The sequence below is a fragment of the Sciurus carolinensis genome, chromosome X, assembly GCF_902686445.1.
Source record: "Sciurus carolinensis chromosome X, mSciCar1.2, whole genome shotgun sequence".
Lineage (NCBI taxonomy): Eukaryota > Metazoa > Chordata > Mammalia > Rodentia > Sciuridae > Sciurus > Sciurus carolinensis.
The window spans coordinates 40664379-40736467 of NC_062232.1; the positions used below are offsets into that span (position 1 = coordinate 40664379).

The 72089-nt window shown below is 39.0% G+C and overlaps 1 protein-coding gene, 1 non-coding gene and 1 pseudogene across 2 annotated transcripts; all 3 read right to left on the reverse strand.

Annotated features, from left to right (window-relative positions):
• Nucleotides 1-10124: 10124 nt before the first annotated feature.
• On the reverse strand, nt 10125-10199 carry Trnai-uau (transfer RNA isoleucine (anticodon UAU)). Its single transcript has one exon. It is a non-coding gene; the product is annotated as a tRNA-Ile (tRNA).
• Nucleotides 10200-10446: 247 nt separating this feature from the next.
• On the reverse strand, nt 10447-12913 carry LOC124971447 (KATNB1-like protein 1; annotated as a pseudogene).
• Nucleotides 12914-16053: 3140 nt separating this feature from the next.
• On the reverse strand, nt 16054-17228 carry LOC124971999 (mortality factor 4-like protein 1). The gene has a single exon (XM_047536068.1). The coding sequence runs from the start codon at nt 17200-17202 to the stop codon at nt 16231-16233; it is 972 nt and encodes a 323-aa protein (XP_047392024.1). The 5' UTR covers nt 17203-17228; the 3' UTR covers nt 16054-16230.
• Between the last annotated feature and the right edge of the window lie 54861 nt (nt 17229-72089).

Consider the following 72089-nt stretch of genomic DNA (forward strand, 5'->3'; position numbering starts at 1 on the left):
TACAAAACAGGGCTGGGGGTGTGGCTCAGTGGTTACATGCCCCTGGATTCACTCCCCAGTACCAAAACCAAAAACAAAACAAAACAAAAAAAACCCAAAAACCCCTGGTATGGGGGGGACAAGGCCTAGCTGTATGACCTTGGGTAAGTCACTTGTCCTCTCTGAGCCCCAGTTCCACTTCATAAAAGAGCAGGGTAATTGTGGGCTTTGAGGAAAAAATATATAATGTTACTTCACCCAGGCCCATGTTCAATTGGTCTGGTTGTCAACATAATGTAGCATGGTGGACAAGAACAGAGGCTGGAGCAAAACAGTCCAGGACTGATTTGTCCCTGTGTCATTATTTAGGCTCAAGTTATTTAGGCTCTCTGTGTCTCCCTTGGCTCATCTGTCCTCTGGGTAGTAACCTTCCCTCCTCATGGGGTTATGTGAAGGTGAAATGAGATGGCCTGTCAGTCACTGAGAGCAGCACCTGGCACAGAGCTAAACAGTGCAGGCCTACTGTTGTCACCCCTCACCAGAACCTGTTCCCCATGATACCTGCCCCTCTTGCCAGTGTGTAGACTATGGTGTGCGATGTGTACAGTGGGGCCTACCCATGCTCCAGGTGCCTTCCTGGCCTGCCCTCTCATGAAGCCCTGGGTCCTTGCACCCTTGCCAGGGGACATGCGCCCCGCTGAGTTTCACCCGTCACTGAGGTTGATAAGGAATCAGGGCCACTAACTCACCATCCCAGAAACAAGCAGCTGCAGGGCTGGGTGTTTCTGACAGAAATGCCCTGGGAGGGAGGGAGGGAGGAAGGGAAGGAGGGAGGGAAGGATGAGTGGATGTATATTCCCACCTGAATTAGTTTCCAGTTGCTGATGGGACAAATTCAAAACAAACTTAGTGGCTCAAATCAACATGAATATATATAATTGGAAGTCTTACAGGTCAGCATGCTATGTTCCTTCAGGAGGCTCTAGGGGGAGAATTTGTCCCCTTTCCCTTTCTGCTTCTAAAGTTTGCTCATGGAATCCCTTTTGCTGGTGTCCCTTCCCTCCATCTTCAGAGTCAGCAATGGCCAGTTGAGCCGGGTGCCCATCCTGTGGAGGACAACACCATGTTATGTCAATTGACATAGAATGATTCTAGTAATAATAATAAAAAATATGTCAGCGTTTACCTCAGTCAGTCTGTATATCAGACACTGGTTGACCCCTTTCCATGAATTCTGCTTTCCTCACAGAAACCCACGAATGTAAATTCTACTTGTATCACCAGTTTACAGATGAGGAATTTGAGACCCTGGGGTTTCCTGTGTTCTTATCATTCCTGAGCACAGTCCTTTGCAGGGGCCTTCCTGATCATCCTCACTCTCCTCCTCCTTGTTACTGGGCTCAGAGTCTGAATCTCCCAGTGGCCCCTGCTCTCTCTGTCCTTAGCCTCTGCCATCTGTCACCTGCCCACATCCCAAAACCCCTCCACTACCCATTCTTGGTGTCTCTGGCCCATGGTAAGGTCAGGTTCCCACCTGAACATCCAGCTAAATCGAAGTTAATTTTCCCTTCATTCAGGGAGACCTAAAGGTAACCTGTGATCCCATGGTAGTTGTGATCCCATGGTGAAGTCTTGGCATCACTAGGCACAGCTCAGCCACAAACTGTCCCACATAATAGTGATACCCACCTTTGCCAGCAGGGGGCACCTCATCACCTAGTCAAAGAAGGCCTCACAGAAGACTGAAGAGGGACGGTCTTTCTTGATTTCACCTGCCCACAGTACTGGAGATTAAAGGTACTTCACCACTGAGTTACATTCCCAGCCCCTTTTAAAAAATAAATTTTACTTTGAGACAGGGTCTCGTTAAGTTGCCCAGGCTGACTTTGAACTTGCAATCCTCCTGCCTCAGCCTCCTTAGTAGCTGGGATTACAGGCATGTAGCACTGTGCCTGGCAGGATTTACTGGGCACGAGAGTCAGTCTTAAGCATTCACTCCTAGTGGGGTCACAGGCCTCTGAGAATGCATGAGCCCCAGGACAGCATGTCCCTTGTAGGCTCCCTTTGCATGTGGAAAGATGGGGGCAGCCAAGGGTAGGTAGGCTGTGCTCCTTCCTCCTGGAAGGCCTGGGTTTTAGTGGGTACTCTTTGGGGTCTTCTACCGATGGCCTTCCTCCTCCTCTTGTTCTTCCTACCAGTGGATCATTTCTATGGATAAAGGAGATTGTCATATTTTCAATCTTCTTATTCTCATTTAGAACTTGTATTATAGGATTTTTTTCCCCATAAGATGCACTGATTCTGTGACCTGGACCATAATCAGGTCAGACTACAGTGTGACCAGTCCTGAGGGGACAAGCGTGGATCAGGAAGACACTTGGGACAATCTGAACAGCGTCTGGGTTTAGGAAAAGACCACAAGCCTCCAACCACATCCTGGGCAGCTGCCAGATCTGCCTCCACCCAGTTCCTTCCAGGGCCTGAATGCTGGGTTTACAAGTGAAGGAGATGACCCAGAAAGTCCCCTCAGGGGAGAAAGCAGAAAATCTCCACATGACTTGAGGGGATATACAACTGTGGGTTAAGGGATTGCCACCCACCGCCTACCCACTGACCTGCCATGCAGCTGCAGACCCCATTCCTGCCCTCCATGGCCTCAGTCTCCTTACCTGCTCAATGGGCATAATTATACTTTCAGCATACAGGGGATGCTCATGAGTGGAGGAGAGGTGAAGCCATAATAAAGCAGATTTGGCCCAAGAGGAAGAGGGTCAAAGTTGGTGGGGAAAGACTGACTTTAGCCAATTCAGGCATCACCCTGGGCTGCCTCCTTGGAAGTGCTCTGGGAAGTCTGGCAGGGTAAAGCTCCAAAGCATGATGGGAACCATGGGTCAAAGAACAGTTGAGGTTCACTCTGTAGGGCTCTGGGTTGACCAGCTGCTGATGTCACTGGCTCCTTCCTGTTTGTTCTCATATGTGGCCACTTGGATCCTGAGATGACTCAGAGAGCTCACTGCCCCATTGGTTACCCAATGGTCCACATACCATTGTTAGAGCTGTGAGCCATCATCACAATGGCCATCAGGGGAATACTTGTGTAATTTACCCAGCAGTGACTCACATATTCTGAGATGATTCTGATGATATGATATTGTCTATTATCATCATTGTTTGTTCAATCATTCTATTGGATATATAGGTAGTGCTCAATTTACTTTTTTACCATTTTAAAACAAGTGATATGTGCATTCTTGCCCATACACGTAAACCTGGTAAAAATATAGCAATATTCACGTAACTTAAACTATTTGTAACAGCAAAGAATGGGAAACTACCGAATTGTACAGAAACAACCTAATTATATATCACCCATTGAAGAGCATTTTGGTTGTTTCCAGATTGGGGCAGTTATTAACAGCTGCCAAAAACATCTGTGTATGTATTTTTGTGTGAAAATGAGTTTTCATTTCTTTAGAAGAAATACCCTACATGTCCAATTGTTCTGACACTATTTGTTGTAAAGACTTTCCTTTCTCCATTGAGAAAGTATATTTTGCTGTAGTAACACTGTAGAATACTACACAGGTACAAGAATGAACATACAGAAGTTGTGTTAAGTGAAAGAAGCCAAATGGAAAAGAGGTCATGCTGTATGTAGGATTCCCTTTACAAATGACTCAAAAGCAAAGAAAACTAGTGTTCAGGTATACATACACCTGTGTCAAAAAATTTTTACAGAAAATGAGGATTCTCACATGCTTGACTGGCAACATTTAAAAAATGTATTTAAAATTACAATACTGTAGAATTGTATTTGAGGAATTATATGAAGTTTAACACATGCAAATATTCAAGTACCCACCATCATAAACAGGATACAGACATCTTCCATCACCCTAAAAATCTCCATCACGCTGCCCTTTCATAATAACACCTTCTCTTCACCCCAAAGTTTTGTAAAACTTCATCACTATAATTTTGTTTTTTTCATGAATGTCATATAAGTGGGATAATATGGCCTGTTATCTTTTTTATTTATTCTTTTTAGATACACATGACAGTAGAGTGTATTTTGACATATATATACATGGAGTATAACTTCCCATTCTTGTGGTTGTTCATGATGTGGAGTTTCACTGGTAGTGTATTCATATATGAACACAGGAAAGTGATGTCCCATTCATTCTACTGTCTTTCCTATTCCTATCTCCCCTCCTTTCCCTTCATTCCCCTTTGTCTAATCTAATGGGCTTCTATTTTTCCCTTCCCCACCCTTATTTTGTGTTAGTATCCTCCTATTAGAGAGAGCATTTGGCCTTTGGTTTTTTGGGATTGGCTTATTTTACTTAGCATGATGGACTCCTATTCCTTCCATTTACTGGAAAATTCCATAATTTCATTTTTTATGGCTGAAAAATATTCCATCACGTATATATACACATTTTCTTTATCCATGCATCTGTTGATGGGCATCTAGGTTGGTTCCATATCTTAGCTATTGTGAATTGAGCTGCTATAGACATTGATGTGGCCACTGTAGTATGCTGATTTTAAGTTCTTTGGTCATATGCTGAAGAATGGGATAAGTGGGTCAAATGGTGGTTCCATTCCAAGTTTTCTGAGGAAACTCAATACTGCTTTCCAGAGTGGTTGCACCACCAATTTGAAGTCTCATCAGCAATGTGTGAGTGTAACTTTCCCCCCACATCCTCACCAATATTTATTGTTACTTGTATAAGCCTGTTATCTTTTTTGGGGGGACAGTTACCAGGGATTGAACCCAGGGGCACTCGACCACTGAGCCACATCCCCATCCCTATTTTGTATTTTACTGAGACGGGGTCTCACTGAGTTGCTTAGGGTCTTGCTAAGTTGCTAAGGCTGGCTTTGAACTCGTGCTCTTCTTGCCTCAGCCTCCTAAGCCTCTGGGATTACAGGCGTGTACCACTGCCCCTGGTCCAGCATGTTATCTTTTGATGCTGACTTTTTTTCACTCAGCATAATTACATTAAGTTTCATCTACACTGTTGAGTGTATCAGTAGTTCATTCTTTTTATTTCATTGCTTGCATGTAACACAGTTTGTTTATCCAATCACCTACTGAAGAACAATCAGGTTGTTTCCAGTTTTTGGCAAGCATTAACAGCTTCCTTAAACATTTGTATATGCATTTTTGTGTGAATATATATTTTCATTTCTTTATCTGAAGTACCCTACATATCAAATTGTTCTAAAACTATTCATTGTGAAGATTTTCCTTTCTCCATTGAACTGCCCACACAAATATGGCCAGTTGATTTTTCATAAAGGTATGTCTCTACCACATTGTTAATACCACACTGTCTTAATTATTGTGTGTCATGGTTTGGATCTTAAATGTCCCCTCATAGCTCATGTGTTGAAGGCTCAGTTCCCAGATGATGGTGCTACTGGGAGGTGGTAGAAACTTTGGGGAGTGGGGCCCAGTGGGAGGAAGTTAGGTCACTGGGGAAGTTTCCTTGAAGAAGTATGGGAACCCCAGGCCCCCTGCATCTACTTCCCAGATGCCATGAGGTGAGTAACTTTACTCCACCACACTCTCCCTACCAAGATGTTCTGCCTCACCACAGGCCCAAAGTGGGAAAACCAGTTGATGTTAGATGGAAACCTCTGGAATCATGAGCCAAAATAAAACTTTTTTCCATTTAAGTTGATTTTCTCAGGTATTTTGTTCCAGGAAAGAAAATCTAACTAACACAATGTAGGTTCAGAGTAATTCCTTTCTTTTTATTTTTTGTGTTACTGAGGATTGAACCCTGGTGTTCACCTATGCTAGGCAAGTGCCCTGACACTGAAGTATATGCCCAGTCTTCTTAAAATTTTATTTTGAGATGAGGTCTCACTAAGTTGCCCAGGCAGGCCTCAACATTTGATTATCCTGCCTCTGCCTTCCTAGTAGCTAGGATTATACATGCAGATTGGAGTAATTTTTTTGTAGCGGTGATTGAACCCAGGGGCACACAAACATTGAGCTGCATCCCCATCCTCTTTAATTTTTTAATTTTTATTTTGAGGCAGGGTCTTGCTGGCCTTGAAATTGTGATCCCCCTGCCTCAGCCTCCTGAGTTACTGGGGTTACAGGCATGGGCCACTGTACCTGGCTTGGAGGAATTCCTAAAATGTGTGTTATTCCTTTGGTTTGTTCATCCTTTCCAAAATTATTTGGACTAGTCTAGTTTCTTTGTCTTTCCATATATATTTTAAATTAGTTGTATATACAAAAAATCCTGGAATTGCATTAAATCTATAGATCCACTTGTGGACTGTTGATATCTTAACTATATTAAGTTTATAAATTCATGAAAATACTGTATACTTTATTTGGGTTCTTTTCTTAAATTTTTTTTTTTTTTAGTTTTTGGTGGACCTTTATTTTATTTATTTATATGCAGTGCTGAGGATTGAACCCAGTGCCTCACACATGCTAGTCAAGCACTCTACCACTGAGCAACAACCCCAGCCCTCCTTTTTATTTCTTTCATCAGCTTTTTATAGTTCTCAGCATACAGATCCTGCACATGATTTGTTAGATTTTTTAAGGAACAATGCAAATAGTATTATATGTGTATTTTAATTTTTTCTAATTGCTCACTGATAGTATATAGAAATATGCTTGATTTTTTGTATGTGTTGAATTTGTAGCCTGCAGAAGTGCTAAACTCACTTGTTAGTTCTAGGAATATTTTTATAGATTCCATGGAATTTTCTATATTCAAAAATATGCCATCTACAAATTGGGGCTCTTTTATTTCTTCCTTCCTAATCCATAAGCCCTTTCTTTCTTTCTTTCTTTTCTTTCTTTCTTTCTTTCTTTCTTTCTTTCTTTCTCTCTCTCTCTCTCTCTCTCTCTCTCTCTCTCTCTCTCTCTCTCTCTCTCTTTCTCTCTCTCTCTCTTTCTTTCTTTGCTTTGTTAAACTGGCTAGAACTTCCAATAAAATATTGAACGACAGGGGTGAGAGTGGACATTCATGTTTCATTCCCGATATCAGGGCAAAAGCATTTAATTTTTCTCTACTAATCATCTTCTAAGGTGTGGGGATTTCTTTGTAGATGCTGTATAACAGGCTATGAGAGTTATTTTTCCCTGGCTTGTTGAGTGTATTTTTAAAATCACGAATTGGTGTTGAAATTTTTCAGATAATTTTTGCATTACTGGATATTATCATGTGGTTAAATTACTTTAGTATGTCAATATGATGCATTGGATTGATTTTTTTTTTTAAATATTGAGTCAATTTTGCACTCCTAGGATGAATTTCACTTGGTCATAGTGTATTATTCTTTATGTGTATTATTGGATTCAATTTGCTAATATTTTAGTGAGGATTTTTTTTTACCTCTACATTACTGAGGGAAATTGGGCCATAGTTTTCTTTTTCCATACTGTCCTTTTTCTAGTTGTGGTATCAGGGTAATGCTGATCTCATACAATGATTTGAGAAGTGTCCTCTTCTTAAAGGTTTGGCACAAAGTTCCAGTGAAATCTTCTAGGCCTGGAAATTTCTTTTTAAAGAAATTAAAATCAGTTTTAGGTTTACAGCTAAATTGAGCAGGAAGTGCAGAGAATTCCTGTTTATCCCTTTCCTCTTACATGCTGAGCTTTCCTCACAACATCCTTCACCAGAGCAGTACATTCGTTTCCATTGATGAACATACACCAACACATCTTTATCACCCTTAGTTTACATTGGGTTTCACTTTTGGTTTTATACATTCTTTGGGTTGGGACAAATGGATAATGACAGGTATCCACCATTATAATATCATACGAATGGTTTTACTTCCATACAAATTCTCTGTGCTCTACCTACTCATCCTTCCCTCCCCTCTAACCCCTGGCAATCACTGAACTTTAATTGTCTTCACAGTTTTGCCTTTTCCAGAATGTTCTATGTATAGTTGGAATCCTACAGTATGTTGTCTTTTTAGACTGGCTTCTTTCACTTAGTAATATGCATTTGAGTATCTTCCATGTTTTTTCATGGCTTGATAGCTCATTTCTCTTTAAATGCTGAATAATATCCCATTATTTGAATGTACCACAGTTTATACAATCACCTGCTAAAATGTATCATGTTTGTTTCCAAATTTTGATAATTGTGTATAAAATGGCTATGAACGTCTGTGTGCAGGTTTTTGGGTGGTCATGAGTTTTCACATCTTTTGGATAGATACAAGGAATACAATTGCTGAATGGTATGGTAAGAGTATGTTTAATTTGATAAGTATGTGCCAAACTCTTCCAAAGTGATTGTACCATTTTGCATTTCCAACAACAATGAATGGGTGTTCCTGTTGCTCCACATCCTCATCAGCATTTGCTGTTGTCACTGTTCTGGATTTTGGCCTTTCTGCTAGGTGTGTAATGGTAGCTCATTCTTATCGCAACTTCTTATTTTTGTTTGTTGATTTTAAAGGGAGTATTTAGTGAACTTACTCAAATGAAATATTTAGTGAATTTACTAAAATGAAGGTAGCTTAATGATATAGGATTGCAAAATATTAGAAATTATACACAACAAAATAAAATGAATATATATTAGTCAACTCCATGGAAATTTCCAGGTAAACATTCATACAAATATATATTCACAATTTTCTTTATATAGAGATAACATATACATATATGACACGAAGATTCTGAAGAAAATTATCAGAAACAATACATGAGGACTGAGGTTGTGGTTCAGTGGTAGAGCACTTGCCTAGCATGTATGGGGCACTGTGTTCAATCCTCAGCACCGCATATAAATATGTAAAAAATAAAGGCATTGTGTCCATCTACAACTAAAATAAATATTTTTAAAAAGAGAAAAAGAAATAATATATGTTAATAGAAGGGAGGAAAGTGGATTAGAGGAAGGGGAATAAGGGAGAAGGGAAGAGGGATAGGAAAGGGAGGAACAACAGAAGGAAATTAACCAAACTATGCCCTATGTATGTATGAACATATCACAATGAATTCCACCTTTGTGTATAACTAATTCATCAAATAAAAAGTAAACCAATAAAAAAAGAAAAAAGATTGCTAAAACTAGAAAAATAAAAAATAAAAAGTCAGAGATATTAAAAATATTTTCAAGGTGTAAAAAGTGTGGAGTATGTTTCAACAACAACATTCTACATGAGCATAAAATCCTGATGTAATTCCATGATTTTATCATGCCCAAAGTATGGTTTTATTTATTTATTTATTTTGAAGTGCTGGGGATCAAAGCCAAGGCTTCGTACATGTTATGGTATGTTTTAATTTTCAAAACAAGTATTGGTATCATAAACATTGGCATATTAATAATTAAGGTGGGCTGGAGTTGTAGCTCAGTGGTAGAGCACTTGCCTAGCATGGGCACTGGATTCGATCCTCAGCACCACATAAAAATAAATGAATAAAATAAAGGTATTGTGCCCACCTACAACTAAAAATTATTAAAATAAAAAAATTAAGGCATTTTGCACATACAATCTCTCACTATGGACAATTTTGTTAAAATATTGATCATTTGCTATGATGTTTTAAACTTACATTCTTTTCAATGTCAGAAAATAGAGGTACATATTTAAGTACTTCTTTTTTTCTTTTGGTACTGGGGTTGAACTCAGGGCTTCTTCACCACTGAGCTATGTCCCCAGATCTTTGCATTTTTTATTTTTGAGACAGGATCTCATTAAGCTGCAGAGGCTGATCTTGAACTTGTGCTCTTCCTGCCTCAGCCTCCTGAGTAGCAGTGATTACAGGTGTGTTCTACCATGCCTGGCTAAGTGTTTTTTTTTTTTAATAAAACATAGTCTTTGAAGAATTAATGATGAGGGGTAAGATATAACTCAGTGGTGGAGCACTTACTTAGTGCGTGTGAGGCCCTGGGTTCCATTCCCAGCACTGCCAAAAATAAAAAAATGAAAGAAAGAAAGCAAGAAAGAAAGAAAGAGAAAGATGATTGGTTTTGTGGTTCCTAGTAATAAGTTATGTCTTATTCTTTTGCATGTCATATATTATATTCTTATGAAGGATGGTATTTAAGACCCAGATGTTCTTACATGGTATTATTAAATGGCCATATAAATCCCAAATGCAGCAAAGATGAACAGTCTTTTTTTTTTTTTTTTTTTGGCTGCTGGGGATTGAACCCAGGGCCTTGTGCTTATAAGGCAAGCACTCTACCAACTGAGCTATCTCCCCAGCCCCAATGAACAGTCTTTAGAGGGCACTTTTACCTCATTGAAATTGAAGTTGCTACTTTTGAATATTTTTCCACTTCAATGTGAAGCCAATCGTTAGATTTTATAGTGGTTTCATCATGTGACTTTTTAAAAGAAAAAAATGGTTTTGACGTCTTCTACATTTCACACTTCTCAAAGAGATCTACTTTTGGAAATCATATAATCCAGGGATAGTTTGAACAACTAAATGCTCTTTAATAGGCAACTCTGTCAATACAATAGATAAGCATCAATAGTCTAAGCTACATGATTAGTATATCCCAGAAACAAAGTAGGATGAGTTTTTTGTTCCCACTACACACTGCATTATTGTTTTAAAATCTGAATATTTCCATAATATATAATTTCTGTTTTCGATGATAGTTCTGACCACTGCATTTTAATTGCTGCTTGAAACCAGTTTAAACCAACTATTATGTATTTTTCAAGTTTGCTTTTAAGTAATGACTTTAGAAGAAGCAACAATTCTACTTAGTAGCCAAGTGAGATATGTTGTTTCTCTTCCTGTGAATTATTGTTAAGCACAACTGCAATATCTTCTAGTTCCACCAAATAAGCTACAACTTCATTTATACTTCTCTTTCTCCAGAAATTTAAAGCTGCAATCTCAAAAATTCTTGATGAATTTAACTTGTGCCATTGTTTCATGGTTCTGAGTAGTTGTGGGGGGAAAACACTCTATTTTGATGATGGGTCTGTGAAGAATCAGTCATTGGACTTAACCAAATATTTTCAATTATGGTGTAATTTTCCAGGAGGTGGCCTGCACAAACTGGTTTATTGTCTTTTTGTGTTTGTTTCTTTTTTGGGGGTACTAGGGATTGAACCCAGTGGTACTAAATACAGAGGCACACCCCCAACCCTTTTAAAAATATTTTATTTAGAGACAGGGTCTCACCAAGTTACAGAGGCTGCCTTTGAACTTGAGATCCTTCTGTCTCAGCCTCATAAGGAGCCAGTGTTACTGAGTGCACAAGAATTACAAACCACCATGCATATTGAGCCAAATTGACAGGGAAAATAAAGGTCCTTTAATGAGCATGACAGGCAATTGGCTGAGAGCAGGCTTAAGCCTCAAAGAACTCCCAGCACCTGAATTTTGGAAGCAGAGAGTTTATAAAGTCAAAAAAACAAAAAACAAAAACCACAAGAAAAACTGAGGCACGTGTAGGTCAGAAAGACCCTATTGAGACAGATATTTTGATTACTTGAGAGAATTGTTTTGAGTATACATTTCAGAGTCATTTTGTTATACATCAGGGTCATAGTCAGGAATGTAAGAAGGTCCTACTGTACTGTCAACATAGATATAGCTGTTTTCTGAAAAGAAAACATTTTAAGTAAGCATAACATGGAGTCAGGTCAGAACCAAATGTCGTTACTTTGTTTCTTTTCCATTTCACTGGGATTACAGGCATGCATTACCACACCCAGATCCCTCTCTCCCACTTTTTTTTTAACTCCCCCGCTTTTTTTTTAATATTTGAGACCAGGTCTCAATAAGTTTACAGTCTTGCTAATTAAATGAGACTGGTCTCAAACTCACAATCCTCCTGCTTCAGCCTCTTGAGCTGCTGGGATTACAGGTGTGAGCCACTGCACCCATTTTATTGTCTATATTTTCCATGTCACATCCCCCACTTTTGGGGCACTTACCCTCAACCCTAACAAGGATTTGGGGATGATGAACTTGCTTTTAGTGATGGATCACCTTATATGGATTTTGTTTGTTTGTTTTTTACTGTACTGGGGATTGAACCCAGGATCTTGTGCATACCAGGTAAGTGCTCTACCACTGAGCCACATCCACAGCCTTTTCCTTATGTAGTTTATCTGGGCTCTTCCCAGCTAGTCCAAATGTTCTATGTACATTCACATCCAACTGTTTTGGAGGTGTTTTAAAATTTCCTTCAGGCTGGGCACAGTGGTGCACACCTGTAATCCCAGTGGTTTGAGGAGGCTCATGAGTTCAAAGCCAGCCTCAGGAAATGTGAGGTGCTAAGCAACTCAGTGAGACCCTGTCTCTAAATAAAATACAAAATAGAACTGGGGCTGTGAATCAGTGGTCGAGTGCCCCTGAGTTCAATCCCTGGTACCTTTCCCCCAAATTTCCTTCATGTTCCTTTTAGTGAAATTAGGGATTCTTTTTCTAAGAAGATCAATGGAGAAGAGATGTTTCTAGAGAAGGATCCGAGTTCCCAGAGGGGAGGGGGAATTTAACTCAGGACTACCAGAGTTCTTGGCATAAGTTACCAAAAAGAATTTCAGCATGAGCAGGACAAAGGCATAGACAGAGGTTTATTTAGGAAGGTAGAGCCACATTCAAGGGAGAATTCAGGTTCTCTCAAGAGTGAGAAGCACCCCCCCCTTGGGTTGGGGGTCCAGTATTTATAGAAGGGCTGTATCAGGGACCAGACTGGAGGTGGAGCCACCTTGGAGCTGCGCAATTTCAAGTTAATTTTCCCTATGCTTGCGTATTTCCCTTATTTTATGAGGGCATGGGCCAAGGGCCTGTTGCTCAAGATTTACAACTGTGCTTTCTGCATCTCAATGACTCATGGATATTTCCTTTAAGACTCAATGTTTCTCTCTTTATCCTAAATCCCTATTTCAGAATGATCCTCAATATTGCAAAAGTTCTGTTTTTTCAGATGCCATAATCTCTTAAATACCTCATGGTATTATGACACTTTAGCCCAGCCATATCACTGATGAATTGCACCCAGCAGCCTAGAGTGTCCCTTGGGTCCCAGGCTGGGCTCCACTCAGAGCCATTCAAATGCAGCCCCACTCTGCAACTTGTTATTTTGAAAGATTTTCCAGTATGAATTCATTTTTTGTGTGTGTGTTGTAGGACCTCATGCATGCTAGGCAAGTGCTCTGTGACTGAGTCACATTCCCTGCCCATATTAATCCTTTTTTCTGTTTTTAATTCTCATTGATTTCTGCTCCAATATTTATTGTTTCTTCCTGTCTGCTTGCTTTGGTTTTATATCGCTATTTATTTATTTAGGTTCTGAAGGTGGAAGCTTTCTTTATTGATTTTTTTCACAGTGCTGGGAACCTTATGCAAAGTAGGCAAACACTCTACCACTGAGCTACACTTTATTCTTGTCTAATGCAAACATTTGATGCTATAAACTTCCCTCTTGATTTAACAGCAGCCTGAAAAATTTGGTATGTTGTTATTTTAATTTTTATTCTATTCAAAGTATTTTGTGGTGCTGTGGGTGGAACCCAGGACCTTACACATGCTCTACCACTGAGCTACACCCCCAAATATATTTATTTTATTTTGAGGCAGGGTCTTGCTAAATTGCCCAGGTTCATCTCAAACTTGCAATCCTCCTGCCTTAGCCTTCTGAGTAGCTGGGATTTCAGAGATGTGCCACCACGTACACCTCTTCAGAATATGTTGTAATCATCCCTGAGATTATCTCTTTGACCTATGGATTACTTAGAAGTTTATTATTTAGCTGGCTGCAGTGATGCATGTCTGTAATCCCAGTGACTTGGGAGGTAGAGGTAGGAGAATCTCAAGTTCAAAACCAGCTTCAACAACTTAGTGAGGCCCTGTCTCAAAATAAAAAGGGCTGGGGATATGGTTCAGTGGTAAAGCACCCCTGGGTTCAATCCCTTATACTCCCCCCCAAAAAAAATCCCCAAAGTGTATTTTTTTTTTGTGGTGCTGGGGATCGAACCCAGGGCCTTAATGCTTGCAAGGCAAGCACTCTACTGACTGAGCTATCTCCCCAGCCCACCCAAAAGTGTGTTTTTTAATCACCAAGTGTTTGAGATTTTTCTGTTAATGTTCTCTTATTGATTTCTAGTTTACTTCTATCATGTTCAAAAAGCATTGTCTGTATGATTTCAATTATTTTACATTTGTTAAGATTTGTTTTACATCCCAGAATATGGCCTATCTTGGTAAAATGTCAATATGCAATTGAAATGAATATTTATTTTGCTCTCGTTTTGTTGAAGATTCTTTACAAGTTAATGAAACCCTGTTGGTAGATGCTGTTGTTCAGTACTTCTCAATTTTATTGATTTTCCCCCCACTAGTTTTACATATTTCTGTTTTTGAAATTTATTTTTTGATACTGGGGACTGAACCTAGGTTCTTAGCGCATGCTAGGCAAGCGCTTTACCACTGAGCTCCACCCCCAGCCCTAGTCTCCAACTACAATTGTAGACCTACAATTGTACAATCTATAATCGTAGATTCATTTCTTTATTTTTTCAGTTTTGTCTGCTTTTATGTATTTGGAAGCTCTGTTGTTTAGTGCTCTATTTAAAAGAGTTATAATAGCAGGCCTGAGATGGCCATCCTTAGAAAGGCTTGCAAGTTTAGTCTTTGTCTGGAGTCAGTGAACTTGAATGTCAAAAAGGTTCCTATCAATTCCTACCTGATATGGGTAGCTTATTCTGCCTAAACTGCTTGTACATTCAAGTGTATGTTTTGTACTGAACACTTACTTTCCTTCTATGAATCTGGAACCTTGATATGTAGTAGGCTGAGATTGATTTTGTATTTGTATTAAAATCTTTGGCACTGAGACTTTAATAAGCTGTCCTGGTAGGACAGCACTTCACACAGGTCACGATTCATTGCTGGAGGAATGAATTGTATGTCTCCACTGGGAAAGGAGGACTCTTAGAAGTTTGCACTGATTTCCTCTGGACTTCACCCATGCACTTTTTCCCTTTGATAATTCTACTTAGTAACCTTAAACTGTAATAAATCCCAGGCATCAGTTCAACTGTATGTTGAGTTCTGTGAATATGTGAATATAGTTCAACTTTATGTGAGTTCAGTGCATAATTGAAGCTGGCTGAGTTGGTCATGGGGAATTCCAGCACAAGTGCGCACATATTATAATATATATAATTATATATTCCTGGTGAAGTTTTAATTTTTTATCAGTGTGTAATGTTTGACTTCATCCCTGCTAATTTTTCGTTCTGTAATCTAATATTTCAGATATTAATAGTTTGAAATTATCTTATTAATGTTTACCTGTTATATCATTTCCCTCTTTGTATTTTAACATAACTTTATCATTATATTTGGAATTTCTTTTTTGTTTTTATTGTTCTTTTTTTTAATTACACATGACATTGGGATTAATTTTGACAAAATTATAAAGGCATGGAATATTATTTGCTCTAATTCAAACATATAGCATATATTGAATTTTTTCCTTCTTTAAAAAATGATTCTTATAATCTTTGATTTTTAATTGGTATCTTTAAACTATTTGCATTTAAGATTTGGATTTTTATGTACTATTTTATTATTTATTTTGTTTTTCTCTTTTTTTTTAAATTTAAAGAAAAAATTTATTGAAGATTTGAAAAACAATTCCTAAAAGATTGACTTTTCCAGAAAACTGTAGCTACACAATGCATTGCGTCTATCATGTTAAAACGTGCATAAGACACAAATACAAAAACCATGAAACAAGCCACCATTCTTCAATAATTTGAGCAAAGATATAATGTCTAAGGAACAACATGGATGACTTGTGAAGGATGGCCTCTTTACTTTAAGCACCGTTAAAAAAAAAAAAAAGGAGCACAAATGGATGAATGTGTTCAGTTATATACACTGAATTGAACCTTTGGCACTAGGAATCAGAGCATTTTGTCATATAGCATTAACACATATTATAAAAGTGCGTAGTGTCAAAGGAATAGAACCACCAGCATTCAAAAGCAGCTTTGTCAACTAGACAAACACTCTACAGCATGTCTTTCTGTTATCCATCATTGAATACACTGGTAGCAACTTTGAAATGAAATATTAAAAGAAAGGAAAGGAAAAGGGAGCAGTGACCCCTTTTATTTTCTCTGTTTAAATTCAAACAGAAAACAAACATCAATTCTGTTATACACTAACATCTTCAAAGTACATCATTTGTACAAGAGAAGGACTAAGAACAAAAATGTGTTTACAGAGATCCAAACACAAGTGAGCAAACAGTGCCCTCCTCACACTGCTTTCCGATGGTATTCAGGAGGGGCCACTTCATAATCGCTGGCACTAAACAAAGTTGCAGAGTTCTTTGCCAGGTATTTGAGGAAATCGTGAAGATAATTCAGTAATAAAGCAAGGCTCTTCTCATCCAGAGGAGTATAGGCCAACATTGCTCCAATTCGCACAAATAATCTCAGTAGATGTGGTGCTCCATACACCTGGGACATGGGTGCATCAGGATGATCTGCAAGGATTTCAGCATACTGTGGTCTCTCAAATTTGTAGAGCAGTTGAGTACCCAACATTACGTTGAAGTATTCTTTTATTCCTGCCACAACTTCATTAACGGCATACTCCTTATTATCTGTGTTTCCTCGAGATTTCTTGTAATTTGCATAATCCTCTAGAATAGAATCCACATTCTTCTTGGCAGGAAGATAAAACAGCTGTTTTTGTCTGGTAATTAAGTCCCAGTCATCAACAAGCCATGGTTTTAGTTCTTCAGGAATCTTTACTTTAACTTCAACTCTGTTCATAAATGTTTCTTCATTTTCAACAGTAGGATCTACCCGGGCCCTTTTCTTCCGGGGAGGCTGAGGTGTCTCACTGGTACTGCCACCATCTCCATTTCCAGGTGTTTTCTGTTTGTTCTTTTTTGTTTTCACTTCAACATTTTTCTGTTGCAGACCAGATGTCTTCTTTCCTGGAGCAGCCCCTCTCATCTTCCCCTCTGCATACTGCTCCTGATTGGCTTTTTGGAGTTCTCGCTGTTTCTGCAGATTGGTGTCCACGTACTTGAGTACTCTGCTCTCTGGAACCCATTCATCCCAATTTTTATTCCAACCACTGTAATGTATAAAGTATTTCACTTGTTTGTCCTTTATGGCAACTTTAACACACTTTGCTTCATAAAGGAGAGGCCCATGAAAGCACAGTACTCGCTCACCCTCCTGGAATCTCGGCTTCGGGTCCTGCTTGGGCGCCATTTATAAGTGATTCGCCGCCTCCTCCTTCTCCCACCACCCCGACTACCGCCCCCTACTCTCTACCCCACCCAACTTCGCGTCAGACGCGCCGTCAGGCACTTTTTCTCTGTTTTTTAAAAATTTTTTCTCTGCTATTTTGCTTTTCTTTGGGGATTTGAACATTTTTGGTATTCCTTTAAAATTTATCTATTGTGTTTCAACTGTATTTTTGTCTATTTTAATATGATTCTTTAGGAATTAGAATACATAATTAATTCTTCATAGTCTATTTAGAATCAATATTTCACTATTTTATTTATTTAAAAAATAGTTGTAGATGGATACAATACCTTTATTTTATTTATTCATTTTCATTGTGGTGCTGAGATTTGAACCCAGTAACTCACACATGCTAGGCAAGTGCTCTACCACTGAGCCATGTCCCCCACCCCATTTTACCTTTTTTATTTTTTGCCGAGCCGGGGATTAGAACCCAGGGCCTTGTGCTTGTGAGGCAAGCACTCTACCAACTGAGCTATCTCCCCAGCCTCCCCACCATTTTACCATTGTAGAGTTTTTTTTTTCCTCCCCTCTGAGGGGCCAGGATTCGAACTGGCCCTTGCGCTTGCTAGGGAGCAGTCTCCAAAAACGAGCTGTTTCTTCAGCTCCCATTTTATCATTTTAAATGGAATGTAGAAATCTTATCACCACATAGTTCCCTTTAGTATACACGCTTTATATTATAGTTATTGTATATGTCTCAATACATTGAAACTCCATCAGACAATGTTTAAAGTTTTGTTTTCAATCCTCAGATATGTTTTAATTAATTAAAAAGAACAATAGTCTATTCTATTTGGCTAAATATCTATTATTTATATTTCTCTTCCTTAATTCCTGCTTTTACAAATTTCCTCCTTGTATTTTCCTTTTGTCTGAAGAATTTCCATTGTAATCCTTTTGGGTTCATTTCTGACACATTCTCTTTGTTTTTCTTCATCTATGAATATCTTATTGATACCTTCATTCCTGAAGTATATTTTGATTTAGAATTCTGGATTGAAAGTTTTTTTTTCTTTCAGCACTTTGAAAATATTGAGACATTTCTTACCAGCCTCAGTGGTTTCTGATGGGAATTCTGCAGCCATTTGATCCTTTTTCTCTACATGCTTTCAAGGTATTTATTTACTTTTTAAAGATGTTGATGGTCCTTTATTTTATTCATTTATTTATATGTGGTGCTGAAAATTGAACCCAGCACCTCACACATGCTAGGCAAGTGCTCTACCACTGAGCCACAACCCCAACTCCAGGATATTTATTTTTAATCTCTAGTTTTCAGCAGTTTGATTACAGCATGCCTAGGCATGAATTTCTTGGGTTCTGTCCCGTTTGGAGTTTGTTGAGCTTCTTAAATATATGTTTACATCTTTTACCCATTTTGTGAAGTTTTTAGCAATTATCACTTCAAATATGTCTGTGTGTGTGTGTGTGTGTGTGTGTGTGTAAATTTCAATCACCATACTTCCACTTCCACTTCTTCTTAAAGGATTCTGATGATACAAGTGACCGATGTTTTAGTATTTTCTCACAGACTGTTGAAGTTCTATTCACTTTCTTTTCAATATCTTTCTCTAAGTTGTTTGGACTGAATAATTTCTATTGATCTGTCTTTAAAGTTCATGAACTATTTTCTCATTTCCATTCTATTATTGAACCTATCCAGTGAAAATTTTATTTGGTTATTTTACTTTTCACTTCTAAAGTTTCCATTTTTTCTTTTTAAATGATTATTCTCTTTTTCATGATAATATTTTCTGCTTTTACATTTGTTTCTAAAGTCTTCCCCTGTGTGGTTGTGCTGGGAAGGCTGATGCAGGAGGATCACAGGTTTGAAGCCAGCCTCAGCAACTTAGCTAGGCACTAAACCACTTAGTGAGACTCTGTCTGAAAATTAAAAAATAATAATAATAAAGTTTGGGGATATGGCTCAGTGATTAACCATTTGGTTCAATCACTAGTACCAAAACAAAAACAAAAACAAAAACACATTTTAAAAATAGCACCTTTAAAGAGTTTGTCAGATAAACTCAACATTTTGGACTTCTTTACATTGATGTCTGTGCATTATTTTTTCCCATTTGATTTGTACCATTTTAGTGGTACTTTGTATTGTGAGTAATTTTAAATTATAGGATAGACATTTTGAATATTTGGTAATGAGACTCTTGATACAGTGTAAATCCTTTGGAATATGTTGCAATTTCTGTTTTGGCAGGCAGTTTACTTCTCATGACAGGTAGCTACCATGGCCCATGTCCTTGTGGTGAAACTGGGGTGAAGGAGAAAATTGAACCTTGTAGTTCAGGGGATCATTGGAAGACAAGGTGCATTATGAGTGGGGACACTATTTGAAACATTTGAGTCCAAGAATCATATGGAACCACAAACAGGGGAGAGATTCTGGGGTACTCAGTGGATACTTGGGTGTAGAGGTGTAGGAGGAGCCTCAGTCAGCCAGGAAGGGGCAGGCTGACAGCAAGCCTTCCCTTGGCCAATGCACACCATGTGGTGAGTGCAGAGCTGTGAGTTGGGTTCCTACTGCCTTAACCATTTCACCGGACAGAACTTGGTAGGTCCACAGATCAGTCCTCCCACCGGTTTAAGTGTGAGTGTGAGGAGGAGCCAGCAGGCTTCTGTGAGTTCACAGTATGTTCTGTGTTCTGGAAGTTGGAAGAATCTCGAGGTCGTCACCCTTTTACTTGCAGGTGGTACAGTTGCCTTGTGCCTTGTTGTGGTGGCAGGGAGAGGAAAAGGGAGGAAGGTGGGCAAAGGAGGGGAGGGTGTCAGATGGAAACTGGGCAAGTGTTGGGGGTGTGTTTGGAAATATTTGATTCTTGGGGGGCTCCTGGAACAGCCCACAGAGGGCAGATTACTGACTCCTCAGTGGGGACCTGGACAGGGAGCATCGAGGAAATGGCCTGGAAATTGGGGACACTATGAGGTTGTGACCACATTGCCATCCCCAAGATTTGTAGAGTACCTAGTGAGGGGCATGCCCATTGCTCCATATTGCTACATTTTACCTCTCCTGTGGATGGTACTAGTCAATTTAGAGGGTATGGGAAGGAATGAGGGAGGGTATACATTCCAGCAAAACTTTATTTTAGGGGACAAATACGCCTAGTTAGTGGGAGTGTGACAAAAGCAGAAGTCACTTGAGTTTTAATTCTCCAGTGGTATTTTCGAAGTGCCTTGATGATGGGGAATCTGACTGTGCAACTAGTCCTCATCTTTTATCTTTTGCCCTGTAAGATGATTTCTTTTGTCAGCTTGGCTATGACATGAGGAGTTGTCTTTTTAAGCTGCCAGATATGCTATAATTGGAAAGCATGTGTACTTAAAATTACCCTGAGAATTATTTGAAAATATTTTCACTATTGAAAACAATTATATGTCACTATTTGTTGGTGGAAGTGGTCAAAGCTATAGTTATCCTCTTAGATGTGTTTTTCAAATCACATTATTCTGCTTTCAGTGTGAAAGATGAACAAGCAAGTAAGATCCACATCTAAATCTAGAGGATGAAGTGATGAACAAGAATCTTCTCAGCCTGTTGAGTTTGTGGTTGTGAGTGCTTTAATGTTTGATGTTTTCTATCAGCAGAAATATATTTGTGTGATAAAGTTTTTGAACTAGTAGTATAGATACAACAGAGGTCTTCCATGATGATAAAAATGATAGTGGAATCTTATGATAGAAACATTGATGCAGGAGAATTATATTCTGGTTTTGCCTGGATTGATGGTCTTATGGCTCCCTGATTTTGCCTATGACTTTCTTCTTGTGTTTGTTGATAACAGATTGCAAAAGTACATCTCAGCATAAATCAAAATAGCTTTCAAAGTCCTTGTAGGTAATATTTGTTAGGTTAACCTGACTGTAGGAAGAGTAACTTTATTAAGAAATATATAGAATAATGTGGTGGAAATGTCTTTCAACTCACTTGTAATCAGAAATATCTATGTATTCTGTATATTTATATTATTGACATGTATTAATAACTAAACTTTTTAAACACACAGCCCTAGGCCCAGCAGCCCAGTGATGAACAACTTCAACAAAAGGAAACACCAAAGGAAAGTTAGAATGACATACCTGGTCAGGAGAGAGAAGATGAAGGAGAACCTGTGGTAGAAGGTGAAGGCAAGGGAAAGGATGCTTATTGGGGGTGTTTGCGTGTCTATACGTGTATGTGCCTCATGCACATACCAGAAGTGGAGGGAAAGAAAACAGTAGAAACAATGCCTCAAATTGACTGCAACAGTATATAGGATATAGGATATTGTTTGCAGCTTAGTTTAGGGAAATCCCTCACTGTGATAAAAATTTTTCCGTTTTATAAATGAGAGAACTGAAGCCCAGGGATTGTGTTTTATCAAATAACACTTGACTTGTGAATACTAAATATGTTTTTGTTCCAAAGCTTGTATTTTCCTATCATCCATGTTATAAAAAATAAAGGTTAATGGGCCAAGTGTAGTGGTGAATGCCTGTAATCCCTGCTACTGGGTGGTTGAGGCAGGAGGATCACAGGTTTGATGCCAGTCTGGGCAATTTAGTGAGATCCTGTTCTGTTGTTTTTTGTAAGGTGAATAGTTTGAAGTGCTCTAAGCTCAAATGTTGGTACCGTAAAGTACCTCAGTACTAGCCCAACTGTAGACCTTCAATGGAGGAGGAGCAATTCCAGAAATGAGTCAATGGATGATGACCACCATTTCTTTTGATTGATATTTTTATATGATAAGTTTGATAAAGGCTGGGTAATTTTACATACTGAAGTAGCAGTATCAGGCATACAGGTATATGATTTAGTATGTTTTGTAAAAATTTTTTAGTTGTGGATGGACACAGTACCTTTATTTTATGTATTTATGTGGTGCTGAGGATCGAACCCAGTGCCTCACACATGCTAGGCAAGTGCTCTACCACTGAGCTACACCCCCAGTGCTAGTATGGTTTTTTAAGTGGCTTTTAAGATGTTTCTTTTGATTGATATTTTTATACATTAAGTTTGATAAAGCCTTAGTAATTTAACATACTGAATTAGCAGTATCAGGTATATGGTTTTGTATGATTTTTAAAGTGGCTTTTAAGATGTGGTCAAATTCTTTTTATGGTTAGAAGAATTAAAAAAATAATTCTCTTCATTAACATGAGACAGAAATGATTTCTTCCAGATTTAGTATTTTGAAGTAAAACATTTACATTCAAGTCATAGATTATTCTAGTGATTTACTGTTAAATGTGTTTAGGCTTTGATTAACAACAATACCCATTAATTTCTTTCTACCTGCCCCTTTATCACCAGTGTTAGACAACATATTATCTGTGGTTCACAAATAATTATGTTGTTATTTTAGGTACTTTGTTTTTCATGGAATTCATTTCTGGAATATTATATTTAGGACCTTTGGATCTAAATATAATTTTAGTGTATTTTAATAAAGTAAGTTTTTCTTTACCTCAATAGGTAATAATGTCATAACTATAATTTTTTTTTAGTTTCTTAAATCCATTCAGCTAATTCTTCAGAAAATGGCATTTTACTTGTATTTGAAATTCTACCCATGGTGTAGAATTCAGATTTCCTAAATAGTTGATACACACTTCTTTTAGTTCACTGTTGTAAAAAAAATAGATATTATAACTGTTTTGTGGATTACCTTTAGATTGTTATTTAAAAGGAAAGCAAACAGGAAAACAAATGTGTGAATTCATTCCTAATTGCTTCCAACATTGCAAAATAACTCCTTCCTGAACTGTACACTTGAAACAGTTTAAGATGGTAACTTTTATGTGTGATTTTTTTTACCACAATTAAAAAAATCTTCTTGAAGCCCAGCATAGTTGTCATATATACTTTTTTTAACTTTTTATTTTCAATGAAATAAAATTTACAGAAAAGTCAAGAATAATATAATTAAAAGCATAATTAACTCATATGCTTCTCACCTAGATTCACCAACTGCTAGTTTTTGCCATGATTGTTTCAAATTGTCTTCCCTCCCTTCCACACCTCCCCAACACACACATGGACACATATACATTTATTGATACCATGTTTATTATTATTAATATTGAATTATTTAGATAAATTTTTGGGTATTATGACCCTTTACTCTAACTACATCAATATATAGCTCCTCAGAATAAAGAAAAAGTCATTCTCCTAGATAACTACTGTACTGTGATCAAAATCAGGAAATATAACAGTTGAGAAACATAACAGTTGAGAAAATGTATTCATTTAATATATGGCATATAATTTTCCCTGTTTGTCAATAGTTTCTTTCATAGAATTCTTTTTTTTTTCCTAATCCATAGTCTAGCCTAGGGTATACATCAAATATAATTGTCACATCTGTTTAGTCTCCTTTAATCTGGAATTGGTTTTAATTTTGCTTTGTCATTCATAACACTGGCATATTTTGAAGAGAAGGGACCAGTAGGTTTGCAAAGTTTTCATCATCAGTTTGAGCTTTGTCATGTGTTTTTTTAGCATAACTTTTTTCACTCAGTTTTTCTTGGTGCCTGATCATGCCGTGTAACATGCTAGGTGCTGGAGTTCTAAGACTACTAGTGAGAGACAGGATTTCAGCTTTGAGCCAGAGAGACTCAAATCCCTGATTTAATGTGATAAGGACAATCACAAATATAATAATAGATAAGCAAAAGGGGTAACAAAGTTGTTGGAGGGTAATCTTGGGAAAGGAAGAGGGTAATATTTGAAAAACCCTGCTTTCTTGTTTTCTGCTGATAGACTCCTGAAATTAGTGTTTAGAATTCTTATTAAATGTGTATTTATTATCACACTAGTATAAGGTTTTTATTTGATTAAGTCTGAGGGCATGAATATTATCATTTTCTGATTCATATTTCATATTTTACTACTTAAATTTATAACCTTTTTATTTGTAAGAGCATGAGTTAGAGGGAGATCTCCAGGAACTAGATCAGCTGAATTCTGGACATGAGTGTGGAGATGGGCCAAATGTCAAGAGGAAGTGACTGCATAGTGTAGACCATGCTAAAATGTCCAGGGCAGGTAGGTTATCCATTAAGCTTACAAATGGTAGGTCATCTTTTCCACAGTATTATATTTTTAATAATATAGAGGTAATGTTACTGCTACTTAATAGCAGCATTCTCAAATAAAGATTATTCAAAATGTGTTCAGACCCCAATGCATGACTTAAAGACTTGTCAGATACAGATATAAATTAGGTCAAAGCCATATTGAATTACAAAATATGAAAGCATTTTCTTACTTTTGAATATAAGTTCTTAAACTAAGAGTTAATAGTTTTCAGATACTTATATAGAGGTCTGCTTTTAACAAGTACACAAATAACCTTTGTAACACACATCGGCTTGTGTAAAATATGCTGAATTACTGAATCAGGTTCTAATACCAGGTCTTACATAATTTGTGAGATTCTTGATGAATCCTGTAACTTCTAAACTCATCTTTACTCTTATAAAAATGGTTCTAATCAGAGATTTTAAAATACTTTTCAGTTCTGATGTTTTTCATCTTCTGGTTCTGTCAAATAGACTACATAGGATATAGTGAACATATACTTTGCATGAGTTATTTATTATAAATCAGACTCTGGCCTGAGTCAATTTACAACATCTGAGTTGAGATTTTATTATTACTAAGCAAATGAGCAAACACTGTGCTTGATGTTAGTTTGTTTTGCATGAAGACCGGAATGCTTGGTCTTAGATTCTGTCAAATTCTGAATGACATGATTTTTAGAGAATAATTGCTTTTTAAATCCTCCCTCCAATGAATGCTGGAAGGAAAGAATAATAAATTGGCAATAGATGGTCCAATTTCTACTTCCCATGACTGATGAAGTAGCAAGAGGACAATACAGATCATTGATGCTCAAGGTGGGTGTGAGTAAAATGCTTGTGCTAAGCACACTCCCTGCTCCACTGTCAGTCTTCATGGGCTTCTGTTTCTAGTAAGATAGCAGACATTATTTGAAAGCATCACCTTAACCATAAATGTTACATATTACTTGTTTCTACCTTGAGATAACAGTTGATAGGACTTGAAATTTAAAGACCACAACATAGTACTTCCTGAACAATTAATCTAAGTATGTTTTATATATGTGTTTTCCAAATTGCTGAACATTAATTACAATATATTTTTGATCTAATGAAGCACTTGATGTTTGGGAACAAAGTACCTTCTAAATGTTTTTCCTTTGCACGGCTAACCTATTCCAGTAGACAATTTACATTAGTAGATGGTTCTTAGACTGCTTCCAGGACCTTATTGAACACAGCTAAAAATGCACTTGTAGGAAAATCACTTAAATGTATATGTTATTAAAAAGGAAAAAATGATAAATTACATGAGAATCTAATATAAAATAATTTTATAAAGCAAGAAAAAAAAGCCTAAGGGAAAAGGAAAGAAGTGAATAATAACATAAATATGAATCATTAGGGAACAGAGGAGAAGCAATTCAACTAATACATACTTCATAGAGATTGTTCTTTTAAGAAATAATCTGAAAAGAGGATCCACTAATTTATACAATCTTGAAGAAAATAGACAAAACCGGATTGTTCCCAGTAAGAAACATGAGTAGAGACTAACAGATACTGAGTGTATTATGTGTTATATAATTATTTACATGTCTGTATATTGGGCTTTCCAGATTTTCTTCTCCTTTCTTTCAATCTCCACCTTCCTTCCTTTTTTGACTCTTGAGAAACTGTATCTCCTTCACATTTTGATGATAGTAACGACTTCAAGCTAGTGTGAATGTATATTTCACTATAGAAACAAAAACTTTTTGTTGTTTTTAGATATACAAGACAGTAGAGTATATTTTCACCTATTATACATACATGGGGTGTAATCCATTACAATTTTGATCCCATTCTTGTGGTTGTACAAACATGTAAAGAAGTCCCATTCATAATTAAAATTAGGTGTACTGGTAAGAATGTGAACAAAGACAGTCCTACTTAAAACAGACATATAAGAGCTAAACTAGTCTCCAAATAATTGTTGCATCTTTCCATAATAAAGAAAATAAATGCAATACTGGATTTACTGTTTGCTTCAATTAAGCATTTCCAAGTATGATGTTACTGGTTTAGATATTGTTCTATTCAGAATAAAATATCAAATAAAACATTTAAGTGACACTTTCAAATAGTTTTCTTGCATCTCTTAGGTTTTATTGTCTGTTGTTTGGTTGTTTTCTTTTTACTTAAAGTATGTACAGTTTTTATTTTCTACTTAAAACTACGTTTAAATAGATTTAGTGGATTTATTCTGTTCTGAACTAAAAGAGTCTATGCTTCCTTATACTGCTAGAAAGAGTGGTGTGCTTAACAACATAGATAAAATGTATTTTTAGGAAAATCATAGCATGCTGTTAGTATACCTGAAAGCCTACCCTCAAAGTCTCTACAGAGATGGGATTGATATCAGCCATAGGGTTACGCGTATGGTTCTGGTTTTATTCTGGATTTTTTGTTTGTTTCTTTTGGTACTGGGATTGAACCCAGGGGTGCTTTACCACTGAGCTATATATCCTCAGACCTTTTCTTTTTCTTTTGAGACAGGGTCTTACTAAGTTGTTGAGTCTGGCCTTAAACTTGTGATCATCCTGCCTCAGCCTCCTAAATTGCTAGTATTATAAGCATGTGCCACTGTACTTGGCTCTATTTTTAAAAACCCAAACTGTAGTTGCATTTGTATGACTTTAATGTCATTTAAATGAAGTTCTGTTAAGTAGTGTTCAAAAGATTATGTTCATATTACAGAAGGGTACGATAGGCTTAAAAGAAGACAAGATGAAATCAGAATACAGGCTGTTATTTTTGAAAAAATCTAAATTTGTTCTCTTTAGTTATACAAGACAGTATATTTTGACATATTTATACAAACATGAGAGGCTGTTTTTATGTTGGAAACTTGACTGTCAATATTCTCCCAATAAAGTTTAACTATAAAAATATTTTTTATTTAATTTATTCCTAGGTATTTGATGCTATTATAATATGTCTCTTTTTGAAATTTTATATTTTAACTATTTGAGCTGGTATATATAGGCATGATTTCTATATATTAACTTCCTATCCAGAAAATTTGCTGAATATGCTTATTCTAAAATTTACCTTTGGATATTTTTCAGCATACATGAATCATCTTTGAATGAGAACACATTTGTTTCTGCCATTTTAAATATTATACCTTTTATTTCCTTTCCTTGTTTAATGGCATCATACAGACCCACCCAGTACAATGTTGAAAGGAACTGACGATAGTGGACATCCTTGTCTTATCCCTGATCAGAAATGGAAAATTTTTAACATTTTACCATGATGTTTACTTTTTTTGTAGATACACTTTATCAGAGTAAAGTCATCTCATTCTATTTTTAGTTTGCTGAGATGATTCATCTTGAATATATGCTGAATTTCATCAGACACATCTATTGAGATGATCATAGCATTCATTTTCCACCCTCCATTCATCTGTTAATGTGGCGAATTACATGTATACATTACTATATTTAAATCAACCATTCATTTGTGGGGAAAACATGATTTGGTTATGAGTAAGTAACCTTTATTCTCTAATAATTTTTTTAGGATTTTTTTTTTTTTGGTACTGGGGATTATACTCAGGGGAACTCGACCACTGAGCCATGTCCCCAGCCTTGTTTTTGTATTTTATTTAGAGACAGAGTCACACTGAGTTGCTTAAGCGCCTCACTTTTGCCGAGGCTGGCTTTGAACTTGCGATAACTCCTTCCTCAGCCTCCCTGAACTGCTGGGATTACAGGTGTCTGTCACCATGTAGAGCTGTTTAGGATATTTATGTGCATCTTCATGAGGCACGTTAGCCTATACTTTTATTTCATGTAGTCCTGTTGCTGGACTTTGGGGTTAAGGTTATGCTAGGTTTATAAAATGAGTTGGGATGTGAAACCTCATTTTGTATTCTTTAGAAATGAGGTCTCTGCATCGCTGTGAGTATTATAAAGTTAGGTTTTCCTAGGATGAACTGTTTCTGGATTGCTCCTCTCATTTTGGTTTGAACCCTAATTAACTGGCAGTGATAGAAAGGACAGTTCTGGGTTCCCATCACTTCAAACGTTGTAAATCTCATCTTCCCTGCAAGATGTTGATAGTGATGCTGTCACTTGGAGAGCTACCTGACCCTATCTCTATGCTTATATTATTCTTCTGTACACAGAAAGCTAAAAGACACTGCTTTATTAATTTTTTATATAATTTTCATTTGTGCTATATGGTTATGAATAGGTTGACTGAACCTAGAACATTTTTAACAATAGCCCCATGTGTTGAGTTATTCATCTAATAACAATAGCAATTATAGTAAAATTCCACATTTATTGGATATGTGTTGTTTTCCGCTTCTCACTGCCACATTCCAGATGTGTATGCCCTCATTTAATTCTCAAAAAGAAAGTCAGTCAAAAGTTTTCTCAAAATTAATAGTGTCTAACTCAAGTAAGGAGCACATTGGGGGATTCAACTATGCTTGAAGCCCTTGCTCTCTTTCCTCAAAAAGTGCAGAAGAAGTGATGGTGTATATTATGACTGCAGTTGTAATTTGAGGTTTTAATAAAAAATTTAATAGTAATACATCATTATATATATATATATTTTTTAATTTAAAGAGTTTATTCTTTCCTTGAATGAGACATATCCTTAAATGGTCTTTGTAGGGTCCCCTAGTTCTCCCTGCATTTTCTTTTGTGTTAATCCAGAAGCACAGCGTGCCCTGACTGCTCTGTGGCCTGGCTAGCTGTTTTACCCTGCACCAATTTCCTTAAACTGTCCTATAAAACTCCATAACCTGATCCCAGTGTGGACACACGTAGGTTGGACATTTGTGTTCTCTCACTGTCATGAGGACTCTAAAGCCCACTCTTCTGTGGACTGGGGATTGAACCCAGCAGTGTTCTACCTCTGAGTTGTATACCCAGCAATTTTTATTTTTATTTTGAGACAGAGTGAGGTTAAATCGCTAATACTGACCTTGGATTTGCTATACTTCTGCCTCAGTCTCCTGAGTCACCGGGATTATGGAAGCCCACACTTAAATGCCCCTAATATATGCTTTAGTACTCATCACCTGGCATTTTGTGCTTCTTTGTAATCCCAACCAGCCCCATTTTGGGATGGTTTGTAGTAATCCCTTGTGGGAATTCCCCTGCCTTCGCTTTTTGAGGGGGTCCCCAGCCATGGGATTGACTGGACAAAACGGTGTTACAGATAAAATCCTTGATACAGAAACTCTTAAAATCATTTTTATAACAACATGCTTACTTTATTGTATGCAGAAAAATATAACCAAATAACTAAAGCAATTTGGCATGGTTTGTGGGGAGACACTTAAGAATTTATGTCATAACTATATGGCAAAATGCCACAACATCCCCTCAAACTCATCTGTCCTTCAAAGTTATTTAGAGGTGGGGAGGGAAGCAGCCACAAAGCTCTTTTTAATTCTTTTACAAAATCCTCTATTGGCCTGAAAGGCACCACATATCACATAGAATCCCTTACAACTACCTGATTCCAGCCTTATACTCCTATTACTATACACAGTGACAACAGTTTTTATCTTCTTGCCTCCCCCTCCCCACAAAAATCTGTTCTGCAGAAAAAAACCCTACTCAGAATCTTCTATTCCTAGGAAAGGGAGGAAATTGCAATCATCAATTATTTATCCCTTTTACAGTGGTTTTAAAAAATTTCCTCTTCTTAACCAGGTATGGTGGCACACACTTGTAGTCTCAGTTATTCAGGAGACTGAGGATTATTTGAACCCAGGAGTTGGAGACCAGCCTTGGCAAGATAGCAAGACCTTATCTCAAAGGAAATATTTCCTGATCTGAAAGGACTGAAAATTAGCATTTCAAATAAAGAATGAGACCAAATTCACCGTATCCAAATTTACCTCAAATACCTTAGAGGTCCCCAGGTTGTGTAACTGGGTGAAATGTTTAGAACTTATAGAAAATAGAAAGGAACCCCAGGAGCTGGGTGAAGCAAAGTTAACTGGGGTCCTACATTCACTGTATCCTTATTGACCATGGCATAAAACAGCTATGGATTTCCATCCTAGGTTTGACACACACTAACGTTTTGATAGTGGGAATGGTACTTATACCCTTGGGATCAGTATCCCCATTTATAAAGTAGTAATTACATTATTTACATTAAACAATTGCTATGAAGAATAAATGAGAAACCAATACTGTTATGATTTGGATATGAGGTGTCCCTTAAAACCTCCTGTGTTCAGATGATGAGGACTATAACCTAATCAGTCTATCCTATTTTGAATGGATTAACTTGGTGGTAACTGTAGGCAGGTAGGGCCTAGGTAGAAGAGGTGGGTGATTTTCTCTGTGGCCTCTCTCTCTTTTCTCTCTGGAACCTGGTGGACATGAGTGGGACAGGTTCACTCCACCATGCTCTTTTGCTATGATGTTCTGCTTCACTTTGGGCCCAGAGTGATGGAATCAGCAGACCATGGACTAAACCTCTGAAACCATGAGCCCCAGATAAACTTTTCCTCCTTTAAGTTGGTCTTGTCAGGTATTTTGATCACAGCATTGAAAATCTGACTGACCTGGAAATATACAGTGTTTGCCATGGGGAATATCATGCTCTGGTGGGGCAGAGAGACACATAAACAGAAGAGCAATTGGAGTATAAAGGGAAGGGACACATACACACACACACACACACACACACACACACACTAACAGTAAATGGGGTAGCCAAGAGTCAGGAAAGATACAAACAGAGAAGCCTGATGAGTGAAGGAGATATACTAGACTTCCCATATCTACTGACTACTGGGTTCACAGTCTTGATTTTGTTGGTATAAGACTGAATGCCATCTATGCCTCACACGTAAAAACTAAAATAACCAGATTGGCAGTGTTGCATTTATTCAAAGATTTACTGAGGGCCTAGTGTGTTCATCAGCCCCTCTATATAGTAAAACACTTAAGTGAATTAGCCAAGGCAGCGCATAATGAAGGGGTGATCTGAGAAAGTAGCCATGTTTAAGAGTGGTTATAAATATAAAACTAGAGAGTACACTGGTACTAGATGCTTCAGGACAGAGTGTGGGATAGTGTTCCGGACCTCCCTGGCAGTGATGCCCAAGAGAATCTAAAATCTAGATTCACAGGACTTAGCAGTTGTTATATGTGGTTTATTAAAGTCAAAGAAAATATAATTGGTAAAGGGGAAATGCTGTGGGGTGAAGTCTTGGAGAGACCAAATACAAGATTCCAGTTTTTCCTTTCCAGTGGAGCCACACAGGGATACATTTATATATTCTCCCAGCAATAAGATGTGACAAACAGGGAAAGGCACCTGAACCTTGATATTCAGAGTTTTTATTGGGTGAGAGCTAGGTATTCCAAGCTTGAATGACCGACCTCAGCTACTCAGACTCCAGTCCTCCAGAGCAAAGCCAGATATCCACCATAAATCATATTGCTAGGATAAACTTATCTAGTCTCACTGGTATAGCCAGGCCTAAGGTGTGCTAGCACAACAAACACTGTCATCAGGCAGAATATTCCAAGGGCTTAGAGGTTATGTCCTGGAGCCAGCCAAGATCCAGGCCTACTGAATTAACTGGTTCCTGTACAACCTCTTCTAAGAGAACAAACATGCACGGAGATTTCCTATGATCTTTCATTTACAACGTGGTATTTCCAGTAAACAGATTGCTGGGTTAATAATAACTATATTGCTGAAGTGAGGAGCATGCGTCATCATCACTCAAAACTAAAAACAACAAAAACCTGTCTGAGCACATGCTGGGAAAGCAGGCCTGGGACTTTGGGCTTGCAAGATTCAGAGAATCTAGGAATGATTTAGGTAGAATACGAGTTCTCAAAGCACTCAGAGTCTAATGAGCAGAGAAGCATCCAGAAGATTATGACATAAAAAGTTGGTGGAGAGCTATGGTAGGGGTGAGCCAGGGTATACCTAGAACACAGAGCCAGGCCCTGTAACTCAGGTGATAGGAGCAGCTTCTCCCAGGGATCCTGTGTGTGTGCTCAAGGTACTGCTTCACTGTAAATAAATTATAATCTCCTTGTTCATTATCCCTCTTCTCATAAAAAATATAAATCTCCCTGTTCAGTTATCCCCATTTTAGAGATGAGATAACTGAGGATCAGAGAAGATAAGTATTTCCTTTAAGGCCAAATCTTGTGCAGCCAATTTTAAACCTAGGACTCTTAGAACACCTGTGTACTTTTCACTATATATATATATATATATATATATATATATATATATATTTGCTCTTAATATTGTCTTGTATTTTTTGATTGGTGGGTGGAGGTGCTGGGGATAGAATCCTGGGCCTCACACATGCCAGGTTGTTTTTTGTTTTATTTCACATTCACAATAAATACTTTCCCTTGCTCTGTCTGCTCCATAGTTTCCTTTTATTTCATGCATCTGGAATTTATTTGTTACAGCTTTATTGCCAAGCTGCCAACATATTTTTTCAAGTGACTCTGTGCCATTTCGCATTCCCACCAGAAGTGTGTGAGGGTTGCCATTGCTCCACAATTTCATAAATACTCGATACAGTCAGTTCTTTTAATTTTAGCTATTCTAATAGGTTTATAGCTATATCTCCTTGGGGTTTTAATTTGCACTTCATCAGATGGAACATATTTTCATCCAAATATATACTTTTTTATTTTTAACTTTTTTACATATAAATGACAGTGGAGTGTATTTTGGCATATTATACATACATGGGGTATAATGTATTTTAATTAGGATCCCTTTCTTGTGGTTGTACATGATGTGTCTCTTAAGATTTCCTGCACATATTTTGTTGGGTTGTTTGTCTTCTTTTTTAAAAGACTTAGAATTTATTTACTTAAATATTTTTAAAGTTGTAGATGGACACAATACCTTTATTTTATTTATTTATGCAGTGCTGAGGATTGAACCCAATGCCTCACGTGTGCTAGGCAAACCCTCTACCACTGAGCCACAACCCCAGTCCTACTATGTATATTTATTTCACTTGATGTTCTGAAATTTTACAGTAATACCTCTTTGTCTATCTGTATTCATTTGTGCTGGATTCTCATGACCTTCATGTTTTAGGCACATTCTTGCATCATTTCCTTGATAGCTTTTTTGCCTTTTCATGTGTTCTCAGTATCCCCAAATTTTCTTTGTCTAATTCTATACTACCAATTAAGACTTTGTTTTATTGCTTTACTCCTTTTAGCTTTTTATTCAACTTTATGGAATAACTTGTTTTCTTGTTTTCTCATTGTATGCATTTTAGTAGCTACCTGACTTCCGAGAGATATTTTAAGATCTATTTTTCTCTCATCTCAGTAAAATCATTAAATTTATAAAAAAGTTCAAGGGGCTGGGACTGTGCCTGGCACATGTGAGGCACTGGGTTGGATCCTCAGCACCACATAAAAATAAATACATAAATCAAATAAAGGTTTTGTGTTCATCTACAGCTAAAATTATTTTAAAAAGCAAAGTCAAAATAAACCACCCTGCTTTCCTGCTTTTTCTTACTTAATGGATTCCTAAAACATAAACATACAGCTTACCCAACTAAGATGTCCTTGTTGAGTTCTGATTCCACTATTAAGGCAACTTCCATGAAATAGTGGAGACTCATTATTTTCCTCTCAGGTGGGAGGGTTTACAAGCACTGCAATGGCGCGTTGTACATAAATTTACAAGCCTTGACAATACCGCAGTCTTGATAACAAACTAAATTGTTTTTTTTTTTGAAAGGGATGATGGCCATGGAGAGAGGATTTTTATTTTTTTATTTTTTATTTTTTTGGGGTGCTGGGGATTGAACCTACGGCCTTGTGCATGCGAGGCAAGCACTCTACCAGCTGAGCTATATCTCCAGCCCCCAGGATTTTTATTTTTGATATGAGTTCTTGTTATGTTATCTGGGCTGGCCTTGAACTCCTGGGCTCAACCCTTCCTCTTGGAGGGCACCATGATGCTAAGTCTTCTATGCTAAGGCTTCTTCTAAGTCTTCTAAGTATCAGTTCCACCAGCTTGCTTGGACCAGGAATTTCAGGTTAGTGGGTAAGGGGTCCTCCTCTTTCTTCACCAAAATAGTCTACTTTGGTACACTACAACAGCCACTGATTAGTTCTAAAAACTTATTTATTTTAAAATTGTGGTAAAATATATAAAACATAACATTTGTTGTTTTAAACCTTGTTAAGTGTTTTATTGCTTTACTTCTTTTGGAGTTCAGTGGCATTAAGCACATTCACATTACTGTGCAATCCACACCACTGTCTCCCAGACTTTTTCAGTTTGTAAAACTGAAACCCTGTGCCCATTAATCCGTAACTCTTCATTTGCCCCATCTCACTCTTTCACTCCTGATATTGGTAATTTATGTTTTCTCTCTTTTTTTTTTGCTTATACATTTGCACAGTCTAGCTAGTTTGATCAACTTCTTAATCTTTCCAGGGAGCTAGCTTTTGGTTTCAGTGATGTTTTCTCTTGTTATTCTGTTTTGATGATTTCTTTTCCTATCTTTATTATTTAGTCCTGTCAGTTTCCTTTAGGTTTAATTTGTACTTCTTTTTTTCTAATTTTGACTTAGGTTTGATGTGAGGCCTTCTTTTCTAACAAAATTTTCATGCCATCAATTTTTCTTTAAGCAAAGCTTTCAGTTGCTTGCCTTAAATTCAGGTATATTGTGTTTCCAGGGTCATTTTATTTTATTTATTTTTAAATTTTTTATTGGTTTTTTAAGTTATACATAACATTAGGATTCATTTTGAAATAATTATAAAAGCTTGGAATGTAATTTTTTCAGTCCCCAGTCCCAGTGTTATTTTAATTTAAAAATTCTAATTTGCTTTGCAACTTAACTCTTTGACCCATATGTTATTTATAAATGTTTAATTTCCAAATGCTTGGAGATTTTCCAGAATGGTTATTGATTTGGTTATCAATTTTTAATTTAGTTCCATGATAGTTAAAGAACATCATGGGGCCAGGTGTGGTGGTGCATGTCTGTAATCCCAGCAACTCAGAAGGCTGAGGCAGGGGGTTCACAAGTTCAAAGCCAGCCTCAACAACTTAGCGAGAACCTATCTCAAAATAAAAAGAATAAAAAGGGCTACTTGGGGGACTGAGGCAGGAGGATTCCAAGTTCAAGACCAACCTCAGCAACTTAGCAGGGCCCAAAGAATTTAATGAACCCTGCCTCAGAATAAAACATAGAAAAAGAACTGAGGATGTGGTTCAGTGGTTAAGTGACCCCAGGTTGAATCCCCGGTACCAAAGAGCAAACAACCAAAAAACATTGTGGGCATGATTTCAGTTCTTTTAAATTTATGATTTTTATATTATGATCCAGAATATAGTCATATGGGCACTGACTCTCCTGCCTCTTTCTTCCACTTAAAAAGATCCTATGATTACACTGTATCTACCAGATAATCCATGATTATCTCACCATTTCAAGATGCTTAATTTAATCACAAATGCTAAGTCCCTTTGTGAAGTAAGGTAACATATTTACAGGTTTTGGGATTTAGGACATGGATATCTTTGGGGGCCATTTTTTGTGTACCACACACCCTTTCTCTCCCCAAGCCTTTGTGATTACTGCCACTAATTCCCGCACTGGACAATAGAAGTGGACAGATGGGACCTAGTTCTCCTGTCCATAGAGGAGAAAAATACAGTGACAGTCAATGGCACTAAGAATAATAGATCTAAAAAAAGAATGATAAAGGGCTGGGGAGATAGCTCAGTCGGTAGAGCACAAGGCCCTGGGTTTGATCCCCAGCACCACAAAAAAAAAAAAAAAAAAGAATAATAAATCTGAGAATGTTGATAATTACATTTATCATTTACTCCAGGCTTGGAATGTGCCAAAAATTTATATGGATTATAGGTTCTACAATCCCAGTTCTACAATGAGAAGTCTGAAACCCAGTCAGAAAATATGATATGCCCTGTGCAATGCAGATGGTAAGTAGGAAAGGAGCCAGGAAAGGAACTTGGGATTTTTTCACAGCCTATCCCTAACCACTGGATCAAGTCGCACATGTTACTCCCAAGGGTGTCGGGGAGACCTCTATTTTTAAAATTATTTCTTTTTTGGTACTGAGGATTGAACCTAGTGGTGCTTAACCACTGAGCCATGTCCCAGCCCTTTTTATGTTTTATTTAGAGACAGGGTTTCACTGAATTGCTAAGGGTCTCGCAAATTTACTGAGGCTGGCCTTGAACTTTCGATCCTCCTGACTCAGCCTGCTGAGTCACTGGGATTACAGGCCTGCACCATGTTGCCTGGCAAGGCCTCTTTTGAGTGAATAGTTGATGAAGCTAGAACTATAGGATGGATTTTAGGAATCTGGTAATAGCCCAATCACAAGCATGTCTGGATCTACAGAGAAACTGCTGGGTTCTACTTTCTCTCTCTCTTTCTCTTTCTCTCTCACACACACACAGTGGTGTCTCTTTTTCCCAAATTTTTGTTGGTGCATTATAGTTGTACAAATGATGGTATTTGTGGTTACATTGTGGTTCCTTATATTCATGGTTCAATCTGTATAACTCAGGGGTTACATATTAATGGGATGGAGATAATTACCCTCAAACATGTGGGGACATGCCTTATACAAATCTCTGAGCAAGTGTAGAGACACCCACATTTCTGTCCCCCATTAAAATGGTCTCAGTTGTTGAAGATCAGCAGGAGACATCCAGGAAGAATTGTGGTTTCCGGTGGACATCTTGGGGATGGGTAAGCAGTAGAGTGTGAATGATGTATGTGTTTGGACCAGGACACTTCACCTCATCTCAAATTATTCTTTAAATTTAAAATTGAAAGTTTCCTACACTTTGACCATATATCATCAAATCTCTGATGCTAGAAATTGGGTGTCACAACATTATTTTAAGTAATCCTAAGAAAGAAAGTATGATGCTGATTAGACTGTGATCAACTGCGTTCTCATCCCTGTGTCTGCATAATGTATTCCTGATTTAAGATTTACTGAGATATATTAAAAAGGGTATTTTCATTGTTTATTTTTACAGTTACCATCTATGCTAATTTGTTTTTTCTAATTTTGTGCAGTGATAGAATCTTTTCAAAATATTTCATTTAAAAATAAGAGGGGCCTCTTGTGCATACCTGTAATCCCAGAGACTAGGGAGGCTGAGGCAGGAGGATCACAAGTTCAAGGAAGCTTAGCAAGACCCTATTTCAAAACAAAACAAAACAAATAAAAATAAAAAGGGCTGGGGAGGTGACTCAGTGGTAGAGTGTTCCTGGGTTTAATCTCCAGTACAGAAAAAAAAAAGAATGACAGAGATTTAATCTAAGGGAAAATTTGAGATGACTGTATTTGTCTGAATGGAGTCAGGATGGGGAGGATCCTTCAGGTTGGGTGTAAGTGGCTAGGTCCAGGAAGTATTGTCAAAGTCACACTGTGGGTCATGCCTCAGTCTCCCCCAGCTGCCCAGAAGGATCTTCCTGAGGTCAGGTGCATGGTCACATTCCATGGTGCTCACCCTGAGGGTGGATGCTCATTCCATGATGAAAGTGAAACAGGTCCCTCTAACAATTCGGCATCTGCCCAGTGGTGCCCATACAAGGTTAGGTGCATCCTATTTGCTGGAAACCTGGCAGTCACACAGATTTTACAAACCCTCAGGCATCACACAGTCTGGGAATAGAGGCTGACACACACATGCACACTCACCCCCACACACAACAAAAATAAAAAGAAAGGGCATTGCAGCATGTGGTTAAAAGGTTGAACACTAGATCCACAAGACTTTGGCTCAAATCCAGACTTGATGATTTTCCAGCTGTGTGACCTCTGGTAGGTTACTAATACTCTCTGTTTCTCACATGCCTCATTTGTAAAACAGAGAAAACAACACTATACCCTCATTAGATTGTTTGAGGATGATTGGATAAATTAATTTTTGTAAAGAACTGAGACTAGTTCTTGACATATTATAAATGCTCAATGAGTGCTTGCTAACAGAAACATTTTAAAGCATTTGGATTAGAAGTATAGTCCATGGAATTAACAAAAATGGGTACAAGAGAATACATATGTAAAGTGGGAATGACAACAGTACTACTTTTCAAGGTCTGTGGTGTTTACTTCTTACATCTTGAAAGTGTGGTCATAGGGCTGAGACATTACCCCTGAGCAGTGTCAGGGGATGATATTTCATTCTGGATAGCATTCCTGTTAATGTGAACCCCCTACATTTCCCTGTGGCTAATAAGGTCCCTTCCTGAACTTAGAGCCCCCTTTCCCTGCTATTCAAGGGCCCAGCTGGGTTTTAGGAATTCATACTGTGCCCCATGAAAGTCATTCCAGGAGACCTGTCTCTCCACACGCTCCCCAGGGTTAGGTTCTGGGGATTCTTGTCCTCTCATTGTTAGTACGTATGAGCCTCTCACCCGTATCTTGATCAAAGTCATAAAGGCAAGTGTCAACCCTTTGCACTTGTGAATGAATGAATGAGTGAAGAGTGACTAAATGAAGCAGAAAGGCATGGTTCATCCTTCTCCCTGAGCCAGTCCCTTAACAAACCCACTCATCAGAGAGAGCCTTGGGTGTGGTCTGGGGCCAAACCTGAGGAGAAAGAAGCCTGTATTCACCCTCCAACCTCCCAAGGGATCAGGCACTGGTCTCTTGGGGTTGGACACTTTTCTCTGCACACACACATATGTCCTATCTGCTACTCAGTGCCATGTCTCATAGAAGTCACTTCCTCTACCACAGTCCCCACAGGTACACACAGGTCCCACCCATTCTGTGTCATGTTGAGCGGTTGCCTCTCGAATCCCATTATTAATTTTACTCTTCGAATCCTAGGCTATATATGAACTTTTAGAGTTTCCCCCCCAGTAGTTTGCTCCTACCATGCTGGTGCACACAGATCTGTTCATATGTTTCTTTAGGAAATACTGATGCTTCAAAAGAGCAATTTAACATTAGCACCTAATGAGTGCCTACTATGTGCAGGGCATGTTCTAGGTGCTGCGGAGACATCAGGGAACTAGCAAACCACATGTCCTTGCCCTGGTGGAGCTGCATTCTAGTGAAGGATTTTTCCAGTTTTACTTTGGTAGATGATGTCACGTTGTCGTCTAGTTGCCAGCATCCTCAGTCTATTCCTGGGGTTGGAGCTTTGAGTAAAGTCCAAGGGTGACTTGTCTTTGCTCTCTTCATGGTCTTCAGGCTCAGGGACTGGAACTGTCCATCAGGAGTCGTGGGGGTAGAGTAGGGGAAGACGGAAATGGAAGGGTCCATCCGGGAGCGGGAAGAGCAGTGAAGAAACCCTTAACAAGGCTTTTGCTTCAAAGCTTCCTTGATCGCACCACTAGAGGGCCTACAGGGGGTGAGGATAAAACCAGGTTACACCAATGCGGGGCCCAGACTGAGCAGTTACCTCAGGGAGGAACGACCGGGTGGGGGCGGGGGAGGTTTTTTTGGGAATAAACCATTGTGTGAGTTGGGGGGAACTAAGGGCCTCTTCCACCCTGTGCATGCGGGTTTAAATTCAAGGCCCTGATGGAGGCACGAATGGCACTACTTTGACCTTACGCAGCCGCTACCCATTTTCTCGGTTTCCGAGTCCCAGGCAGTGTACCAATCATGGGACAGGAGCTTCCGTCTCTCCTAGGCTTCAGGCACAGCTTCTCGGGCCCCGCCCTTCTTAGTTTTTTGACTTGGAAACAGTGGCTTGAAGTGGATTGGATCCCAGGAGAGGGGCTCAAGGCAGGTTCAGGATCTGATTGGTCAAGCGAACTTTCATCATTCTTAAGTAGGCCATAACCTTCCTACTCCAACGCGCGCCGAGTTCCAATTGGATATTGGTTCAGCGCAGGCGTGATGTCTGCTTGGTCAGAGTTACCAGCTGTGTCCGCAATGTTTTTGGGATGGAGATCAGGGGTTCAAATCCCTTCTCGGTACCACTGTGTGTTCGCTTGTCAAAGGGGTCAAAGATGGTAACTGGCGTAGCAAAGATCACAAAGATCACTGGCTCATAGCCATGCTCTGCCTTTTAGAACAGAGACGATACAGAATGACCGCATGTGAGCTCCTGCTCTCTTGTGTTACTCATCCCCTCTGAAACTCAGCAACAAGCCTAGCAGTCGCCCCTGCCTCCACTCATTCTTGCAGTTCGTTCGTTCGTTCGTTCCTTCCTTCCTCTATTGCTGGAATTGCATCATCATATTCTGGATTTAGGGAGGGTCCCTGAACCCAAGACCATAGGGCAGGGCTCAATTAGAACCCAGTCTCCTGGCAGTTGGTTCTTTTGTGATTCCATGTGGGTTTTCTTTATGTTGTTAATTCCAGAAATATGTTAAGAACCTGGATCCAGGTTTAATATCTTGGAACCTTACTGTAATCTTGATTTTAGGACACAACGTAAATCTTTATCTAGAGGCAACAACAAACCCCTTTGCTTTTGCAGGATATATTTGCAACTTTTCCTCTTGTGAGGCATAAGAAATTGGGAAAAGACACATGCTCAAAAAATAAAAATAAATGTACAGCAGGGTGTGGTGGCTGCACACCTGTAATACCAGCAGCTGGGAGGCTGAGGCAGGAGGATTGTGAGTTCAAATTCAGCAAAATTGAGACTCACTTTTCAGTCTCAGCAACTCAGTGAGACCCTGTCTCTAAATAAAATACAAAATAGGACTGGGGATGTGGCTCAGTGGTTGAGTGCCCCTGAGTTTAATCCCCAGTACCTCCCAAAATAAATAAATACAATGAAAAAATGTAAAAGGGAGGAAAAAACTCAAATCCTAAAACGTGAATACAAGCATACACATATGAACCTAATTCTTGCTCAAATTGATAACTCACAGCACAGACTTCATTTTTAAATTTCTTTCTCTTTTGTCAACAGTTCTGAAAGCTTCTTGTTTCTTTTTTTTTATTGTAAACAAATGGGATGCATGTTGTTTCTCTGTTTGTACATGGCGTAAAGGCATACCATTTGTGTAATCATAAATTTACATAGGGTAATGTTGTTTGATTCATTCTGTTATTTTTTCCCCTTCCCCCCCACCCCTCCCACCCCTCTTTTCCCTCTATACAGTCCTTCCTTCCTCCATTCTTGCCCCCCTCCCTAACCCTAACTCTAACCCTAACACTAACCCCTCCCACCCCCCATTATGTGTCGTCATCCACTTATTAGCGATATCATTCGTCCTTTGTTTTTTTGAGATTGGCTTATCTCACTTAGCATGATATTCTCCAATTTCATCCATTTGCCTGCAAATGCCATAATTTTATCTTCTTGTTTCTTTTAATTGGGGGATGCTACATTTACAAAGTCAGTTCCTTAAGGACGAGGGAAGCAACCTGGGAAAAACTTGCCACAGAAAACAAGAGCCAGAACTCCTAAGAAGTTGCTGGAGCAATCTCACACTCAATCATGTTTTCAGACCCTGGAGTAAACCAAATCACTTCTCTGGCTTCTGAAGGTCATAACCTAGCATGGTGCTTTCTCAGAATCCCACTCTGAGCTCTCACTGCCTTTCCATACCACAGTGCCTTCGAGAAGTCATGATTTGTGGCTGTTTCTACTTGTAACTGTCTGCCCTACTGGCTCTAACATGACTTTAAGATCCCCACGTTATACTCTTCTTCTGGGAAAAGCATATGAATGGGACTGTCCACATGGCTATTAGTAGCTAATAATAGCTTGGTGGATCATTAGTTCATGTCTAAGGGGATGAGATCCAGAGGTGTAATGAAGAATGGAACAGGGGTGGGTACTTGGGGAAAAGCTTTGCTGGGGATCCAGGTGTCCTAGTCTGTTTCATATGGCTATAACAAGATTCCCAAGGCTGGGTACTTTATAAAGAAAAGAGGTATATTTATCTCATAGTACTGGAAAATCAAGGGCATGGTGCCATCCTCTGCTCAGCTCTGGTAATATCATGGTATATGGCATCTCAATGGCAGGAGCATATGTGGACGTGTTGACTAATGCATAAGGAAGAGATACAAAGGATGTGCCAGTTTCGATTATAATAGCCCATTCTTTTTTTGTGTGTGTGGTGCTGGGGATTGAACACAGGGCCTTGTGCATGCTAGGCATGACACTCTACCACTGAGTTATACCCCCAGCCCTAACAATTCATTCTTGTGGGAGCTAATTCAGTCTCATAAGACTGATTAATTCCTGAGAGTTAGCATTAATCTGTTCATGAGGGTGGAGCCTTGTGTTAGTCATATTTTTGTCACAATGACTAAAATACCTGACAGGAACAACTTTAGAGGAGGAAAAGTTTATTTTGGCTCATGGTTTCAGAGGTCTTAGTTCATGATCGGCTGGCTCCAAGGCAGAAACATCATGGCAGAAGGGTGTGGTGGAGAAAATCTTCTTAGCTTATGGTGCCAGGGACAGATATAGTCCACAAGGTCACACTGTTATAGTTTGGATATGAGGTGTCCCCCCACAGCTCCTGTTAATGCAGGAATATTCAGAACTAAACTGATTGAATTATGAGAGCTGTAACCTAATCAGCCTTTCCTAATTTGAATGAACTGACTGGGTTGTAACTGTAGGCAGGTGGGATGTGGAGGTGAGTCACTGGGGACATACCTTGGAAGGTACACCTTCCCTGCAACCACATCCCCTTCCTGGCCCAGCTATGAGCTGAGCCAGGTAGGCCCTTCTTCTATGATGGGCTGCCTCACCTTCGGCCCAGAGCAATGGAATTGACCATTTATGAACTGAGACCTCTGAAACCACTGACGCAAGAGCTGATTAAAACCCATGCCTCCAGGGATCTACTTCCTCCAGCCACGCCCCCCTCGCTTACAGGTTCCACTCAACAGTCTGTGCAAATGATTAATCTGTCAAATAGATTAATTAATCCAATAGATCAATTAATCCATCAACCTCATGATCCAATCATTTCCTAAATGCCCCATTGTCAGCCTTGCCTCATTGGAGATCATGTTTTCAACACACAAACAAAAACCTTCAAAAGGGAGAAAATGCTATACCAAACTATACCAAGCCCTCATGTCCTGATGATCTCCCACAAGGCCTCACCTCTCCACACTGGGGACCAAGCTTTCATCACATGACTCTTTGGAGGGCAAGCCAGAGCTAAACCATAACACCAGGTCACAATGAAGTTTATGTGGTTAATGGAGGGGAAAGAGGATGGTAGAGAGGGGCTGCTGGAAAGGAGACAGGAAGAACCTGAAGGAAGACAACGTTTTATAATGAAACACCTGTCATGTGTTGGGTCAAGGAGGCTGGGCCTTTATTCCCCTACAGCCTGGCTCTGTCACTGCTTTTGGGCTGTCTGGGATGGATATGACTTTGGGCTAGATCTTTTGCTGAAGCTGAGGCAGACCCTGAAGGAGCTTGCAGGGGGTCTGGGTGGCGCATGCTTGTGTCTGCACTGTCCCCCTCCTTGTGTCGCGTGGATCCACTTTTCTGCATATGATTAGGAGCTGCTCCTCAACAATGCCAGTACTTAGGACTAACATAGAAGAATGAGGTTAGTGGGGTAAACCATAGTCCCTGCCACTGTAAACTGCACTAGGGAAAGTGATATATTCAGGCTTTTTGAGGACTGTTGGACGTAGGGTCTGAATTGACATTGACATCCGGAGACCTGAAGTTTCATTGCAGCCCCACTGTTAGAGTGGGGGTGTATAATGCCAAATAATGAATGGAGGCCTGACCCATGTCCTGCTTACAGTGAGACTTTATATATCTTATGGGGCATTGGGTCAGCAGTCCCAATTAGTTCATTTTGCCTGTCTTTTAATGAATAATTAATTGGCAGTTGGCACAACTTCTACATTGGTTCTTTGGTCTCTGGTGTAAGAGCTGTTATAGTGGAGCGAGGCTAAGTAGAAGCCTCTGGGACTTCCTGTATTGGATTTCTGGTGATGTTGTAACAAAGTACCAGAAAATGGGTGGTATTAAGTAACCAAATTTTATTGGCTCACATTTATTTTATTGGCTTCTAGAGGTTGAAAGTCTGAGATTAAGGTGTGAGCAGGGTTGGTATCTTCTGAGGGTTATGAGGGAGAAACTATTCTAGACGCCCCCTAGATTCTGGTGGTTTGCTGGCAATCTTTGGTATTTCTTGGCTTGTAAAAGAATGATCCTGATCTCTGCCTTCATCTTCACCTGGCATTCTCCCAGTGTGTGTACCTGTGTCCAGATATCCTCTTATTGTAAAGACAACAACCATACTGAATTGGGGCTCATTTACTCCAGTGTTCTCTCATCTTAACTAATTATATCTGGAACCACTTTATTTCCACATCAAGTTATATTCTGAGGTACTGGGGGTCAGAACTTCAACAAATGAATTTTGGGAGGACATAACTCAACCCATAACACTACCCTTCACTCAGCAAAGATAGGAAATCACAAATAATATTGGATCCTGGGGCTATGGCTGAGACTAATGTCACCTTAAAAGATCTAAAAGATGCAGGAGTGGTGATTCAAATAGTATCTCCATCTAATTTGTCAGTCTGGCCCCTTGAGAAACTGGCTGGATCCTGAAGGTTGATAGTGGATTGCCACAAGCTCAAGCAAATAATAGCCACAGTGGCAGCCAGATGTAGTGTTATTGCTACAGAAGATTAACATGGCCTCAGGTACATGGTATGGGAACCTTAGTTTGTCAAATGCATTATTTTCTATTTTTATCAGAAAATAAGATCAAAAACAGTTTACAGTCTCACGGAATGGATGATATTCATTTACAGTTTTGCCCCAAAGTGATTTTGATTCTCCTGCTTTCTGTCATAATTAGCACATGGCAGTCTGTATACCCCACAGAACATCACTTTGATTCACTACATTGACTACAATATGCAAGAGGGGCCAGCCTAGTGGAAAACTTGGTGGGATATGTGGACTCCAGAGCATGGGTGAAGAACACTGAAAATTCAGGAACCTGCCACATGCCTAAAAATGTTAGGAGAGTTCAGTGTCGGGACATTCCCTGCAAAACCAAAGACAAATGAGTGCATCTTGTGTCTCCCACCACAAAGGAAAGACAATGCCTGGCATGCCTCTTTAGAATCTGTAGGCAGCATGTTGACTCTTGAGAATATTGATTCAGCCTATACATCAAATGTCATAGAAGGCTGCTAGCTTTTAATAGAATCCAGAACAGGTAAGTCCTGTAGTAGATTCAAGATGTGATTCAAGGAGCTCTGTTGCTTGAGCCATACAAGCCAAGGGTGTTGGAAGTATCAGTGCTGGGAAAAGATGATGCAGAATTTGTAGCAAGCTCCAGTGGGAGATTCCAACTCAAAGTCTTGGGGTTCTGGAGCAGGACCATGATATCTGCTGTGGAAAATAGTACATTGAAAAAAACAGACCCTAACAAATCCTGCAAAGCACAGTGGCACATGCCTGTAATTCCAGCTATTCGGGAGGCTGAGGCAGGAAGATTGCAAGTTCAAGGCCAGTCTGGATAACTAAGCAAGACCCTGTCTCAAAAAAAGGGGGTTAGGGCTGGGGTTGTGGCTCAGTGGTAGAGCACTCACCTAGCATGTGTGAGGCACTGGGTAAATCCTCAGCACTGCATATAGATAAATTAATAAAAATAAAAGGTTAAAAAACACAATAATATAAAAAGGGCTAGGAATGTAGCAATATTTTATAGTTTCTAATGTACAAGTATCACATTTCTTTAGTTAGATTTATCCTGAAGTGTTTTATATTTATTCTATTGTGGGATTGTTCTCTTAATTTCATTTTCAGATTTGCTAAATTTTTTGTTTATAATTTTGCATTCTTGTAACTTTTTCATAGATTCCATTGTATTTCTTAAATAGATAATCATACAGTTGATCACAATGATTTTTTTTACTTTTTTCTTTCCAATCTAGATATATTTGATCTATTTTTTTACTTTATTACACTGACTAGGACCTCCAGTGAAGTGTTGAATAGAAGTGATGAGAATGAACATCTCTATCTTGTTCTAGATCTCAGGGATAAAGCATTCAGTCTTTCATTATGAGTAATGATGTTAATGAAAGTTCTCATAGATTCCTTTTATCAAATTGAGAAAGTTTTATTATGTTCCTAGTTTGCTGAGAATTTTTCAAAATCAAGAATGAATGTTGGGATTTTTAAGAATGCTTGGATGAGACAAAGGGGAAGGAAGGGAAGGGAAGGAGGAAGGGAATAGGAAAGACAGTGGAATGAATCAGATGTTCATATATGAATACAGTGTAACTCCACATCATGTTTAACCACAAGAATGGAAAATTATGCTCCATGTATGTACAATATGTCAAAATACACTCTACTCTCATGTATATCTAAACAGAACAAATAAAAAATAAAATAAAAAGAATGCTTTATTCTATTTAAGTTGAGATGATTATATGTTTTTTCTCTTTTAATTTGTTGATATGGGTAACTATACTGATTGATTTTCAAATATTGCCTTCCTGTTTATTTGTAATGCTGGGCATAGAATTCAGGGCTTCATTCACGTTAGAAGTGTTTTATCACTTTTATACCCACAACTCCTGATTTCCAAATGTCAAGCCAGTCTTTCATTCCTGGAATTAAACCCCAGCTAGTCAGGATTTCTTATCACTTTGGCATATTGTTGTATTTGATGTGTTAAAACTTTGTTTAAAACTCCATGTGCATAATTGTAAAGAATATTGATTTGTTTTTTTTGGGGCTTGGCCTATTTTGCTTAGCATGATATTTTCCAACTTCATCCATTTACCAGCAAATGCCATAATTTTACTATTCTTTATGGCTGAGTAATATTCCATTGTGTATATATACCACAGTTTCTTTATCCATTCGTCAATTGAAGAGCATCTAGGTTGGTTCCACAATCTAGCTATTGTGAATTGAGTTGCTATGAACATTGATGTGGCTGCATCACTATAGTATGCTGGAAATGAAAAGCTGTACCCTATTTGTGTACAATGAATCAAAATGTGTCTGTAAAAATAAAAAATATTTTAATAATCTATTTGTAGATTTTTTCCCCCTAAAAAGTCTTTGCATTACTTTATTCAGACTGTTGTAAAGGAATACAATAAACTCAGTAGCTGCAAAAACAGAAATATTTCTCATTTTTTTGGAACCTGTGAAAGAACTTTATTTTTTAATATTTATTTTTTATTGGTTTATAATAGTTAACATAACATTAGGATTTATTTTGACATAATTATAAATGCATGGAGTATAGTTTGCACCAATAAGTCCCCACTTCTTACCCTTACCCTCCTCCTCCTCTCCCCTCCTTATGTTTCCTTTCCTATTCTCTACTGATCTTCCTATTAATTTACATTTTTTAAAAATTAGTGTCTTGTGGATATGCATAATGTTGAGATTTACCTTAATATATTTGTACATCTACATTGGAAAGTTAAGTCAGATTCATTTCACTGTTTTTTCCTTATCCTGTCTCTCCTCCCTCCTCCTCAATCCCCTTCTTCTACTCCCCTGATTTTTCTTTTATTTTGATGGAATCCCCCCATTTTTTCTCTCTTTCTCTCCCTGTCCCCAATTTTAGACTAACTTCTGCATATCAGAGAAAATATTCCACCCTTGACTTTGTGAGTCTGACTTATTTCACTTAGCGTTATAATCCCCAGTTTATCTATTTATAAGCAAATTACATAATTTCATTCTTCTGCATGGCTGAACAATATTCCAGTGTGTGTGTGTGCGTGTGTGTGTGTGTGTGTGTGTGTGTATGTGTGTGTTTACCACATTTTCTTTACCCATTAATCAGTTGAAAGGCACCTATGCTGGTTCCATAGTGTGGCTACTGTGAATTATGCTGCTGCTATAAACACTGTTGTGGTTGTCCCTATAATATGCTAATTTTTGATCTTTGGATATATACCAAAGAGTGGGACAGCTGGGTCATATGATGGTTCCATTCCTAGTGTTTGAGGAATCTGCACACTGTTTTCCAGAGTGACTGCATTAATTTGCAGTCTCACCAAAATGTTTTTCCCTATATCCTTGCCAACTCTTGCTATTAATTGTATTCTTGATAATTTTGCTGTTCTTTCTGGAGTGAGATGAAATCTTAGCATAGTTTTAATTTGAATTTCTCTAATTTTTAGAGATGTTGAACATTTTTTCATATATTTGTTGGCCATTTCTATTTCTTCTTTTGAGTAGTGTCTATTTAGTTTTTTTTGTTTGTTTGTTTGTTTTTTGGTGGTGCTGAGGATTGAACCCAGCGCCTTATGCTTGACAGGCAAGCACTCTATGAACTGAGCTATATCCTCAGCCTGTCTGTTTAGATTTTTGCCCTTTTACTAATTGGGTTATTTTTTTTTTTGGGAGGGTGTTAGGTTTTTTGAGTTCTTCATATTGTGTGGATATAAAATGTCTTATCTGCAGAGCAGATAGAAGGGATCTTCTCCCATTCTGTAGGCTTTTTTAAAATCACACTCCTAATTGTTTCCTTTGCTGTGCAGAAGATTTTTTTTTATTTCTCATAGTTATGGAGGCTAGGAATTCAAAGATCAGGGCACTGGTAGGTTCATTGTCTGTTGAAGGCCCACTTCTGGGTTCATGGAAGGTCATCTTTTACCATGTGTTCATATGGCAGAAAGTGAAGAGAATGCTCTGGAACTTCTTTTATGTGGGCAATAATTCCATTCACAAGGGCTCTGCCCTCAAACCTAATCAACTGTCAAAAGTCCTACCTCCTAGTACCATTGCATTTCGAGTTAAGATTTCAACATATGAATTTTTATAGGAATGAAGATGACAGATTTCTTTCAGGCATTCACCTGCACCTTGTTTGGGGACACAGGCCACAAGAGGACATGATTTGAAAAATCCTGAAGCTTGCTTGGAGACAGCTCTGGAACCTCAGTTTGGCTACTCTATTGGTTATGTGACACTGGGCAAACTTGATACATTATATGTGTCTCAGTCTCTCTACTTGTTGAGTGACATATCTGGACTAGGGAAATCTAACATCTGATAGTGTTCAGTCTCCATGTATCTTCTTCCAACACCAGGAGTAAGAACAAGAAATTCCAGTACCCTGATATTTGCAGAAATTTCTGTCTTGAGTTCCTGTGGTTTCTGCCTTGGGCCTCCCTCTGCAATTCCCTCAAACAGCTTCATCTTCCACCAGATTTTGATCCTAATGCCCAACGAAGTCAAAGAAAGTCAGTTTCTGAAGTGAAAATATTGTTACAAGTGGGACAGATAGGAAGGAGAGAGAGAGAGAGAGAGAGAGAGAGAGAGAGAAACTGCCTGAGCATGAGAATTTTCTCTTTTCTCTTGTGGAACTTCCTCCTGCATAGTTATTAAAGTTTTGAAGGATATGGCATCCTGAAATAAGCCTATTTGGCATGACAATTTCTGTGGTATTTCTGTGGACATTTTGTTGGGGGCTATGCCGTGTGGACTGCGCCGGGATGGCACCTGGCAGCCAGCCAGAGGTTGCTTTGATCACATCGGCAGTGAGGAGGTTGATTAACATAAGCACACCCAGGTGACTTGTCATTGGCCATATCCAATTAAGTCCACGCACACAATGCATGCACAGGTGTTCCGGAGTGCTCCTGATCGTGCTTGCTCGTTTTGACCTTTGCCATGATTGGGCAGCTAGCTTCTCGCCTAATCTTTGCATAATTGGCGTCAGCCCTACCCTTCACCTCCTGGAAGAGATATAAGCCGGCTCTCCTCGAGCGCTGGGGTTCAAGGTTCGAGGTCCCAGGTTCGAGGTTGGAGGTTCCAGGTTCGAGGTTCCAGTTCCCGGGTTTCCTGATTCATCAATAAACCGTTCTGAATTCAAGAACCTCACTACTCTTTTGTCACCCGCACCAAATTGACTCCGCTGGACGGTGTCAACATTTCTCTTAAATGTCCCCCAAAGGTTCATATATTAAAAACTTGATCATCAGTCTGTGGCACTATTCAGAGGTGATGGAAACTTCAGGGCCTAGTGGAGGGAAGTTAGGTCATTGGGGGCATGTCTTTGAAAGGGATATTGGGACCCTGGTCTCTCCTCTTTCTGTCACATTTTGTTTCCTAGCCTCCATGGGTGAGTAGCTTTGCTCTCCCATGTGTGCCCCATGATAATACACTTCCTCACCACAGGTCTAAAAGCAATAGGCCAACAAAACATGGGCTGAAATCTCCAAAACTGTGAGCTAAAATAAACTTTACTCCTTTTATGTTGATTGTATCAGGTATTTTGTCACAGCTCTAGAAAGCTGATTAACAGATTATTTTGAGTGAAGGGCATTAAAGAACCAGCAGAAACAGAAACCACCTCTTTACCTCCCCAACTGCCTAAAAGTAGAATATGAATTTCCCATTTTTAAAGGAAATTTCCATTTGTAAAGGTGTCTTTTTATCAGGAAAAAAGTTACTCCCAAAGACAGCATTTATCTGTACAAGAGTAGGGCTGGAAAACTCACAAGGTCAAGGGTCCTATGTTTTCTTTCATATGTGGAAGCTAGAGAGGGAAAAGGAAAAGAAAGGTGGGGGGAAATATCATGAAAATCAAAGGGAGATCAGTAGAATAGAGGACAAGGATCAGGGAATGGAAGGAGGGGAGAGGGGGGAAGTGCTAGGGAGTGATTTTGGCTAAATTATATTGATATATTGTGTGCGTGTACAGATAGGTAATAGGAAATCCCATCATTATGTACAAGTATAATGCAACAATAAAAATGTGGAAAAAAAATAGGGCTGGGTTTGTAGCTCAGTGATTGAGCATGTGACCTAGCATGTGGAAGGCCCTGGGTTCTATCCCCAGCACTGCAAAACAACACCCATGAAAAAACAAAAACAAATTAAAAAAACCTGAGCAAACCAGAGAAAACCTCATCTGTACAAGACTACCCTTATTTTTTAGTTTTTTTATAAGTTGTAGATGTATACAATACCTTTGCTTTATTTTTATATTTATTTTTATGTGGTGCTGAGGATCAAACCCAGTGCCTCACGCACGCCAGGCAAGCTCTCTACCACTGAGCCACAACCCAGCCCCAGACTACCCTTATTTGCTATACAATTTCTCCCCTCCATATCTTACAAGAAGCCCACCCAGAAGCTCTAAACCCCTTTTCCTTTGTTTAGCTTATGATGCTATATAAGCTTCAATCATCTGGTTGCCTCCTTGAGTCTCATTTCTTTGTGACACTCCTCTGTATAAGTTATACACATCTAAACTATTTTTCTCTTGTTAATCTTTATTCTTCAGTCTAATTTCCAAGACTCCAACCAGTGAACCTAAAATGGGTAAAGAAAAAGCCTTTTTCCCTTCTCCTTCAGTTTATAGATTGCAAAAAGAATCAATCACAATAAAATAAATCTTGGTGTGGCATTTCCCATTTAAGCCTTGCATGGTTAGCTGGATCGGGCTAGAAAGGTTGACTCATTGATTTTTCCGTTCAGTTTGTCAATGACCTGCTTTTCACAAACATGTCAGGCATAACCACACTAATCCCCAAATCACTAGGATGATGTGGCAATGCCTCACAAAAATGATATTTTTGAAAAAAAATATTCTATTCAACTCAACCTGTTTAACAACACACTTATATGCTGATTGAGAAACATTAGTAATGATTCCAAGCATTATTTTTTCCCCCAATTTCCCATTTCTAGAAGCACAGGATTTCTTAAAAAAAAAAAAAAAGAATAAAAGAGCCGTCTGTTCCTGCAAAGAATAAAGATGATTAAAACAATGCTGGCCTGGCAGTGCCTCCCTGGGACCCACTTCATTCTGATCTCTGCTCAAATGTCACTTTCAAGGAGGCTGTCCCTGATCACCCCAGGCTTAAGCTGAGGGGACATTTCCACTACAGCCACTAAAGGGCTCGGACTGTCATGAGGTGTGAGTTGATTCAGCGTGAACCCTCATGGTTGCTGAGTGAGAATCACAAAGTTAAAGAGACTTGCAGAGATGGTAATGCTTCACTGTGAGGGGAAAATGCATGGTACAGGATAGAAAACCAGACTTTGTGTTAAAGTCAATTGAAGAAGTTAAAACACTTGAGAGCCCGCTTGAATATTTGAACCAGATTTTAAATTTCATCTTAACCTCCATAGCTATTTAGTTTTGAAGACAATGAATATTTTCGAGGGGCAAGGCAAGACCTATGTGAAACCTGCTCCCGTGTTTATTTGGGGGTCCCTAATGGATCTCCAGACTGGAGCCTGCAGTAAAGCAGTGTAGGGGAGGAAAACATTTCTTTTTCCTCTACCCATCTTGGGTTCATTGGGTGGACCTGTAAATTAGGCTGCCAGTGAGACCGGAGCAAAGAACAGGTAGCTGATTATCAAAGAAAAGGAAATGGGTGGTAGCACTTCTCCGATTAGAGGTTGTTAATACCTCTAGGGTAGGGGAAGGATCACACTTTCCAACACAAACAATTGCCCCCTGGGGCTACTCTTTCCTGCCTTTTGGGCAAGTCCACAGGAATGAAAGGAGGTGGGGGTCTATATAAAAGCAAGACGTCCCCACTCCCATGGGTACCAGCTCTGGGTCCTAGCTGCTCTCTGGAGGAATTTGCTATCTCTGTCTCTCTCTCTTAAACAAAACTTGTTTTCTATGCTTACCTTGGTGGTTCTCTGGTGTTCAATCTTCAACATGGGGAAAACGAGGACCTGATCCTGATTTCCAAGACCAGCATCACCAGGAGGCAGATCAACAAGAGAAAAACAAGCAGAAGTCTATGAAGAGTACAGTGCACACACATGGGAGCATGTGGTGATGAGGAATTCAAAGAAAGTCGTGTTTAGAAGTTGGATTTAGGGCTGGGGAGATAGCTCAGCTGGTAGAGTGCTTGCCTTACAAGCACAAAGCCCTGAGTTCGATCCCCAGTACCGCAAAAAAAAAAAAAAAAAAAAAAAAGGAAAAAAAAAGTTGGATTTATATATTATCTTAATAATTAACACTAAATTTGTAGAGAATCTATAGAGAAGCAACATTGTCATGTAGGTGCCAGTATTTACACATTTTATGGAGAGGAAAACTGAGGCATGGAGAAGTTGGGTAACTCGCCCAAAGTTACACAGCCTGGAAGTAGAGTAGAACCCTGGAAGTCAGGTCCTTTAAAAGTTTTTTGGAGGTTTCATGTCATAGGCACAATTGATCACATCATTAACCTTTGGATCGACTCAATCTCCAGCCCCTCTCCCCTCCTCAGAGATCTGGAGGTAGGGTTGAAAGTTCCAACTCTCTAATTATACTTTGATCTTTCTGGCAACCAACCCCCATCCTGAAACCATTTAGGGACCCACAACACCAGTCATTCTTTAGCATACAAATGACACTGATCACTCCAGAGGAGATTCCAAATGTCTTAGAAGCTCCAGTGTCAGGAAGCAGCTACTAAGACCCAAAGTTGTAATAAAAGAAGCTCCCATCACCTCCATCAGTCAGGAAATCACAAGAGTTTCAGAAGCTCTGTGCCAGGAACCGCAGACTAAGTCTAAATATATATTTCCTATTATATTACAATATCACAGTTTTTAGCTCATCCAGCTGATACAGAAAGTACAAAAATATAGTCTCTAGCAGGGACCATCATTGGCATGCTGGTGGGGTAGTCAGATCTTTTTCCTCACTCACGTACCCAAATTTAACCCTGGATTTGGTGGTGTAGGGGAGAAAGAGATTCCCTCTAACCTCCAACAGTTTTATGTGGTTCATTGTCTGGATTTAGGAACCCAATTAATACAAGAACTGTTTTGTTTTTTTCGGTATCAGGAGTCGAAACCAGGGGTGTTTAACCACTGAGCCACATCCCCAGCCCTTTTTATTTTTTATTTTGAGACAGGGTCTTGCTGAGTTGCTTTGGGTATCACTAATTTGCTGAAGCTGGAGGGTCTTGCTGAGTTACTTTGGGTATCACTAATTTGCTGAAGCTGGCCTCAAAATTGCAATCTTCGGGCCTCAGCCTCCCAAGTTGCTGGAAGTACAGGCCACCATGCCTTGCTACAAGAGTTGATTAAGAAGAGAAAGGTGGACATGGGAATCTTCCCAAGAGAGTAAAGCCTGAAGAAATGACCAAGGCATGCTGATTTTATAATTTTTAGACAAAGAACTATAAAGGTGTAAAATAATGACAGCACAAATGCATATCTGGACAAGGACAGTAAAATTTAGGGAGGTCACCAAGAGACATATGTGGGGAGGGTGTAGAAGCTAGTGGAAAGGTTACTCCAAAGAGTTTGTTAATACAGGTTCACTGCCTCCTCAATTACAAGTCTCTTGGTGATAAGGTCATTTTCCACCCTTGCTATTTGAAGGATATCCCTCCCCAAAGAATCTTTAAGCTCTGCTGCATGTAGGGAAAGGCAAGCTAAATGGTACTTTCTAAAATTATAGTCCCTCAAGTGATTTCACCTTGAAATATTCAATATACCAATTTGGCATATTTTGAGATGGCATGTCCTTAACCACCTCTGTGGCAAAATAGAGTCTTTTTTTGTTTTGAGCCACAGTTTTCTGGTCATTTGTTCTCAATGTTGTCATCATTGCAGTTTGCTGGTAATGTTTTCTCAGAATTCAAACATCATTTTTTTTTCTTTTTTGGTTCCAGGTATTGAACTCAGGGACACTTAAACACAGTCATATCCCAGCTTTTTTTTTTTTTAATTTTGAGTCAGGGTTTCACTAAGTTACTTAGGGCCTCACTAAGTGTGCCACCATATCCAGTTCAAACATCATTCTTAAAGACCACATGTTTTCCAGGTGTGGTGGCCCATGCCTGTAATCCCAGCAGCTTGGGAGGCTGAGGCAGGAGAATCACAAGTTTGAGGTCAGCCTCAGCAATTAGTGAAACCTGAAGCAACTAATGAGAACCTGTCTCAAAATTAAAAAAAAAATGAAAAGGGCTGGGGACGTGACTCAATGGTTAAGTGCCTTTGGGTTCAATCCCTGGTACAAAAAACAAAAACAAAAATAAAAACAAAAAGCCCCACATGTACTATCAGTCATGATGGGATTGAAGGATTTGTTCAAAGCAGGGCTCACTCCAATCACAGCCAATTTAGGGCTTAAGGCTCTATTTTTTTTTAAACCTTGAGCACATGGGTCACAATGCCTGAGAGCTTGGGAACTATCAAGACTGACTCCACTTGAGGTGGACAGATGAAATAAGGATGGGTAGAAAGGAGACAAACAGGAAAGGAAATAAGGATGGGTAGAAAGGAGACAAACAGGAAAGGAAAGAGAGGTTGTAGCTTTAAATCTAAAAACTCCATGGATGCCCTCACCTTCACCTCCCAGGTCTGTTTTTCTCCAGGACTTAAATTCTTAAAAGGTCCGATAAATCTTAAGAGTACTTTGGTCCAGTTAATTAGTACCTATATACTTTGTTAGTTTACAAAATATATTTTAGACTGATTAAATATAGCCTAGAGAGACATTGTTAGAGACCCATGATATAGGTACAGTTCAAGCACTATCTATTCCCTAGGTAATGTTAATCTGAAGGTTCTGAGAAGAACCAGACCACCATGACCTGCCTCTGTGCTCCACAATCAAAAAAGAATCAAGCTCATTAGGTTCACGCCATCGCCATGTGCTTCTTGTGTTTGCCATTTACAAAGTTTCCTTTAAAAGAAGAAGCCTAAAACCCCCAATGTGCATCTCACTCTTGAGTGTACATACTTCCTCTTGGGCACCCACAATCCCTCTCCCTTTGAATGTGTATCCTGCCACATTGTTTGCTTCCCCAGATAAATCTCTTTCTTGTGCCTCTTTTAACCCATCCTGAAATTTCATTCTGTGAAGAACCTGCCAGGGGCTGGACACGATGGTACACACCTGTAATATCAGTGGCTCAGGAGGCTGAGGCAGGAGGATTGTAAGTTCAAAGTCAGCCTCAGCAACTTAGCAATCACCTAAGCAACTCAGCGAGACCCTGTGTCTAAATTTTTTTAAAAAGGCTGACTGGCTTGAGATCCCTCTTTCTGAGGACCCTTCCAGACCACTTTTGGTTACACACTGACCTGTAGGGATTTTCTGCAGGACCCAATGCTGTGTTTGTGTGAATTCACACCTGCAGGCAAAGTTATACTCCAAACTTCCCAGCAGCAGCCTGATGTCCCCAAGTCAGGGGCAGCTTTTGTATGTCCCTGTGGAATGAGTGACATACAGATCCCTGTGGAAGTTGGAAGTTTCTCTCTCTCTCTCCCTCTGGCAAGCCCTGGTCATTCAACTATTTTTACATGCATTTATAGAACACCTGATAATTTGCAAATGACTTCCATATATACCATCTTATTTCACTCACAATACCCTCAGCAGCGTCATTCTCATTTAGCAGTATGATACCAGATATAGAGACAGAAGAACATGACTCAGGCAGGAGTGCCTGAGCCTCAGCCTGAACTCAGGGTGACCTACTCTGGGTTCTATTTTCTGTGACACTTGGTCTGTGGCCCTGACACAGGCCCATCGTCCTCCTCCTCTGTCACCACTCTCTGAGCCTCCCCACTTCCTGGCATCCCTTGGCATCCTACCACCTGCAGCAGTTCCACCTTGTCTCCTGGGACTGGGCTACAAGGACCAGAACTCTCCTTCTCTCCCTGCACCCGTGGCCTTCTCTCATGACTTTCCAGTTCTGTCTCCAGCTAACTTTCAGGGTTGACAGCCAATTAAACAAGTCTTTTCAGCTGGGCCCCGGTGGCACCCACTTGTAATCCTAGTGATTCTGGAGGTCAGGGCATGAGGAGCACAAGTTCGAGACCAGCCTGGGCAACTTGAACTGGTCCCATTTCAAGATAAAAATTACAAGGGTTGCAGATTTAACTCAGTGTAGGATGCCCTGGTTTAAATCCCCAGTACCAGGTGGGAAAAGAAAAAAGCACTTTCATACATTTGTGGGAGTGATAATATTTGAAAACATGTGAATCTTGAGTTAATGTTATCACGAAAGTGTAAAACCCTTATCCCAAGATGTTACTTTCTGATGGTGGAATTTAAGACACTGTGTTGAGAAGCATGGGGCCATATGGTTGTGTGCACACAGAGCCTTTTCCAGACCCAACATACGTCTTCAGATCTAATTTACATTTAAGCATATTTCTTGTACATTTACGGCAGGAAACCAACTGTGCAATGTAATTTGGTGGTGGGAGAGATTGATTTGCAACTTTTCCCACAAAGGTTCCCTTCAGTGTCTGCTACAGTGCAATTATAAATGCTATTATTTAATTATCCTGTGAAGGATAGCTGACTGTCCCATAAGCATTAGCAGAAAAAGAACAGGCCAGATGCAAACTTCATGAATCAGCCAAAAGCTTTTATTCAGGAATGGAGTCATGGTTCTGATGGACCCGCTTTCCTGGTGGAAAATGGGCCACTGAACAAAGGAGGGGACTGGGCTTATATTGACTACACTGAGAAGTGACTAAATTATTAAGTGTGTCAGCTTGGGCACTCAGGAATTTGGGGTGTGTTTTACTGGGCCAAATGGGAGGGTCAGTGGTCAGTCTCTGGTATGTATCTTACTGGGCCTAATGGAGGGCCTGGGGTCAGTGGTTGGTACCTGGACACGGACTTGTTGAGGGAAGCTTCTGATCAATGCTTTGGCCTCTTCCCAGAGACTGCTTTTCTATATTTGATGGACACTTCCTCCCTAGGGTTTGTTTTGTCACTGGGAAAGAATGTATTGGGAAAGGAGCAGTGCTATCAAGGTATGGCCTTCTTTTTCACTACCCTTTTCCAGGCCTATTTTGGGGTTCCTCATTTTCTATATCCAATAATCAGCATATTGGTCACTGAGAAAGTAGAGGTATTTGTGTGACCTCTCTCCTTGTGTGAGCTGTGTGATCAGGACAAGTCAAGGAACTACTCTGAGCCTTAGTTTCCTGATTTGAAAAATGGGAGTACTGTTTCCTACAAATTGCTCTGACATTTTCAGACGTACATTATTCACATCAATAATTTAATGTGCCATCTGTAGGTCCAGCGAGGGTACACCTAGACGCACTGTGAGGTTCGCAGTGCCAACTGCTGCTGCTCTCTGATCCCTTCACCAGTAGTGTTGAGAGGCAGCCCCACTGCTTTTGTTCATTATGAGACAGGACCTAAATTGTTGAGGTTGGCCTCAAATGTACAATCCTCTTGTCTCAGCCTCCCAAGTAGCTGGGATTATAGGCACATGCCACCACATTCAACTGAAAAGCAATTGAATTGCTTGTCCCTGCCACCCTCTGAGGGCAGGCTGGGGCTCATGGCAGCCCTGAGACTCTGTGGGCCTGCAACCTGTGGTAGGGGCCATAGTTTGGGTCTCTGCTTTGTGGAGGCCAGGATCCTTGTTGATGAAGCCTGGAGTACCCCAGCTCTTGGGAAAGAATTCCAAGAAGTTCTTTGGGAATCTGTGTGGTGAACTGGCAGAGTCCCTGAAGTTTCGAAGACATTGAATGTCTTCATGAGAAATTTGGGGGTAGTGCCTGCCCCAAGACTGAGGGACTCCAGACGAACAAGCCATTACAGGTGTACTGAACAGATGCAGGTGGGAAGGAACCATCCCTTCTGACCCCATCCCAGGGGAATGCTTGAACGAACTTGTGCCTAGAGCTTTAGCATCCCCACTCTGAGCCCTAACCGAGCCCCAAATAAATATTCATTTGGAACACTTTGTGGTAGAGTCCAGATCTGTATATTTTCCAGAACTTTAGTAACTTCAGTTCAGTCACCATCTGAAACCATTACTCTGCTTCCGTTATATCCCCTGGATGAAATCTGTGGTATATCTGTGAAGTTTGATTTTAAAACTTAAAAGATTAAATTAAAAAATCCAGCTTTATTGAGATATAATTCACATGTTACTCAAGTCACCTTTTTTTTTTTTTTTGCAGTACTGGGGATCAAACTCAGGGTCTTGTGCTTGTGAGGCAAGCACTCTACCAACTGAACTATCTCCCCAGCCCTCAAGTCACCTTTTAAAAGTGTGCAATTCAACATTTTTAAATATACTTACAGGGTTGAGCAATCATTGCCACTGTCTAATTTTAGGACATTTTTGTCCCTCCTGTACCCATCCCCTCACCATCAATTTCCTATTTCTACGGATTTGCCTATTCTGGATATTTCATGTGAATGAAATCACACAGTATGTGGTCTTTTGTAGCATAATGTTTTCAAGGTTCATCCATTTTAACAGGTATCAGTACTTCATTTCCTTTTATGATTGCCTAATATTCCATTGAATGGATAAACCACATTTACCTATTCATCAGATGATGAACATTTTTTTTGCTATTATGAATAATGCCGCTGTCAACATTCAGATACAAGTTATTTGTGTGCACATGTTTTCATTTCTTTTGAATGAAAGGAGTGGAATTGCCAGGTTATATAACCTTCTTCTAAAGAGCAAATTCTTCTTTTCAAGATCTATCTTATGTGCTGGACACAGTTGCACATGCCTGTAATCCCAGTGACTCAGGAGGCTGAGGTAGGAAGATCCCAAGTTGAGGCTAGCCTTGGCAACTTAGTGAGACCTACAGCAGTTTAGCAAGACCCTGTCTCAAAATTAAAAAAAAAGACTGGGGATATACTGCAGTGGTAAAATGTCCCTGGGTTCAATCCCCAGAACTAAAAAAAAGAAAGAAAGAAAGAAAAAGAATACCCACTGTACATCTTATGATAAGTACCAAAATGCAAGATAAATGGAAATGGAGTATTTGAAGTGAAGTTACTTGGCACTCTATAACCCCACCTGTGCTGCCATTTGATAGTCCTGGTGACTTTGAGATGAATTCAGGGCACATCCCCAAACATTTTATTTGGTAGCAGGAACCCAGGGGTACTTAACCACTGAGCCACATCTCCAGTGCACCCCCCCTTTTTTTTTTATAAATTGTGAGACAGGGTCTTACTAAATTACTTAGGGCCTTGCTAAATTGCTGATGTTGGCCTTGAACTTGTGATCCTCCTGCCTCAGCCTCCTGGGCATATGCCAGCACACCCAGCCCAATACGCCTCTTTTTTAAATGAGTGATTGTTGGACAAGCTCAGACCTTTAATCAAAAATGAGTAAAACAGTTTGGTAATTGCTCCTTGCTTCTTTGTGTCAAGAGCAACTCTCTGTTTAGTCTGCAAACTGAACCTTATCTTTCATCTCCTTCGGGCTTCATGTCTTGGCTTGAAATGCCTTTCAAAATTTCTCTTTTCCTTCTGGTACCAGTTTTACTGACTGGATCTCTATTTCTGGCTTCACACTCCATGATCACTCTGTGGTTTGACTATGTTTTGCTCTCCAAAGGTTCATTACCTGGTGGGAGGTAATTAGGTTGTGGGGCCCCCTTCCCTTGTAAATGGATTAATACTGCCTCATGATAGTGTGACTGGATTAGTTCTTGAGAGAGCAGGTTTTTCTAAAAGCATAGCTACCCCATGTGCTTGACCCCTTCTGCACGTAGCAATTACCCTTTCTGTTCTCTGCCATGCTGTGAGAGTCAGGGTCCCTCACCTGAGATCACAGTGCCATGCTGTTTGGACCTTCCAGCCACCAGAATCTTAAGCCAAATAGCCTCTTTTTAATTTACTCAGCTTCAGGTATTTTTTTTAGAGCCACACAAAATAAACTAAGACAAGAACAGTGCAGGAGCCAAGTGTGGTGGGGCATGCCTGTAATCCCAGAAACTTGGGAGGATGAGGCAGGAGGATCACAATTTTGAGGCCAGCCTCAGCAATTTAGCGAGTTCCTAAGTAATTTAGTGTAATCCTGTCTCAAAACAAAAGTACAAAAAGGACTAGAGATGTGGCTCAATGGTTAAGCACCCCTGGGTTGAATCTCTGGTTAAATCAAAATAAAATGGGGGCCTGGGATTGTGGCTCAGTGGTAGAGAGGTCACCTAGCACATGTGAGGTTCTGAGTTTGATGCTCAGCAGCACATAAGAATAAAATAATTAAAGAAAACAATGCAAGCTATCATCACCTCTCTGTAGTCTCACTCTCATCTCTCCTCTGGCCTACCCAGCCAATTCCAGCCATGCTAACCTTTGGAACAGTATTGCTTTGATACGGTCTCTTCCTTTCTGTTAGCAACATAAATTCAAGAATTCAAGATCATTCAATTCATTCATTCATCCATCAGATATTTACAATGTTCAGGATTTCCTGTGCTGGGAGGGCTTGAGGAATTCCATACAACTGTTTGAATACTTGACTTTCATTAGGACAGATAAGACAGTTACAAAATACCCATCTTAGAAGGAGGTATGCGGTAAGAACCATTTGAATGGTACAAGCACAGATACAGCTAGACATCTTTTCTGGTGGGAAAGATTGGGATGACTTTGAAAATAGAACAACACTGAAGAATTAGTAGGAATTGTTTACTTGGAGATGGTGGGAGGAGAGCACATGGTGGAGAGGGTGGCATGAGCAAGAGCATGGACATAGGACAACACAGAATGACATTCTGTAATCTATGGGTCATATAATTAAAGTAGGTGAGTAATGACCGATCAAGGAGTACATTTACATAGACCCATGGAGTGGAAGGCATTGAAAGCCAGCCCAGAAGGTTTAAAATTTATGAAGTGGACATTGGAGAACAAGAGAAGTATTAGAAGAAATGACCGATGCAATACATGGTGGGATTTCTTCTGTTACTATACTTGCCCCATCAGTCTATTGCTAGGAGACGACTGGGATGCAGTGAAAAGGTTTTGGGGAACACATCATCTTCTGTCATCAACTTCCTTCATGATTTTTTTTCCAGTTGCTTCCCTCTTTGGACCCAGTTTTTCTTGATAATAAATCAAAGATAATAAATAAATCAAAGACAATAAATACATCAAAAACTCAATAATTCAAGTCATCAATCAATCAATCAAAACCAAAATGATCTTCCTATCATCTTCATTACTAAATAGAAGGAAGGACCCAAAGACTGTGCTGCTATTTGAAGAGTTTGAGATGAGGTGATATGGACAGATGAGTCATATTTGAAAACACTGGAAAAATAAGAAAAAAATATTTATGTGTAATCCATATAGCTTTCCTCTTGCATATCTTTCTCCCTTTTAGTAGCTTCCTTACCACCTTTAATCTAGAAGGTTATGGAATTCTTCTGGGAATGAGGCACATTTGTTTTGTGTTGCCTTTGTATCCCCAGTGCATAGCACCATGCCTGAGAGCCTTTCAGTAAGACATAGATGAATGAATAATTCCTCTAAACCCATCAGAACCTGCTCTTAGGGAGGAACCATGTAAGCAAATACATAGTAAGGTGTGAATGGATCCAACCATTTAACTTATGGTCCATATACTAAGAGGAATATTTCTTATAAGAAATAGAATAGCCCTTTGCTAAAAACAGTATCCAGTTCTAACAATGGCCACATAGAACTGGGAGGAAATTTCAGGATGACAACAGCAATAATTTCCAGTTGGTTTGCAGTAACTATTGTTCTCTTTTCCTGAAGGGGCTCCTCAATTCCCATCTGTAATCCAAACCTTGTCTCATTCTCTACAGTTAGAACTGACTGTTTTCAGTAGAAATTTCTGAAGCTCTGTTTTAATATTCTAGAGCTCAACATTGGGCTTTCCTGCTTTCAAACTGGTTGTGGTTTAAATCCATTCCACAGAATTGGGCTTCTGTTTGTTACCTTAAGCCTGATAATCTTCCATTACAACGTGTTCTCTCTTCTGGGTGTTTTCAAATTAGAGTTCTCCATTTGTTTTTTTCCAGTATATGCTAATACCTTTTCCCAACCTGACTACCCATGGAGTCAAGTATTAGTTTCAATAACCAACCTAGTACCCATAGATTTTTTAAAAAAGTTTCTTCAAAAATTTGTTCTAATTGGTTATACATGGCAGTAGAATGCATTTTGACACATTATACACAAATGGAGCACAACTTCGTCCTCTGGCTGAACATGGTGCAGAGTCACACGGTACTATAACCATACATGCATATAGGGTAATGATGTCCATCTCATTCCATTGTCCTCGCCATCCCCACAGCCGCTCCCTTCCCCTCATTCCTCTCTGCTCAATATGAAGTCCCTTCATCCACTCCCTCTCCCATTATGTAGCAACATCCACTTATCAGAAAATATTCCACCTTTGTTTTTTTGGGTTTGACTTATTCCATCTGCAACCATTTACCTGCAAATGCCATAATTCCATTCTTCTTTAAGGCTGAGCAATATTCCACTGTATATATATACCACATTTTCTTTATCCATTCATCTGTTGAAGGGCATCTAGGTTGGTTCCATAGTTTAGTGATTTTAAATTGACCTGCTATAAACATCGATGTGGCTGTGTCACTGTAATATGCTTATTTTAAGTCCTTCAGATATAAATTGAGGAGTGGGATAACTGGATCAAATGGTGGTTCCATTCCAAGTTTTCTGAGGAGTCTCCATACCTCTTTCCATAGTGGTTGCACCAATTCGCAATTCCACCAGCAATGTATGAATGTACATTTCCCCCCGCATCCTTGCCAACATTTATTGTTTCTTGTATTCTTGATAATTGCCATTCTGACTGGAGATTAAATCTTAAAGTAGTTTTGATTTGAATTTCTCTAATTACTAGCTCCCTGTTGTAAGATGCTGACTTCCAACCTGATTAGACTTCTGAGGGTCTGGGGATTCAAACCATGGTCCTCGCGCATGCTAGGCGAGCGCTCTCCAAGAGGAGCTATCTCTCCAGCTCCCCAACCTGATTAGACTTCTAAGCAACACCAATCAATGTGTAGCATGCCCCTTGATACCCTGCCTCCTGCCATAACCTGAGAACTCCCCAACATCCTTGGCACTTCATGTTGGAGCTTTCACTGACCCTTCAACCAAATCACCCCATCTAACCATTTGTTCCCACAGAAACTGAGTGTTACAATCATCCTTCTGAAGTTGAGCCACCTCCCTTCTGAGAAGGGCTTAGTGGAACAACAACTAATAATAAATAAAATTGAAAAGAAATATCAGGATAATAACATCATTGAGACAAATAGAGGTAAAGAATTTAAGGAAATAGTTACAAGGGTTAAATGTGGTTGCCTCTGGGAGTCGGAATCATGAACAGGCAGGGGTAGGACAAGAAATTGATTTTGAAAAAGCCTTATGGTAAGAACAACTAGATTTTTAGAACTTCATACTTGTATTACTTTGGTATAAATGTAATTAGTAATTGAAATTAAAAATTTATTTTTTAGCACAGATTTCAAAATAGACTCTTCAAAGAAAAGTTTTGGGTTCACAGAAAAATGTAGAGGAAGGGACAGAGAGTTTCCTTACACCCCTAGCCCCACACATGTTCAGCCTCCGCTACATCAACATCCCCCATCTTGTATGACCTGGTGCAAAATAATTCATACCTCTAGGTGTCAATGTCTTTTAAAAATTTTCCATCCAGGAGGCGGGGGTTGTGGCTCAGTGGTAGAGCACTTCCCTAGCATGTGTGAGGCACCGGGTTCAATTCTCAGCACCACATAAAAATAAAAAAAATAAAATAAAGGTATTGTGTCCATCTACAACTAAAAAATATTTTAAAAAATAAAATAAAGGTATAAAAAATTTCCCAGCTAAACTGCAGCCCTTGTTTTAATAATGCAGGTTTCCAGGTTGAACTTTTAAGTCAATACCTTAGATGGCCGACCAGGAATCAATAGTTTTTCTATTTCTTTACTATTTATAATTTTTTAAATTAACAGTTTATTTTTAGAAAAATTGTAGGTCCATAGCAGAACTGAGAGATGGTACAAATGTAGCTCATAAGCCCTGTCTCCCAACATATGCACAGCCTCCCCAACCAGAGTAGTACATTATTTATTTATTTGTTTATTGGTTACTGGGAGTTGAACTCAGGGGCACTTGACCACTGAGCCACATCCCCAGCCCTATTTTGTATTTTATTTAGCGACAGGGTCTCACTGAGTTGCTTAGGGCTTCTCTGTTGCTGAGACTGGCTTTGAACTCACAATCCTCCTGCCTCAGCCTCCCGAGCTGCTGGGATTATAGGCGTGCACCATTATGCCCAGCCAGAGTAGTACATTATTAACATCCTCCCAAGAAGTAGTATATTTGTAACAGTCCATGAACTTACATGTACACAACATTATCACCTAGAATCCATAGTTTACCTTAGGTACTCTTGGTTCTGTACATTCTGTGCATTAGGACAATTGTATAATGACATATATCCACCATTTCCTTACATACAGATTCCTTCAGCGCCCTAAAAAAACCCCTGTGCTCTGCTTACCCCCAAACCCTTGACAACCCCTGATCTTTTTTTGTTCTTTTTAGTTATACATGACAGTAGAATTAATTTTGACATAGCTATAAAAACAGAATATATCTTATTCTTATGGATGTGCATGATGGTGGGATTCATTATGGTGTATTCATATAAGTACACAGGAAAATTATTTTGGATTCATTCCACTTTCTTTCCCTTTCTTATTCCCCATCTTTTCCCTTTGTCTAATTTACTGAATATCTGTTCTTCCCCTGTCTCCCCATATAGCCCTTGATCTTTTTCCTTTCTCCATAGTTTTGCCTTTTCCAGAATGTCATACATATAGTTGGAAGCATACAGTATGTTGTCTTTTTAGACTAACTTTCACTTAGTGCTATACATTTAAGTTTCCTCCATGTCTTTTCATGGCTTGATAGCTCAATTTGTTTTAGCATGGAATAATACTCTATTGTCTGAATGTACCAAAGTTTATCCAATCACTTACTGGAATGTGTCTTGGTTACTTTCAAATTTTGATAGTTATGTATAAAATGGTTATAAACATCTGTGTGTTGGTTTTTGTGTGAACATGTTTTCACCCCCTTTGGGTAGATACCAAGAAGTGTTATCGCATAATGATATGGTAAGAGTATGTTGAATTTGAAAAGGAATTGCCAAACTGTATCCCAAAGTGGTTATACCATTTTGCATTCCCACCTAAAATTAATGGGTGTTCCTGTTGCTTCAAACCCTCACCGACATTTGATTTTTGTCACAGATCTGCATTTTGACCACCTAATAGGCATGTTTGTAATGCAGTTTTCATCAATTCTGGCTGCTCAATGAAATTGCCTGGGAGAATTTTAAAATTTTATTTAATTAATGAATTATTATTTTTTGAGACAGATTCTTGCTGTGTTGCCCAGGTTGGCCTCAAACTCCTGATCCTCCTTCCTCAGTTCCCTGAGTAGCTGGGATAGCTCGCATGCACCACCAGACCTTATTCCTGGGATAACTTTTTAAAAACATCAATTTTGCCTGTGTGGTGGCACACTCCTATAATTCCAGTGACTTGGGAGGCTGAGGCAGGAGAATTGCAAGGTCGAGGTCAGCTTCAGCAATTTAGTGAGACTGTGCTTCAAAATTTAAAAAAATAAGAAATAAATAAAATAGCTGGGGATGTAGTTCAGTGTCAGAGTACCCCTGCATTCAATTCTCAGAACTGCCACAAAATACAAAACAAAACCCTGTACATTCCCAATAGACTTTGATTAAATGTTATCAGCAGTAAGAAAGAGAAAACATGGAGTTCTTACCATTTTACAGTCAACCAGCTTGTTGGAGATAGGTAGATCAGACACTTTTGGAAGACAGATTGAAAGAAATCAGGCAAAATACTTTTAGATGGTGAAGCAGAGAGAGCTAATGAAGCATTAGAATGGCAATTTAGAATCTTTCGTTTTTACCCCATGGATTAAAACTAATCAGAAGCTATGGCAATGACATTTTCTAAGTCCATAGAGAGAACAAAGCAGAAAGAAAAAAAAAAAAAAAAAGGAAACATAGTTCCTAAATTTAGTGTATTTTGTAGTGCTTATGGTAACACTTGAAATAGATATTATACAAAGTGGCCTGTGAAACCTTCTCATGTCCTCTATTTGGGTCTCCATCAGCATTTGGAAGTTATAACTAATGGGCTAACAGAAGACATTGAAACTGTGTCTATAGAAGAACACAGGATAAAGACAAGAGAGCCAAAGATCGGTTTTGTATAGGCTGCTCAGAGGATGTAAATTCAGGAGGGCTGCAAAAGTTAAGGCATGATTCAGTCATCGTAAGAGGTGACTGGAAAATATGCCCCTAAGGAAGAGAATAATATTATTATTATTTCGCAATACTAGGTATTGAACCCAGAGCCTCAAGCACGCTAGTCAAGAGATTTACCACTGAGCTATCTCCCCAGTCCTTTTAATTTTGTATTTTGAGATAAGGTCTTACTAAGTTGCCCAGGCTGGCCTTGAAATTGTGATCCTCTTGCCTCAACCTCTGGAATTGCTGGATTACGGGTGTTTGACACAGCACCAACTTAGTATCTTTAAAAAAGTATATAACTCAGTGTTTTATTTTTTTATTTATTTTTTGTACTAGAGATTGAACCCAGGGGCGTGTAACCACTGAGCCACATCCCCAGCCCTTTTATATATTTTATTAGAGACAGGGTCTCGCTGAGTTGCTTAGAGCCTTGTTATGTTGCTGAGGCTGACTTTGAACTCGCAATCCTCCTGCCTCAGCCTCTTTTGAGTATATTCACAAACATGTTGTGAAACTGTCAGTAACCTCTAATTCCAGAATATTTTCATCACTTGAAAAGTAACTCAGTATCCATTAATGATCATTCCCATTTTCCTCTTCTGCACCAGCCCTGGCAACCACTAAATATGTTTTCTGTCCTTATGGATTTCTATTTTGGTTTTTTCATACAAATGGAATCATAGAACATGTGACCTTTTGGGATTTTTGTGTCTTACTTCTTTCACTTTGTACAACATTTTTGAGTTTTAGCTATGTTGTACCATGTATCAGTACTCCATTCTTTATTATGCTTGAATGATGTTCCACTATATTGACATATCATATTTTTTCTTAAAAATTTTATCATTAATATTATCATTGATAGACAAATCCTAATTCATGTACATTTATGGGGTACAATGTGATGATTTGATCTATTATCCGATATGGAATGGTTGGATCAATCTAGATGAAATCTTAATCATAATGTTTAAATCATAATAATCTAATCATTATTTTCACTTAATCTATCACCTCGCTTATCTATAATTTTATTGTGAAGCATTTGAAATTTATTTACTTGGTATATTTTGAAATATGCTATACTTTATTATTGATTTTAGTTACTGTGGTATGCAACAGATCTCAAAACCTATTCCTCTTGCCAGGTGTGGTGGTGCATGCCTGTAATCCCAGTGGCTGGGAAGGCTGAGGCAGGAGCATCATGAATTACTCCAAGCAACTTAGTAAGACCCTGTCCCTAAATAAAACATAAAAAGGACTGGAGTTGGGGCTCAGTGGTTATGTGTCCCAGGTTCAATCCCTGGTAACAGAGAAAAAGTGAAAGCATTCCCTTAAAAAACTGGAACAAGACAGAGATGCCTTCTTTCACCACTTCTATTCAACATCATCCTTGAAATACTAGCCAGAGCCGTTAGACAGACTAAAGAAATTAAAGGGATATGAATAGGAAAAGAGAAACTCAAGTTGTCACTATTTGCTGATGACATGATTCTATATTTAGAGGATCCAAAAACTCCACCAAAAATCTTCTAGACCTCATAAATGAATTCAGCAAAATAGCAGGATATAAAATCAACATACATAAATCTAAAACATTTTTATTCATAAGCGATGAAACATTTGAAAGGGAAATGAGGAGAACAACTCCATTCAAAATAGCCTCAAAAAGAAAACAAACTTGGGAATCAATCTAACCAAAGAGGTGAAAGATCTCTACAATGAAAACTACAGAACATTAAAGAAAGAAATTGAAGAAGACCTCAGAAGATGGAAAGATCTCCCATGTTCTTGGATAGGCAGAATTAATATTATCAAAATGGGCATACTTCCAAAGGCACCATACAGATTTAATGCAATTCCAATTCAAATCTCAATGACATTTCTCATAGAAATAGAGAAAGCAATCATGGAATTCATCTGGAATAACAAAAGACCCAGAATAGCCAAAGCAATCCTGGGATGGAAGAGTGAGGCAGGAGGTATCACAATACCAGATCTTAAACTCCTCTAGAGCAATAGTAACAAAAACGGCATGGTATTGGCACCAAAATAGACAGGCAGACCAATGGTACAGGATAGAAGACACGGAGACATACCCACATATGTACAATTATCTCATACTAGACAAAGGTGCCAAAAACATACAATGGAGAAAAGATAGCCTCTTCAACAAATGGTGCTGGCAAAACTGGAAACCCATATGCAGTAAAATGAAATTAAACCCCAATCTCTCACCCTGTACAAAATCCAACTCAAAATGGATCAAGGATCTAGGAATTAGTCCTGAGACCCTTCACCAAATAGAAGAAAAAGTAGGCCTGAATATCCATCATGTTGGCTTAGGACCAGACTTCCTTAACAAGACCCCAATAGTGCAAGAAATAAATGCAAGAATCAATAAATGGGATAGGTTCAAACTAAAACACTTTTTCTCAGCATAGGAAACAATCAATAGTGTGAAAAGAGAGCCTACAGATTGGGAGAAAACCTTTTCCACACACACTTCAGACAGAGCACTAATCTCCAAAGTTTATAAAGAACTTGAAAAATTTCACCCCCAAAATACAAATAACCCAATCAATAAATGGGCCAAGGAACTGGGCAGACACTTCACAGAAGAAGATACACAGGTGATCAACAAATATATGAAAAAGTGCTCATCATCTCTAGTAATTAGAGAAATGCAAATTAAAACCACCCTAAGATTTCATCTAACTCCAATTAGAATGGCTATTATCAAGAACACAAGCAATAATAAGGGTTGGCATGGATGTGGGGAAAAAGGCACACTCATACATTGCTGGTGGAGTTGCAAATTGGTGCAGCCACTCTGGAAAGCAGTTTGGAGATTCCTCAGAAAACAGAATGGAACCCCCATTTGACCCAGTTATCCCACTCCTTGGTTTATACCCAAAGGAATTAAAATCAGCATACTACAGAGATACAGCCACATCAATGTTCATAGCAGCTCAATTCACAATAGTGAGATTGTGGAACCAACTGAGATACCCTTCAATAGATGAATGGATAAAGAAACTGTGGTATATATACACAATGGATATTACTCAACCACAAAAAAGAATAAAATCATGGCATTTGCTGGTAAATGGATGAAGTTGGAAAATATCATGCTAAATGATATAGGTCAAGCCCAAAAACCCAAGGGCAGAATGTTTTCTCTGATAAGTGCATGACAATATTTAATGATGGGAGGGGGCATGGCGGGGGGAAGAGAAGAATGAAGAAACTTTGGATGGTATAGAGGAAAATGGGGTGGGAAGGGGTGGGGGACAGAAAGATAGTAGAATGAAACAGACAGTATTACCCTATGTATATGTATGATTACATGAATGGTGTGAATCTACATTGTGTACAGCCATAAAAATGAAAAGTTGTACCCCACTTGTGTACAATTAATCAAAATGCAGTCTGTAAAAATAAAAAAAGATTTTAATTAAAATCAAACAAATAAGCAAAAAGACCAAAAACAATCAACAAAATTAATCTATTCCTCTTGTCCTTCTTGAACTTTGTAGTCTTGATCAACAATTTCCCATGCCCCCCTAGCTTTTTGATTTTAGCCATCCTAGAACTTATTAAATGATATCTCATGTAGTTTTGATTAGCATTTCTCCAATGACTAATAATGTCAGGCAGATTTTCATGCTTGTTGGCTATTTATATATTTTCTTTGGAGAAATGTTTAACTATCACCTCTGCTGAAAATATTAAACTATCACTCCTATGGCAGCCAGCTTAGGAATCCAAACCATGACTTCTGTAGTAGTTACAGAAGTTCTTTCTGGCTAAGAACCTTAGGACTTCATCAGTGACTGCCAGCTTCCTTGTTTCTTGCCCCAGCTTCCAACCCAGGACTGACCAAAGCAAACCAAATCTGCTCCCCCAACCAATTACTTAGGATGCCCCTTTCTAACGAACTTGCCTTCAGCTTCTCCATGCCCAAACCCCTCCAATCTGGGAATACCTGAAGCCATCTCTTCTTCCAGTTATACAATTTTCCTACTCTCTGCCTGCTTTGAATCTCAGCCAATTAAGAGTGATGGTGGCTGACTTTGCTATACATAGCAAGCTCTGAATAAATAGCCTGTTTGTTCTCATTTGGGTGATCCTCATTTATTTCTGCAGTAGGATTGCCAGATAAAATATGTATTGCCCAGTTAAATATATTGCTGACTTAAATTAGTATTTCAGACAAACATAAGTAATTTCTTAGTAGAACTATGTCCCAAATACTGCATAATTGTGATTTGCTCAATCTGGAATGTTATGCATATATAAAAATATAAGCCCACACAGAATTCCCAGAGAGAAGGATAGGGCTTTCTTAACACAAGGCTGTTGACTAATTCAGCTCAACTGAGCCCTCTGGCTTGCAAACTGCCAATTAAATGACATTTCTGTTTTCTGTTTTGTTTTGTTATATTTTTGTACCAGGCGAGAGCTTATCCTCCAATCAATACATGCTTTCATTTACCTTTATCAAGCTAAAGTCCTTATCAAGACTTTTAAATTATTGTCTGGGTTTTAGCCCCAGACAATACAAGGCATTTCATTCTAAAAGCTCCTTGCTGTATGTGTGTTAATTAAAGTCATTTCATTGGTCTCTACTGCCAGCTTCCTCTGCTCTTCAATCCAAGTAATGTTAATTCAGTCCCCAGGGTCCCTTAGATTCATGCTGGCTTCATTTCTGATTTATTTTTGTCCTGACCAGATGGCTCCAGGTTCCTATGACTG

What these genes read in the sequence shown, in the direction of transcription:
- LOC124971999 (XM_047536068.1), bottom strand. Translation starts at nt 17,202, where the DNA reads ATGGCGCCCAAGCAGGACCCGAAGCCGAGATTCCAGGAGGGTGAGCGA.